General features: G+C 42.0%; 1 long non-coding RNA gene across 1 annotated transcript; it reads left to right on the top strand.

Annotated features, from left to right (window-relative positions):
- Nucleotides 1-18,066: 18,066 nt before the first annotated feature.
- LOC138853963 (uncharacterized) lies at nucleotides 18,067-65,671 on the top strand. The gene is made up of 2 exons (XR_011393144.1): nucleotides 18,067-18,264; nucleotides 64,652-65,671. It is a non-coding gene; the product is annotated as an uncharacterized lncRNA (long non-coding RNA).
- The last annotated feature ends 6,418 nt before the right edge of the window (nucleotides 65,672-72,089 follow it).

The following is a 72,089-nucleotide window of genomic DNA, read 5'->3' as shown; positions in this document are numbered from 1 at the left end:
CCCGCCCACAAACTGTCCAATAAAAAGGGTCCTGCATGCAAGCAAAAAGCATTTGAGACATAGGGCATCCCTGCCGAATGCCTCTATTTAATTTGACAAAGTCTCCTAACTTCCCATTAATTTGTACTTGAAACCCAGCACCATTATACAAAGAACGAGCCCACATGATGATCTCATTACCAAAACCCTGCCACCTCATAAATTTCCACAGCACATCCCTTTCTACACTATCAAAAGCAGCTTGCCAGTCTAAAGCCAAAACACCACCCCCACCCCTCGTTCCGCATTCCTCGACAAACTCCCTGATATTCCCATGACCATCATACATTGTCCTACCTGGCACGCCAAACTGACCCTTATGTATTACCTTGTCAAACACTTTCTTAATCCTATTCATTAAAATTTTTGCATATAATTTATAATCACTACACATTAGTGATATTGGTCTGTAATCCTTAAGTGATACGGGTATGTCACATTTTTTAACTAACACCAAAACCGCCGTACTCTGAGACAAACCTAAACGTCCCCCTTCCTTCATCGCATTGAGTAAACGTACCAGAAAAGTCAGTATGACCTCCCAATATTGAATATAAAATTCATACGGAATGCCATCAATACCTGGCGCCTTACCCTTGCACATTCCCTGCAAAGCCTCCCACACCTCAGCTTCAGTTATAGGCCCACCCATGAGAAAGCGATCATTATCATTCAACTCACATGGTACATTCCGCCCCAATTCCCGTATTGCATCCACGCCTACATCTTTATTTAGTATTTTGAGATTAAACCATTTATCAACATAATAGCTTATTCCTTCAGTTGTTGTTACAACCTGACCCTCACTATACCCTTCAACGCCATCCTGCACCATTAAACTCACGATTTCGGTCGCCTTCTTCCTTTGTGTCTGACTACGTAAGACACAAACGGACGGCTTATCACCCCACACGGCCTCCTCGACTCCACTCGAAATACGCGCCTCATCAAAAACCGTATTTTTCAGCACCTGGATGCGTTCCTTTAGATTGTCAATCTCGTCCACTGGGTAATTTCCAGATACCTCCCCTTGCGCATAACATTGTTGTAAAGAACCGTCCAGGTACCTCAAAAATCCATACTCCAATCGAGAGGCCTCCTTACCCCGATGTACATAAAAATTCTTAATGCGAGGCTTCATAACCTCGTCCCATTGTCGCACTAAATCACTACCTTCCAAGGAGTCTACTCCCATAGACGTCCATAAGTGCGTGAAGAGTGTCTTATCTTCCGCCCTTTGAAGTAAACGAGTATTTAACTTCCAATATCCTTTAAAACGAGTCGGGAGACCTCTCCAGTCGAGCTCTACGAGAACACCGCGATGGTCGGAGAAATACACATCTAACACACGCACTTTGGTTACAACTACCCGCTGAGACACATACACCCTGTCTAAGCACGCAGCATAGTCTTTATGCACGAAAGTGTGCTCAATCCCTAAGTCACTGCTTTCACTTACATCCACCAACCCCAGCCCAGACAACAAATCACCCAAAATAATCGAACAATAACCCGCTCCCCTCGGTTCTACGTCTTTACGGTGCACCACACAGTTCTAGTCGCCACCAACTACTGTTATGTCAGGCAGAGATCTCAAATAGTACACAAGAACATCGTTAACAAAAGTATTTTTAATATTAACATCATGTTCAGCTGGCCCATATACTCCTACAAAAGCAACCCGTTGAGTACCCCACTCACCTATGACGCATACCACGCGACCCCCCCCCCTTCCTCCCAATGTTTCATCACGAACGGGCTGGTCGCTTTTATTAACACAGCCACACCACCTTTCAAACGACTCGAGTGATAAAATAAGATAAGATTTCGTTCGGATTTTTAACCCCGGAGGGTTAGCCACCCAGGATAACCCAAGAAAGTCAGTGCGTCATCGAGTGAGCCATATAAACATCATAACCATCTATCGCAAACGAACTTCCAACTTTATGGTTATGTTCTTGCACGAAACATACGTCTACTGCAAAGCGATGCAACCACTCATGAACCTGTACTTGCCTTCTGTTATTTTTCATACCATTAACATTTATGGTTATACACCTAACTTTGCTATCGGTGGCTTTCCTCGAGGGACCACCACACCCTTTTTCCCTTTATGTTGACTAACGCCAAAGGCGCCACCTTTACCTACATTCTCTGTTATATTACTCGCTGTCCTGGAAACACGCGACGCCCCACCCGTGACTTCCGACCACGTCTTCTTCCCAGAGCGCTGTCCAGGGGTCAAGACATCATCGGAGTCGGGCGGGGTAGCCGCACGCTTCCTAGAAACAGCATCCTCAGCTTTATCACGACCTGTACTGTTCTTGTGAACTTCTACCGCAACAGTATGAATTCTCGGACCTTCTACCTCACTTACGTTAATTAACTGATCGACTTCCTTTAACTGTGTTCTCTCCTCATCTGAACACTCCAATGCAGGCACACACGGCACAGAATCATACTCCTGCGAAGCTAAAAGGTCACTCAATGTCGATACAATGTTAGCTTACATATCAGCACCCTCTCTTGCTTGAGGGCTCTCACGTCCACCATGTTCTACCACATCGTGGTTGACCGTACCAGGTAGAGTCACGCAGGATGACTCCACGAGCATGGCCCGATCCACCTCATCACTCCACGATTGCAGGCACGGTAAGTCCTCGACTACTACATCTGCCAGATTCCGACGAGGAGCCTCACCATCCGGACGACGACCACGTCCTGAGGGCAGCTGGCGCTTAACGCATTGTGCAGCAATGTGGCCCAATGCGCCGCAAAGGCTACAAGTTCGTCTCTGTCCAGGATACGTAACATACACCTGGGTACGGAACTCCTCTAGGTTTATGTACGAAGGTATTGGTTGGCGCAGGGACATTTTAAACGTGAAAGACCCTTCTTGTAAACCAGCAAAGTGGCCATCAGACCACCGACCCATAGTTACCTGGTGGACCGTCCCATAGTATTTGAAGGCGTCACGTATGTCAACTTCGTTAGCCTCAAAAGGCACGTTTCGCACACGTATCCACGTATAGTATTGTGAAACGTCGTGCAACTTAACTGTGACTGCTGGGGTGACTTGCTTGCTAACATTCTGATACTGGCTGACAATCTGCTCGTAGATCTTGGTATCACAAAACTTGACGAATATCCGGGATAGTCCATTTAAGGTAACGCCACACAGGGATTCACGCTGGATGCCGTATACATCGCGGATGATCATCGGCACCAACACATTAATCGATGCGCTGGGGATTGTGCCCTTTATAAGGTCAATACACACAGTATTAACTCTTCTTCGAAAACCAGTCGCCATTGTTATTGTCGTCTCAAAGCTCCTCCACCACGTGTCGGGACTGAGGAGAGACAGCTGATGACCGCTCAGCACAGCGTCTGAGCAGAGAGTATTATACTCAAAAATTAGGGACAAAGGAATTAATGTACAATTGCTATGGATCCCATCACACATTGAATTACTCCTTCATGATAAAGTTGATATGTTAGCCAAGAAGAGTACCCAGAAGGAGAATATAGAATATAACTTTGGTATAACTGTGTCTAGCATTAGGAATAATATTAGGAGAGAAGTAAATAATGAAAATGATTGTTATAGGAATGCAGTTAGAAGCCTGAGTAGATCTATAACCCACTATGAAAACATGAACGTAGATAAGTATGTTTATGGAGCAACTTGCAATGTGAACAGACTGATGTTGTAGTGGCCAGACTTAGGCTTGGTTACAAGTACTTCTGGCAGTTTGGGAGACACACAGATGATGATCAAACTAAATGTAAATTATGTGATCAGGCATATGGTCACTGTCTTGAACACTATGTGCTTAACTGTCCACTTATTGAAGAATGCAGAGACAGACAGTATAATAACCTATGTGACATGTCAAGATATCTTATTAATGAAAATAAGATACCAGATATACTAAGCAAATTTCCTAAATTTGCTTGTAACAGATAAGTGAACTATAGATATGTAGATATAAATCCATATGTATTCCTGTTAACCCTTTGGGGCCTAGTTCCTAGGCCTTTTGTGTATCCACATGCTCTCGCGCTACCGTCCACAGGATGGATATGGGGTGCACAATAAATTCAAATTCAAAGTTTATTCTCTATAAAGATTACAATGTTGAATTTACAGAATTTGGTTGTTGTGTGGTTTACATATAGTTAAATAATGATTACAGAGTGTACCACTAGAACGCCCAGCATGGCTAGGCATTTCGGGCAGACTTAGTTTAATTCTTTATTTTAAAATATTACAAATTATGAGGTAAGTGAATGCTTTTGTTTTGGCACAGTACATAGTTTTAGTATTGGAGTATCATAGGATTCATTATTTTAAGATTGAGATTAATATTTCTGTTTATGGTCAAATGGGTGAGTGAGTGTAAGTGTGAACCACCAGGTGGTATTCGTGTAGTTAGTTGATGGGGTTTATCAAGGAGATAAGATGTTTTCTAATGGTAGTTTTGAAGGTGATGAATGTGTCTGCAGTTCTAGAGTTCTCAGGTAGGGTGTTCCAGATTTTAGGGCCTTTGACATACATTGAATTTTTGTAAAGGTTTAGTTGGACATGGGGAATGTCATAGAGATGTTTGTGTCTGGTGTTATGCCTGTGGGTTCTGTCACAACTATCAAGAAAGCGTTTTAGGTCAAGGTTGATATTGGAGTTTAAGGTCCTGTAGATGTAGATTGCACAGTAGTAAGTGTGGATGTACTGAACAGGGAGTAAGTTTAGATCTATGAAGAGTGGGGGGGTGTGTTGCCAGGGATGGGATTTAGTGATTATTCTTACTGCAGCTTTTTGTTGGGTTATTATTGGCTTTAGGTGTGTTGCTGCAGTTGATCCCCAAGCACAAATAGCATAGGTGAGGTATGGATAAATAAGTGAGTGGTATAGTGTGAGAAGGGCATTTTGCGGCACGTAGTATCGTATCTTGGAGAGGATCCCAACTGTTTTGGATACTTTTTTGGTTATGTGTTGGATATGGGTGCTGAAATTCAGGTTGTTGTCAAGGTATAGGCCTAGAAATTTGCCCTCATTATGTCTGGTAATTAGAGTGTTGTCGATCTTAATGTTAATTTGTGCATCTCCTGCTCTGCTACCAAACATAATATAGTAGGTTTTGTCAGTGTTAAGCGTAAGTTTATTGGCTGTCATCCAAGTCGATATTTTGATCAGCTCCTCGTTAACAATGGTGTTGAGGGTGGCAAGATTAGGGTGAGAGATGACATAAGTCGTGTCGTCAGCAAAGAGAATGGGTTTCAGGTGTTGGGATACGTTTGGAAGATCATTGATGTATATGAGGAAGAGCAGGGGACCAAGGACACTTCCCTGCGGAACTCCAGTATCAAGTGGCCGTGTTGTTGATGCTGTGTCTTTAATGGTAGCATACTGATACCTATTAGTAAGGTAAGATTTGAAATAAGCAAGCGCATGGCCTCTTATACCGTAATGGTCAAGTTTGTGGAGTAGGATGTCGTGGTCTACTGTGTCAAAAGCTTTTCTTAGGTCAATAAAAATTCCTAGTGGATATTCCTTATTTTCCAATGCTGTGTAAAGCAGATCTAGCATTTTTATGATTGCATCACTTTTTTATGATTGCCACTTCGGTGGCAAAATCTAAAAATCTAAATCTTACGTGCTAGAACTTTAATTTGTACCATCAATCCTATATGATACATCCCTCTAGCGCCTGGAACCAATCTTGGGCGGAAAACATTATATACTGAGTCAAAAAAAAGGAGAATTTTTTTTTTATATATTTTATTTAAAAACACAGGATACAGTAGACATGTATATCACACAATTGACGTGTTCACAAAACATGAAACATTTACAAAGAAAACAAAAATTCCTTATAATTAACAAATACCATACATCAAAAATTACTACTATCCTACCCTACTTACGTGCCCTTAACTCATATGACTGTACATACAAAATTTTCTATGTGCACTAATGCTTTGGCCTCTCAATTTATATTGTAATATTAGCATCTAATACACCAAACATTCTGTAGCTATTCATTCCCGAATTTTTGTATTTTGTATTTATAACCCCTCAGTATACAATATACTTGTATATCATACACGAGTGACTCAAATCACAAAATATGAAGACATATATAAGTGCTACAACATCCGCATGACTAACAAAAAACCTCTACAAAACTTTTTTTTTTTAAACAGTGTAAAAGATAAAATAAAAAATAATTAATTAGCTCCTAATCTTTCATATAATTATAATCTCATTGCCGAGAGACTCACCGCACTTACAACTTCGTGCAGGCACATGCTACCCCTCCCCCTTTTTTTTCTTTTATCTCTCACCACCTATCCTAATTACAGGGTTACACAGGCTTATACTGTACGTCCATCAAAAACAATATACATTAATATGTCAGCAAGTGTACATGGCCTTGGGTCCCACGTAGGACATCAATACCATTACCAGTACAGAATACAATGATATAATACTGAACATTATCATGGGAATAAAAATTCATCATGCACATACAATAGTCATATAATTAAAATATTGACATACAGGTTCATACGTGTTCCGTCCTTATTTTTTCCGCAATAACACTAAAGAACAAAACCGGTTGACGAATCTTGCTCAATCCTCATTAAGGGCATTGCACATTAAAATTGCCACTCCTAACCAATACCTCACAATTCATCATAATATTCATATGTCATTACAACCCACACATATACATGGTTAGGTACACTAGAGAAAGATGCCATTTATGTGATCATAAAATTGACGAAGCCTGACACTACAAAGATCATGAATTCATGAATAAACACAGCTAACCTAAGCAACAATTCAAACTTTGTTGACAGCAATGAAATGTACCTGGGTTATATGCAACCCTAAACTGTAGTTAACACCGGATTCCTGTTGTTAACCAACACTAACTTTTATACCGAAAAGCATAAAATTTTCTACCACAAAGCAACTATGCAGGGTCACAGCACCTCACAAACATAAGTTGAACAACGATCAAGTTAAACTTGGGTGCAAAATTAACATCATTCTGCTCTAAACCCGAGATCCCAAGATTTAGTTATCATGGTTTAAAGATTATCCTGTATGCAGTGAACATAACCATAGGTTTCCAAATTCATCATGCATCTCCTTCCCACTCCATTCATAGCCCTCCCACCATCCACACAACAAAGGAGCCTAAACCAACCTACCCTCATGCATCCCCCGGTAGGAGACCAACCCTTTGCCCGCCCCCTGGGTTCTTGAGGAGGAGGCCCCCCACAGTGAGATTCTGGTAACCCTCCGAAAAGCTAATTACCCACCGCCCCCCATAGACTTGCCTATTCCTACACATCGTTCTATAAAATCTCGCTGCTAACGCTTTTATTCTCAACTCTCCCCGAACCTCCCTCGTCCCCCAAGATACATGTAAATAATCCGTCATGACATACATTAAAGCCCTACCCACATCACCCGGCACCCCAGTTACATCCAACATTAAAGCCCTTAGGACTGGCCATTTCCCCCCCCCCCCCCCGAAAAAAAAAAAAAAAAGTCTGATAACACTCACCATCCATAACCTCACCCCCTCCAAAGAGGGACAAAAAAATACCGCATGAAAAGCTGTTCCGGTGTCCCCACAGTGCAAGCATGAGTCCTCTCTTACAAGACCCATTTTACACAACACATCCCTAGAGGCCGAAATTCCCATTAGAAAACGATATACTAACTCCCGTACCCCCGCTGGTATTCTAAGCAAGCCAAACTTCCTCCATATGCTCATCCAGTCATATGTTGGATATACAGCAAGCCCTTGTAAGACACCCGTACCCACCACAGCACCCACCATCCGTTTGACCTTTAATTTGGACACCTGTTCTACATTCAATAAAACCTTCAACATGTCTTCACAATACCTCAAATCCCTTCCACACCACCATCTTCGTGCATCCTCCATTACCCTACCTACCCTGACTCCCCGGTTCCCCCCAGTCCGGATATATCTTTGTTTAATATATAAAGCCATTACTCTATGACCCAATGCCATCAGGCCAAGACCCCCACGTCTCACATCCGTCATCACCACGTCCTTGCGCAACCATGCCCTCTCAAACCCCCACACATACCTTAGAACCTTCCTCTGGATTTCCGCAATATCCTGTGCTCTTAAAGGGAACACCTCAGCCACTCCCCACACCTTACTGTAAACCAGAGAGTTGACCACTAAAACTTTCTGCTGTAATGTTACGTCTCCACCCCTTAAGCCTCCAAGCCTACCCAAAACCCTGCTCGTAACTAATTCCGAATTTATCTTCCTACTATCCTGCACTTCCGCCATGTACCATACTCCACAAACCCTAATTCTGTCCACTACTGACCAGGCCCGGTGGCCTGGTGGCTAAAGCTCCCGCTTCACACACGGAGGGCTCGGGTTCAATTCCCAACGGGTGGAAACATTTCGATGCGTTTCCTTACACCTGTTGTCCTGTTTACCTAGCAGCAAATAGGTACCTGGGTGTTAGTCGACTGGTGTGGGCCGCATCCTGGGGGACAAGATTAAGGACCCCAATGGAAATAAGTTAGACAGTCCTCGATGATGCACTGACTTTCTTGGGTTATCCTGGGTGGCTAACCCTCCGGGGTTAAAAATCCGAACGAAATCTTATCTTATCTTATCCCAACCCCTCCCCCAAGCTCCCGCCTATCCAATCCCCCACCTCTAATAGTCTCGACTTCATTAAATTAACTCTCATACCCGTAGCGTCCCCAAATATCTGAATGACTCCACCAACTTTCCTTAGATCTTCCTCATGCATTACCAGCACTGTAGTATCATCTACATACCCAACAATACCCCCCGCCCACCCTCCATTATCCCCTGTTCATTCATCACCTCATCCACTAGCCCATAAAATGGATTCTGTACGCAGGCAAATAATAACTGAGAGAGTGGACAACCCTGCCTCAAACCTCTCTCCATCAGTACTGGGTCCCCCAACTTACCATTAACCTGTACCCTAATAACCGCTCCCTTATACAAGGTTTGCACCCATCTCACCACCCTCCCCCCCAAACCCAACTTTTCCAAACAAACTTTTAAGAAATCCCTATTCACACAATCATATGCATTAGCCCAATCTAAACCGAGTATTCCCCCTCCGGTGCAGCTCTCAATAAAATCCCTTATGTGACTATGCCCGTCCCTCATACTTCTTCCCGGGATGCCAAACTGTCCCCCATGTATCACTGATCCTAGAACCTTCTTCAGTCTATTGCCCAGAATTTTAGCAAAAATTTTATAATCTGCACACATTAAGGATATCGCTCTATAATCACTCAGTACTTTCTCTTCCTTCTTCTTCGGCACCAACACAACGATCCCGGTTTTCTGTGTCTTCCCCATCCTCCCACTGCTCCACATATAATTCAAGACCTCCACTAAACCATACCTAATGCATTCCCAGTAAACTCTATAAAAATCATTCGGTATTCCATCAACGCCCGGCGTCTTACCCTGACTCATCCCGTAAACCGCCTCCCCCACCTCCTCCTCACTAATACTACCCTCCAGCATTTCCTGTTCCTGTTGTCCCAATACAATAGCATTCTGCATAACCAAAAATACCTCTTCCGTGTTCCTCCTCCATTTCTCTCTAAACCAATAATCAGCATAAACGCTAATGTCATCCGTATCGGTAAGACCTTGACCCACCACATAACCCCCCCCCATCAGCGACCACTAGATGCGCTATGGTAGTCACCATCTGCCTTTCCCTAAATTTTCTCAGGACATAACCTGATGGTCGATCACCCTTTAACACCTCCTCTAACCCTGCCCTAACTCTAATCGCGTTAAACCTTTCATTATGTAACTCTTCAATCCTACTCCTTAAACCAACCACATCCCCTCGCATACCTTCCCTACCCCCCCCCCCCCGTCGTAAACAGCATTCAGCTGTCCTTCCAGGTAGTTTTGCAAACCATATCTCCACCGTGCCTGTTCCCTTCCACGTATCCTGAAAAACTCTGCGATTCCTGTCTTAGCCCGCATCTCCCACCAGTCAAGCAAATCCATCTCACCATCCCTACCATCCCAGAAATGTCTCCACCATTCCTCAAAGGAAGAGACTTCATCCCCATCCTGCAGAAGCCTCACATTCAATTTCCAATACCCAGCATATATGCGTACTATACCATCCACCCGCAGATCAGCTATCACTGCCCTGTGATCCGAAAAACCGACATCGAAAATGCTCACTCTCTCCACACCAATCCCCTGCATCACATATATCCTATCTAACCTCGCCTCATAATTCCCACGAATGAACGTGTGCTCCACCCCATACTCCCCTCTCCCCACCACATCTACAACTCCTACATCCCTTAACACATCCCTTAGAGCACCCAAGACACATCCCACCCCCCTCGGTGAGACATCCCCATACCTAATCACACAGTTCCAATCACCCCCAAGTACAGTTATGGAAGGTAAACCCCGCAAATAATACATCAAAACATCACGAACAAAATCAACTTTCACTCTAACATTGTTGCATGCCGGCATATAAACACCAATGAAACATACTCTCCCCACCCCACAGTGCCCATCTACCCTTACGACCCTCCCCCCTCCTCCCAACCCATGACACGCAATGGGCTGGTCTCCTTTACAGCCACTGACACCCCTCCTTTTAATTGCAAAGCATTACTGACAAATAGGTTATAACCCCGCAAACGCAATTCACACCCTAACCTATGGTTATGCTCCTGCAAAAAAAACATACATCTATATCAAACCTTCGTAAAAACCATTCTAACCAAACCCTTTTTACCTCAGATTTAAGGTCATTTACATTTATTGTGACACACTTGAATGGCACTCGATGTATGCACAAGGCTTATTCCTCTAAGAAAAAGGAGGAGTAGATGTAAAATAGAAAGAGACAGGCGCTCCCTTTACAGGCGACGGAAAAGAATAACAGAGCGGCTGAAAGAGGTCAATATATCTGAAATGCGTAGGGAGACACTGGTCAGAGAAATAGCAAGCATCGAACTCAAGCTAAAGGAATCTTATAGGAGTCAGGAATCGCGGGAAGAACTAAAAGCCATAAATGAAATCGAAAGAAACCCAAAGTATTTCTTCTCCTATGGCAAATCAAGGTCGAGAACAACGTCCAGTATTGAGCCCCTACTTAAACAAGATGGGTCCTACACAGATGACAGCAAGGAAATGAGTGAGCTACTCAAGTCCCAATATGACTCAGTTTTTAGCAAGCCGCTAACCAGACTGAGAGTCGAAGATCAAAATTAATTTTTTATGAGAGAGCCACAAAATTTGGATAACATAAGCCTATCCGATGTTATCCTGACGCCAAATGACTTCGAACAGGCGATAAATGACATGCCCATGCACTCTACCCCAGGGCCAGACTCATGGGACTCCATGTTCATCAAGAACTGCAAGAAGCCCCTATCACGAGCCTTTTCCATCCTATGGAGAGGGAGCATGGACACGGGGGTCGTCCCACAGTTACTAAAAACAACAGACATAGCCCCACTCCACAAAGGGGGCAGTAAAGCAACAGTAAAGAACTACAGACCGATAGCACTAACATCCCATATCATAAAAATCTTTGAAAGGGTCCTAAGAAGCAAGATCACCACCCATCTAAAAACCCATCAGTTACACAACCCAGGGCAACATGGGTTTAGAACAGGTCGCTCCTGTCTGTCTCAACTATTGGATCACTACGACAAGGTCCTAAATGCACTAGAAGATAAAAAGAATGCAGATGTAATATATACAGACTTTGCAAAAGCCTTCGACAAGTGTGACCATGGCGTAATAGCGCACAAAATGCGTGCTAAAGGAATAACAGGAAAAGTCAGTCGATGGATCTATAATTTCCTCACTAACAGAACACAGAGAGTAGTCGTCAACAGAGTGAAGTCCGAGGCAGCTACGGTGAAAAGCTCTGTTCCACAAGGCACAGTACTCGCTCCCATCTTGTTCCTCATCCTCATATCCGACATAGACAAGGATGTCAGCCACAGCACCGTGTCTTCCTTTGCAGATGACACCCGAATCTGCATGACAGTGTCTTCCATTGCAGACACTGCAAGGCTCCAGGCGGACATCAACCGAATCTTTCAGTGGGCTGCAGAAAACAATATGAAGTTCAACGATGAGAAATTTCAATTACTCAGATATGGTAAACACGAGGAAATTAAATCTTCATCAGAGTACAAAACAAATTCTGGCCACAAAATAGAGCAAAACACCAACGTCAAAGACCTGGGAGTGATCATGTCGGAGGATCTCACCTTCAAGGACCATAACATTGTATCAATCGCATCTGCTAGAAAAATGACTGGATGGATAATGAGAACCTTCAAAACTAGGGATGCCAAGCCCATGATGACACTCTTCAGGTCACTTGTTCTATCTAGGCTGGAATATTGCTGCACACTAACAGCACCTTTCAAGGCAGGTGAAATTGCTGACCTAGAAAATGTACAGAGAACCTTCACGGCGCGCATAACGGAGATAAAACACCTCAATTACTGGGAGCGCTTGATGTTCCTAAACCTGTATTCCCTGGAACGCAGGTGGGAGAGATACATGATTATATACACCTGGAAAATCCTAACTTGCACACGAAAATCACTCACTACGAAAGCAAAAGACTTGGCAGACGATGCAACATCCCCCCAATGAAAAGCAGGGGTGTCACTAGCACGTTAAGAGACCATACAATAAGTGTCAGGGGCCCGAGACTGTTCAACTGCCTCCCAGCATACATAAGGGGGATTACCAACAGACCCCTGGCAGTCTTCAAGCTGGCACTGGACTAGCACCTATAGTCAGTTCCGGATCAGCCGGGCTGTGGCTCGTACGTTGGTTTGCGTGCAGCCAGCAGTAACAGCCTGGTTGATCAGGCTCTGATCCACCAGAAGGCCTGGTCACAGACCGGGCCGCGGGGGCGTTGACCCCCGGAACTCTCTCCAGGTAAACTCCAGCACCTGTGTACTACTGTAGCATGAGTATTGAAACACAAGTGTACTGCTGTAGAATCTGTATCATTTAGCACCTGTGTAATGATGTAGCAGGTGCATTATTGTAGCACTTATGTACTAATGTATCATGTGTATTATTGGAGCATCTGTGTACTGCAGTAGTTGGTGCATTATTGTAGTACATATGTAATAGTGTAGATCGTGTATTGTTGTAGCAACTGTGAACCTGGAGTTTGCCTGGAGAGGATTTCGGATGTCAACGCCCTTGCGGCCCAGTCTGAGACCGGGCCTGATGGTGGATCAGGGTCTGATTAGCCAGGCTGTTACTGCTGGCCACACGTAAGCTGACGTACGAACAACAGCCCGGTTGGTCAGGTACTGACTTTAGGTGCCTGTCCAGTGCCTTCTTGAAGACAGCCAGGGGTCTACTGGTAATCCCCCTTATGTATGCTGTGAGGCAATTGAACAGTCTTGGGCCCTTGACACTTATTGTGTTGTCTCTCAGTGTACTCGTGGCGCCCCTGTTTTTCATTGGGGGAATGTTGCATCTCCTGCCGAGTCTTTTGCTTTCATAGGGAGTGATTTTCGTGTGTAGGTTTGGTACCAATCCCTCCAGGACCTTCCAAGTGTATATTACCATGTATCTCTCTCGCCTACGTTCGAGGGAATGCAGATCAAGGACCTTCAACCGTTCCCAGTAATTTAGGTGCCTTATCATGCTTATATGTTCCGTGAAAGTTCTTTGTACACTCTCCAGGTCTGCAATGTCACAGCTTTGAAGGGGGCAGTTAGTGTACAGCAGTATTCCAGCCTAAAAAGCACAAGCGATTTGAAGAGAATCATTACGGGCTTGGCGTCCCTAGTTTTAAAGGTTCTCATTATCCATCCTACCATTTTCCTAGCAGATGAGGTAGATACATTGTTGTGGTCTTTGAAGGTGAGGTCCTCTGACATTATCACTCCCAGGTCTTTCACATTACTTTTCCGCTCTATTGTATGGTTAGAATTTGTCGTATACCCTGATACATTTTTAATTTCCTCAAGTTTCCCATATCTGAGTAGTTGAAATTTCTCCTCGTTGAACTTCACATTGTTTTCAGTGGTCCATTCGAAGGTTTGGTTGATGTCCGCTTGGAGTCTCGCGGTGTCTTCGATGGAGGTCACTGGCATGGTGATCCAGGTGTCATCCGCAAAGGAAGACACGCAGTTATGACTTGCATCTCTGTCTATGTCAGAAATGAGGTTGAGGAATAGAATGGGAGTGAGTACTGTGCCTTGTGGAACAGAGCTTTTTTCCGTGGCTGCCTGTTTACGATTACTCTTTGTGTTCTATTTGTCACAAAGTTATAGATCCATCTACCAACTTTTCCTGTTATTTCTTTATCACGCATTTTGTGTGCTATTACACCATGGTCACACTTGTCGAAAGCTTTTGCAAAGTCTGTGTATACTACATCTGTATTTTGTTTATCCTCTTCAGCATCCAGGACATTGTCATAGTGGTCCAGTAGCTGGGACAGGCAGGAGCGACTTGCTCTAAACCCACATTGCCCTGGGTTGTGTAACTGATGAGTATCTAGATGGTTGGCGATCTTGCTTCTTAGAACCCTCTCAAGATTTTTATGATATGGGATGTTAGTGCTATCGGTCTGTAGTTCTTTGCAATTGCTTTACTGCCACCTTTGTGGAGTGGGGCTATATTTCTTGTTTTTAGCGAGTGAGGGATGACCCCTGTGTCCATGCTGCCTCTCCATAAGATAAGATAAGATAAGATTTCGTTCGGATTTTTAACCCCGGAGGGTTAGCCACCCAGGATAACCCAAGAAAGTCAGTGCGTCGTCGAGGACTGTCTAACTTATTTCCATTGGGGTCCTCAATCTTGTCCCCCGGGATGCGACCCACACCAGTCAACTAACACCCAGGTACCTATTTTCTGTTAGGTGAACAGGACAACAGATGTAAGGAAACGTGTCGAAATATTTCCACCCGCCGGGAATCGAACCCGGGCCCTCTGTGTGTGAAGCGGGAGCTTTAGCCACCAGGCCACCGGGCCACCATAAAATGCTGAAGGCACGTGATAGGGGCTTCTTGCAGTTCTTGATGAACATGGAGTTCCATGAGTCTGGGCCTGGGGCAGAGTGCATGGGCATGTCATTTATTGCCTCTTCAAAATCTTGTGGAGTTAGGATAATATCCGAGATTATAGGGATGTCCAGATTTTGGGCTTTGTTCATAAAGAATTCGATTAGGTTGTCAACCCTTAGTCTGGGCAGCGGCTCGCTGAACATTGAGTGTTATTTGGGACTTTAGTGTCTCACTTATTTCTTGGCTGTCATCTGTGTATGTCCCATCCTGCCCAAGCAGGGGCTCAAAACTGGATGTTGTTTTTTATCTTAGATTTCGCATAAGAGAAGAAGTATTTTTTTTTTCAATTTCCTTTATGGTTTTTAGTTCTTCCTGTGATTCTTATCTCCTGTAAGATTCCTTCAGCCTAAGTTCGATATTTGCAATTTCGTTGACTAGTGCCTCCCTTCGCATTTCTGATATACTGGTCCCACTCAGCAGCTCTGTGACTTGTCGCCTTCGTCTGTATAGGAAGCGTCTCTTTCTAGTTTACATCTTCTCTTTCTTTTTCTTAATGTAATGTGTCTTGAGCAGATTTCAAGTACCACAGAATTCATTGTTTCAAGGCAAATGTTTGGATCCGAGTTGTTTAGGATATCTTCCCAGCTTGTTTCATTTAGGACATGGTTTACTTGATCCCAATGTATGTTTTTGTTATTGAAATTGAATTTCGTAAAGAGACCATCATGACTGCTCACATTTTGCTGGTCAGGAGCCCTGTGTATACATGTCAGTACCTCTGTTATGTTGTGATCTGAGTGTATTGTCTTTGATACAGTTATATTACGTATCAGATCATCGTAGTTAGTGAAGATGAGGTCCAGCGTATTTCCTAGTCTTGTAGGCTCTACTATTTGCTGGTTTAAGGTGAATTTGGTGCAGAGATTTAATAGTTCGTGTGTGTGTGAATTTTCATCTGAGCTGCCTCCTGGAGTGATCTCTGCTAAAACACTGTTTACTATACTCCTCCATTTTAAGTGTCTCAAGTTGAAATCTCCTAGTAGTAAGATGTTTGGGGCAGGAGTTGGGAGATTTTCTAGACAGTGGTCAATTTTCACAAGCTGCTCCTGGAATTGCTGTTAAGTTGCATCTGGAGGCTTGTATTCCACCACAATGACAAGGTTTTGGTTTTCAATCTTTACCGTCAAAACCTCAACTACATCATTTGAGGTGTTCAGGAGTTCTGTGAAAATGAGCGATTCTGTGACGTACAGACCAACCAACCCCCCCTTGTTGACTGTTTAGTCTGTGGCATCGGAATAGGTTATAACCTGGGATCAGTATTTCGTTGTCATAATGATCCTTTATGTGGGTCTCTGTGAAAGCAGCAAACATTGCATTTGACTCCGTGAGCAGTCCCTTGATGTAAGGAATTTTGTTGTTTTTTGATGGCTTTAGACCCTGTATGTTTGCAAAAACAAATGTTGCTATATTGGTGGAATTTAGGGTGGTTTTATTCGCTGGCTCTAATACTGTTGTTCTGGAGTAGGGGCCAATGTCCGTGCCTCTGCTCCAGAAGTGTTTTCAGGTGGTGTAGGATTATTGCCATTACTTGCCAGTCTTTTTTCCCTCGTAGCCCTAAAAAACCTTTGTCCCCGGAGAGGTTATAGCTCCCCTCTTTTGTTTCCCATAGTCTGGCTTGTCTGTGTCTTCTAGTCCCCTTTAGGTGATATGTCTGGCAGTATGCGTTGTAGCATTTTCTTTCATGGATTGATGAGTGACACATTTCTGGGTGGAATAAGTTACAGGAGGGGAAGTTGCGCTCTCCTGTTGTCATGTGGGTGCGGCATTTTTTGGGATGGTCAAAGGTAGTAGAGGTTCTGCCCTTACCACTGTAGCGGAGGTTCTTCCCGAGCCATTGTAGTGGAGGTCCTTCCCTGGCCACTGTAGTGGAGGTTCTTCCCTAGCCACTGTAGTGGAGGTTCTTTCCTGGCCACTTTAGTGGAGGTTCTTCCCTGGCCACTCAGATTGCAATTTACAAGTGAACTAGCAGCAGCAATACACAGTAAGAGGCATTCTTGAGTTTCCCCAGCGCTCATACGTAATGGGGGTGACTCCAAAAGGATTCTGTAGTGCTTGCTGCCTTTGCACCTCCAGACATCGTCTGCTGCTATGCAGCTGCCACACTCTTCGTGCCCAGTGTGGACGGGGTTTGTGGCAGCCAAAGGTGCCTAGCGTCTCCCTCCTAGTCCCGTGAGGGCGGAGAATGGGGCTAGGCCTGGGGACAGCTGGTCCAGAAGACGAGGAGGTACTTGTACCTCCTCCCATGGCAGACATTGGTCTAAGACTCTCCCGAGAAAAGGAGCCAAGGCTGGGCCACCACTTGGAAAAGGCCTGGGCCGGGCGATTATACCGGCGAATCTACAACAGTTATGAAGGAGGATGACAAAGTTGATCCCATGTATCAGAAATCTTCCCTATTACCTGGAGTTTACCTGGAGAGAGTTCCGGGGGTCAACGCCCCCGCGGCCCGGTCTGTGACCAGGCCTCCTGGTGGATCAGAGCCTGATCAACCAGGCTGTTGCTGCTGGCTGCACGCATAGATAGACTGAGGGCCCTAAATCTGCACTCTCTAGAAAGGCGTAGAATTAGGGAGGATTTGACTAAGGTGTATAAATGGAAAACAGGAATTAATAAAGGGGATGTAAATAGCGTGCAAAAAATATTTAGCATAGACAGGACTAGCAGCGGTGGTTTTACATTGGAAAAATTCAGATTCAGGAATGATATAGGAAAACACTGGTTTGATAATAGAGTTGTGGATGAGCGGAACAAACTCCCGTTGTGTAGTTTTAAAAATAGGTCAGATAAATACATGAGTGGGTGTGAGTTGGACCTGCATGTAACTGACCTGACTAGGTCAAGGCATTGGCTTAAGCGGATGGGAGAATTGGACCTGCCTCGCATGGGCCAATGGGCCTGTTACAGTGTTCTTTCTTTCTTATGTTCTAACCTTGCCACTGGAAGGTCGGGTTCGATACGACCTATGTTATCGGTGGCCCTATAAAACTAACAACAACAGCCTCTACAAGCAGCTTTTACTGCAAATTTCTCCACTATTTGGAATTGAGGTAAGCTGTGTGAGCGAAGGTAGGTTGTGGGTGGTGTGGGCGTGGGTGGGAAGGTGGTGGGTGTGGGCGTAAGGGACAGAAATAAGGCAAAAGGTGGCGTCCATTGACTGTCCCGCCTGGCGCTAACACCTCATATATATTTCTCCTGGACTAGTGTGTGCCTAGGGTAGGTCTAGGGTAGGCCTAGGGTAGGTCTAGGGTGGAGGGTATGGGGTGCTCATCTAAGGTAAGGGGGAGGGGAGGTGTGGGCAGCACCCCTGAAAAATACCTGTTGAGGGTTTCAGGGGTCAACGCCCCCACGGCTCGGTCTGAGACCAGGCCTTGTGGTGGACCAGTGTCTGATCAATCAGGCTGTTACTGCTGGCCGCACGTAAACTAACATATGAACCACAGCCCGGCTGGTCAGGTATTGACTTAAGGTGCCTGTCCAGCGCCTTCTTGAAGACAGTCGGGGGTCTATTGGTAATCCCCCTTATGTATGCTGGGAGGCAGTTGAACAGCCTTGGGGCCCCTGACACTTATTGTGTTGTCTCTCAGTGTACTCGTGGCGCCCTTGCTTTTCATTGGGTGAATCCAAATATATATTATCATGTATCTTTCTCACCTGCACTCCAGAGAATATAAATCAAGGAACTTCCACCGTTCCCATTTATGTAGGTGCTTTATCATACTTGTATGTTCCATGAAAGTTCTTTGTAAATTTTCCAGGTCAGCAATTTCGCCTGCTTTGAAAGGGGCCGTTAGTGTACAGCAGTATTCCAGCTTAGAGAGAACAAGTGATTTGAAAAGAATTATCATGGGCATGGCATCTCTAGTTTTTAAAGTTCTCATTATCCATCCTATCATTTTCCTAGGAGATGTGTTAGATACATAGTTGTGATCTTTGAAAGTGAGATCCTTTAATGTTATCACTCGCAGGTCTTTCACATTCGTTTATTCACTGCATTGTATGGTTGGAATTTGTTATATACACTGATTCAGCTTTCATTTCTTCAAGTTTTAAGTAGCAGAGTAATTGAAATTTGTTGTCTTTCAACTTCAAATTGTTTTCTGAAGCCCATTTAAATATTTGGTTAATGTTCGCTTTGAAATTTGCAATGTCCTTGATGGATGACACTGTCATGCAAATTCTGGTATCATCAGGCTAGTGTAACACACAACAGTCTCTGGCTAACACCCAGTATCCTGATATCCATAAATGCAAAGCACCTATACGAAAAACAGTACAGAATGGGCCACATAACCAGAGACCAAACAAAACGTTACTCGTCAATCCTAACCAGCCTAATAAGAAGGGCTAAAAAATTGTATTATGAGAACAGATTATCCAACTTACGAGGTGACATAAAAAAGACCTGGAAAACCCTATCAGAAATACTAGGAACAAAAAAGATAACACAAAATAGCAAAATTGAATTAACAAAACCAAATGAACCCCAATTCCCACCTACTGAAACAGCAAACAGACTCAATGATTTCTTCTCCACTAGGAAAAAACCTTGCCAATAAAATCCTAAGCTCAGATACCCCACCCAATGACTACCTTACTGGCAATTACCCGAACACACTGTTCCTAGCTCCGACTAACCCAACTGAAGTCTCCCTTATTATCAACAAACTAAAAAACAAGACAGGAGATTTAAATACCTTACCACCCATTATATACAAAAAAGTGTATATAACAAAAGCATTCACATTGCTAAACTCACAACTAGTATTTAGTCACTTAGCCATAATACCAACTTATCTCATAATTTTGTAACATTTTAAACCTAAGATTTAATATAAGTCTGCCCGAAATGCCTAGCCATGCTAGGCGTTCTAGTGGTACGCTCTGTAATTATTATTTTACTACTTGTAAACCACACAATAACCAAATTCTGTAAACTCAGCATTGTAATACTTATAGAGAATAAAGTTTGAATTGAATCGTTGCAACACTCTAACAAATCCATTGAATCCTCTACCTTTCCTACAGTTCTCAGAATAGCAAGGGTCACCCCGATCCATAAAGGAGGAGACCACACAGACTTGAATAACTATAGGCCAATATCCAACTTACACCCTCTCTCTAAAATCTTTGAAAAAATAATCCATAAGCGTATATTCCTACCTCATCTCCCACAACATACTCAACCAATTAAGAATAAAACTAAGTCTGCCCGAAATGCCTAGCCATGCTACGCGTTCTAGTGGTACACTCTGTAATCACTATTTTACTACATGTAAACCACACAATAACCAAATTTCTGTAAACTCAGCATTGTAATCCTTATAGAGAATAAACTTTGAATTTGAATTTGAACCCCTGTCAATTTGGGTTCAGGCTAATAAAAATACTAATGATGCTATTATCCACAAGCTAGAACAAATATTTATACAGCAATAGAGAAAAAAGAAGTCCCACTGGGGATCTTCATTGACTTAGGTAAAGCTTTCGGTACAGTTGACCACGACTTGCTCCACATAAAATTGTCACACTATGGTATAAGAGGGCACTCCCTCAACTACCTAAAGTCATACCTCAGCAACAGAAGCCAATATGTGTACACAAATGGGACAAACTCTTCCGCACAGCCAATTACAGTTGGTGTCCCACAGGGAAGTGTCCTAGGCCCTCTTCTCTTTCTCATATACATAAATGACCTACCAAATGCATCGCAACTACTCAAACCCACACTATTTGCAGATGACACTACATATGTCTACTCTCACCTGAGCCCAGTCATGCTAGCCAATACAGTGGACCCCCGGTTAACGAACTTTTTTCATTCCAGTAGTATGTTCAGGTGCCAGTACTGAACGAATTTTTTCCCATAAGGAATATTGTGAAGTAGATTAGTCCATTTCAGACCCCCAAACATACACGTACAAACGCACTTACATAAATACACTTACATAATTGGTCGCATTTGGAGGTGATCGTTATGCGGGGGTCCACTGTACTGTAAATACCGAATTACAGAAAATATCAACCTGGATGAGGACCAATAAACTTACTCTAAGCATTGACAAAACCTACTACATTCAGTTTGGTAACAGAGCTACAGATGTGTCTCTTAACATAATGATAAGTGGATCATCTATCACAAAACTCATAGAGGGAAAATTCTTAGGAATCCACCTTGATAATAGACTCAAATTTCAAACACATATGCAACAAATTTCCAAAAAAATTTCCAAGACCATAGGCATACTATCGAAGATATGTATGTTCCACAGTCATCCCTCTGGGCCCTATATCACTCACTTATTTACCCCTATCTCACCTATGGAATTTGTGCATGGGGCTCAACAACAATAAACCATCTCAGACCACTAATCACCCAACAAAAGGCTGCAGTCAGAATGATAACAAATTCCCACTACAGACAGCACACTCCACCAATATTCAAAACTCTAAACCTACTCACAATACAAAACATCCATATTTATTACTGCACCTACTACATACATAGAACACTTAACTCTGACATAAACCCTCCCCTCAAACATCTTACCAACCTCAACAGAACACATGACCATAACACAAGGCACAGATCACTCTTTGATGTTCCTCGTGTCCATCTCACGCTATGCAAAAGCTCAATGCACATAAAAGGCCCTAAAATCTGGAATTCATTACCTGTGAATATAAAAGAAACACTGTCTGTTTATAAATTCAAGTCTCTTCTCAAAAATCACTTACTCACCCACAACTAAATAAATACTGAATAATTGTATCTCATAAATTGTATCTCATATATGTATCTCATTATTGTATCTCATAAATGTCAACCTGTGACCCAATCAAACTTTATTACTATTTAACTTCATTACCTAACAGAATACTCCATTCTACTGATTACACAGCAACACAGTAAATGACCATATGACCTGTCTTTGTAATACTCATTTGTATTAAATTGTTATCTGTTTTACAATAATTTTTGTACCACTGAATATATCATTGCTTAGTTAATCTTAAGTTAATTTTAAGCCTGCCCATAATGCTCTGCATACAAATACTAGTTGTGAGTTTGCTTTGCATTGCAACCCACTATTGTATATACACAATCTCAATGTAGTTTGCAAAGACATTAAATAAATAAATAAATAAATAAATGCACTCAGCCCCGGGCCCAGACTCATGGAACTCTGTGTTCATTAAAAACTGCAAGAAACCCCTTTCACGTGCCCTAAGTATACTATGAAGAAGGAGCTAAGTCATGGGTGAAATTCCACAGTCACTTAAAACAATGGATATAGCCCCACTACATAAAGGTGGCAGCAAAGCATTAGCTAAGAACTATAGACCAATAGTGAAAGAGTGCTAAGAAGCATGATTGCAAACCACTAAGATTCCCAAAATCTGCACAATCCAGGGCAACATGGGTTCAGAGCAGGTCGCTCCTGCCTCTCGCAACTACTGGATCACTCTGATATGGTCTTGGATGCACTGGAAGAAAAACAGAATGCAGATGTAATTACAAAGACTTTGCAAAAGCATTTGAAAAGTGCAATCACTGCGAAATAGCACACAAAATACATGCTAAGACAGAGATGTAATCCACAGCACAGTGTCATCCTTTCCAGATGACACTAGGATCTGCATGAGACTGTCATCTATTGAGGACATGGTTAACCTCCAAGAAGATATAAACCAAGTTTTCCAATGGGCAATGGAAAACAATATGATGTTCAATGAAGACAAATTCCAACTAGTACTCTGTTATGGAAAACTGGAGGAGATAATAACTAGAACAGAGTATACTACAAACTTTGATCATACAATGGAGCGGAAAAATAATGTGAGGGACCTGGGAGTGGTAATGTCTGAGGATCTCCCTTTCAAGGATCACAACAGTGCCATGATCACAACTGCAAATAAAATGATGGGATGGATAATGAGAACATTTAAAACAAGAGATGCCAAGCCAATCATGAACCTTTTCAAATCACTTATTCTCTCTAGGCTGGAATACTGCTGTACATTAACATCTCCATTTAAAGCAGGTGAAATTCCAGATCTAGAGAGTACAGAGAACCTTTACTACACATACAAGTTCCATCAAACACCTCAACTACTGGGAACACTTGGAAGCACTTGACTTGTACTCACTGGAATGCAAGTGAGAAAGATATGTCATGATCTGCACTTGGAAAATGCTAGAAGGAATGGTTCCAAATCTGCACACAGAAATCACTTCCTATGAAAGTAAAAGACTGGGCAGGCAATGCAAAATACCCCCAATGAAAAGAAGGGGCGCCACTGGTACACTAAGAGAAAACACCATAAGTGTCCAGGGCCCAAGACTGTTCAACAGCCTCTCACCAAGCATAAGGGAAATTATCAATAGGCCCCTGGCAGCCTTCAAGAGGGAGCTGGACAGATACTTAAGGTCGATGCCAGATCAGCCGGGCTGTGGTTCATACACTGGGCTACGTGCAGCCAGCAGTAACAGCCTGGTTGATCAGGCCCTGATCCACCGGGAGGCCTGGTCATGGACCGGTTCAGGGGTTGGCATTGATCCCCGGAATACCCTCCAGGTAGACTCCAGGTGGGTTACACTAATCTGTGTGTATTACACTAGCCTGTGTTACACTATCCTATGTGTTACACTATCCTGTGTGTGTTACATTATCCTGTGTGTGTTACACTAGGCTGTGTTACACTAGCCTGTGTGTGTGTGTCACACTAGCCTGTGTGTGTTACACTAGTCTGTGTGTTACACTACCCTGTGTTACACTAGCCTGTGTGTGTTACAGTATCCTGTGTGTTACACTAGCGTGTGTTACACTATCTGGTGTGTGTTACACTAGCCTGTGTCACACTAGCTTGTGTGTGTTACACTCATCACTGTTACATTAGCAATGTGTGTTACACTAACCTGTGTTACACTAGCCACTGTGAGTTACACTAGTCACTGTGTTACATTAGCCATTTATTTATTTATTTATTAATCTGAACATGATACAGAGAAGTACAAGGAATACTCTCTAGATCTGGAATTTCACCTGCTTTAAATGGAGATGTTAATGTACAGCAGTATTCCAGCCTAGAGAGAATAAGTGATTTGAAAAGGTTCATGATTGGCTTGGCATCTCTTGTTTTAAATGTTCTCATTATCCATCCCATCATTTTATTTGCAGTTGTGATCATGACACTGTTGTGATCCTTGAAAGGGAGATCCTCAGACATTACCACTCCCAGGTCCCTCACATTATTTTTCCGCTCTATTGTATGATCAAAGTTTGTAGTATACTCTGTTCTAGTTATTATCTCCTCCAGTTTTCCATAACAGAGTACTAGTTGGAATTTGTCTTCATTGAACATCATATTGTTTTCCATTGCCCATTGGAAAATTTGGTTTATATCTTCTTGGAGGTTAACCATGTCCTCAATAGATGACAGTCTCATGCAGATCCTAGTGTCATCTGGAAAGGATGACACTGTGCTGTGGATTACATCTCTGTCTTAGCATGTATTTTGTGTGCTATTTCGCAGTGATTGCACTTTTCAAATGCTTTTGCAAAGTCTTTGTAATTACATCTGCATTCTGTTTTTCTTCCAGTGCATCCAAGACCATATCAGAGTGATCCAGTAGTTGCGAGAGGCAGGAGCGACCTGCCCTGAACCCATGTTGCCCTGGATTGTGCAGATTTTGGGAATCTTAGTGGTTTGCAATCATGCTTCTTAGCACTCTTTCACTATTGGTCTATAGTTCTTAGCTAATGCTTTGCTGCCACCTTTATGTAGTGGGGCTATATCTGTTGTTTTAAGTGACTGTGGAATTTCACCCATGACTTAGCTCCTTCTTCATAGTATACTTAGGGCACGTGAAAGGGGTTTCTTGCAGTTTTTAATGAACACAGAGTTCCATGAGTCTGGGCCCGGGGCTGAGTGCATTTATTTATTTATTTATTTATTTATTTAATGTCTTTGCAAACTACATTGAGATTGTGTATATACAATAGTGGGTTGCAATGCAAAGCAAACTCACAACTAGTATTTAGTCACTTAGCCATAATACCAACTTACCTCATAATTCTGTAACATTTTAAACCTAAGATTTAATATAAGTCTGCCCGAAATGCCTAGCCATGCTAGGCGTTCTAGTGGTACACTCTGTAATTATTATTTTACTACATGTAAACCACACAATAACCAAATTCAGTAAACTCAGCATTGTAATACTTATAGAGAATAAAGTTTGAAAGAGAGCCTCTATTATGCCTAGGCATTATGGGCCAAATTAACATTATTGGCTTACAGTCTACTTAATACTAAGGAGTAGTATATCATAGTTGTACAGTAGGAAAGTAATTATTTCATAGTTGTACAGTAGAATATTAATTATAAATGAATCAAAATTTGTATAATACAAAGATATATGTATTTATATTCTAAAACGCATTTGTGAAAAACAATGATTCAATTATATTCCTGTCAACAATGGATAAAAGGTTCAATGTGATTGTTTCAGTTATGATGTGGGAGTACATAGGTGAATAAATGTGTACTGAGTATTTAGCATTTAGTCTAGGGTGATTAAGTGGCTTTTGAAAAGAGTCTTAAATTGATTTTCAGACTGGGTTACTTTAATATCTTCTGCTAATGAATTCCATATTTTGTGGCCCTTCATGTTTACCTGGAGTTTACCTGGAGAGAGTTCTGGGGGTCAACGCCCCAGCGGCCCGGTCTGTGACCAGGCCTCCTGGTGGATCAGAGCCTGATCAACCAGGCTGTTACTGCTGGCTGCACGCAAACCAACGTACGAGCCACAGCCCGACTGATCAAGAACCGACTTTAGGTGCTTGTCCAGTGCCAGCTTGAAGACTGCCAGGGGTCTGTTGGTAATCCCCCTTATGTATGCTGGGAGGCAGTTGAACAGTCTCGGGCCCCTGACACTTATTGTATGGTCTCTTAACGTGCTAGTGACACCCCTGCTTTTCATTGGTGGGATGTTGCATCGTCTGCCAAGTCTTTTGCTTTCGTAGTGAGTGATTTTCGTGTGCAAGTTCGGTACTAGTCCCTCTAGGATTTTCCAGGTGTATATAATCATGTATCTCTCCCGCCTGCGTTCCAGGGAATACAGATTCAGGAACCTCAAGCGCTCCCAGTAATTGAGGTGTTTTATCTCCGTTATGCGCGCCGTGAAGGTTCTCTGTACATTTTCTAGGTCAGCAATTTCACCTGCCTTGAAAGGTGCTGTTAGTGTGCAGCAATATTCCAGCCTAGATAGAACAAGTGACCTGAAGAGTGTCATCATGGGCTTGGCATCCCTCGTTTTGAAGGTTCTCATTATCCATCCTGTCATTTTTCTAGCAGATTCGATCGATACAATGTTATGGTCCTTGAAGGTGAGATCCTCCGACATGATCACTCCCAGGTCTTTGACGTTGGGGTTTCGCTCTATTTTGTGGCCAGAATTTGTTTTGTACTCTGATGAAGATTTAATTTCCTTGTGTTTACCATATCTGAGTAATTGAAATTTCTTATATCGCTCTATTTTGTGGCCAGAATTTGTTTTGTACTCTGATGAAGATTTAATTTCCTTGTGTTTACCATATCTGAGTAATTGAAATTTCTCATCGTTGAACTTCATATTGTTTTCTGCAGCCCACTGAAAGATTTGGTTGATGTCCGCCTGGAGCCTTGCAGTGTCTGCAATGGAAGACACTGTCATGCAGATTCAGGTGTCATCTGCAAAGGAAGACACGGTGCTGTGGCTGACATCCTTGTCTATGTCAGATATGAGGATGAGGTACAAGATGGGAGCGAGTACTGTGCCTTGTGGAACAGAGCTTTTCACCGTGCCTGCCTCAGACTTTACTCTGTTGACTACTACTCTCTGTGTTCTGTTAGTGAGGAAATTATAGATCCATCAACCGACTTTTCCTGTTATTCCTTTAGCACGCATTTTGTGCACTATTACGCCATGGTCACACTTGTCGAAGGCTTTTGCAAAGTCTGTATATATTACATCTGCATTCTTTTTGTCTTCTAGTGCATTTAGGACCTTGTCGTAGTGATCCAATAGTTGAGACAGACAGGAGCGACCTGTTCTAAACCCATGTTGCCCTGGGTTGTGTAACTGATGGGTTTCTAGATGGGTGGTGATCTTGCTTCTTAGGACTCTTTCAAAGATTTTTATGATATGGGATGTTAGTGCTATCGGTCTGTAGTTCTTTGCTGTTGCTTTACTGCCCCCTTTGTGGAGTGGGGCTATGTCTGTTGTTTTTAGTAACTGTGGGACGACCCCCATGTCCATGCTCCCTCTCCATAGGATGGTAAAGGCTCGTGATAGGGGCTTCTTGCAGTTCTTGATGAACACGGAGTTCCATGAGTCTGGCCCTGGGGCAGAGTGCATGGGCATGTCATTTATCGCCTGTTCGAAGTCATTTGGCGTCAGGATAACATCAGATAGGCTTATGTTAACCAAATTCTGTGGCTCTCTCATAAAAAATTCATTTTGATCTTCGACTCTCAGTCTGCTTAGTGGCTTGCTAAAAACTGATTCATATTGGGACTTGAGTAGCTCACTCATTTCCTTGCTGTCATCTGTGTAGAACCCATCTTGTTTAAGTAAGGGCCCAATACTGGACGTTGTTCTCGACTTTGATTTGGCATAGGAGAAGAAATACTTTGGGTTTCTTTCGATTTCATTTATGGCTTTTAGTTCTTCCCGCGATTCCTGACTCCTATAAGATTCCTTTAGCTTAAGTTCGATGTTTGCTATTTCTCTGACCAGTGTCTCCCTACGCATTTCAAATAGACTGACCTCTTTTAGCTGCTCTGTTATTCTTTTCCGCTGCCTGTAAAGAGAGTGCCTGTCTCTTTCTATTTTACATCTACTCCTCCTTTTTCTTAGAGGAATAAGTCTTGTGCATACATCGAGTGCCACCAAGTTAATCTGTTCTAGGCATAAGTTGGGGTCTGTGTTGCTTAGTATATCTTCCCAGCTTATATCTGTTAGGACTTGGTTTACTTGGTCCCACTTTATGTTTTTGTTATTGAAGTTGAATTTGGTGAATGCTCCCTCGTGACTAATCTCATTTTGTCGGTCTGGGGCTCTGTGCATACATGTCTGTACCTCAGTTATGTTGTGATCTGAGTATATTGTTTTTGATATGGTGACATTTCTTATCAGATCATCATTGTTAGTGAAGATGAGGTCTAGTGTATTCTCCATTCTAGTAGGCTCTATTATTTGCTGGTTTAAATTGAATTTTGTGCAGAGATTTAAAAGCTCGTGTGAGTGTGAGTTTTCATCAGAGCTGCCTCCTGGTGTTATTACTGCAACAATATTATTTGCTATATTCCTCCATTTTAGGTGCCTTAAGTTGAAATTTCCCAGGAGCAAGATGTTGAGTGCAGGAGCTGGAAAATTTTCCAGACAGTGGTCAATTTTTAACAGCTGTTCCTGGAATTGCTGGGATGTTGCATCCGGAGGCTTGTAGACTACCACAATGACTAGGTTTTGGTTCTCGACCTTTACTGCTAAAACTTCCACTACATCATTTGAGGCATTAAGCAGTTCTGTGCAAACAAGTGACTCTGCAATGTACAGGCCAACCCCCCCCCTTTTGCCTGTTCACTCTGTCACATCTGTATAGGTTGTAACCTGGGATCCATATTTCGTTGCATAGAGTTTTTACACAGTGTGATATGGACATGAGGTATATCAAAAAGAGATCTGTGTCTTGTGTTGTGGTCATGTGTCCTGTTTAGGTTGGTGAGGAAAAGTTGTGGGGGGTTTATATTTGCGTGTATTGTTCTGTGTATGTAGTAGGCACATGAATAAGTATGGATGTTTTTAATGGTAAGCAGATTCAGACTTTTGAAAATTGGTGGAGTATGCTGGCGGGAGTGGGAATTTGTTATCATTCTTACTGCTGCCTTTTGCTGGGTTATTAGGGGTTTTAGGTGATTGGATGTTGTTGATCCCCATGCACAAATTCCATATGTAAGATAAGGGTATATGAGTGAATGGTACAGTGCCAGGAGAGCTGATTGTGGAACGTAGTATATTATCTTTGATAGTATGCCTACAATCTTGGAGATTTTCTTGGTGATTTATTGTATGTGTGTCCGGAACTTAAGGCCACTGTCAAGGTGGATACCTAGGAATTTTCCCTCTGTGGGTCTTGTGACTGATGATCCATTTAGCGTAATGTTAATTGGATCATTTGCAGCTTTGTTTCCAAACTGAATGAAATAGGTTTTATCAGTGTCCAGGGTAAGTTTGTTAGTCATCATCCAGGCAGATATTTTCAGTAATTCAGCATTGACTGTGTTTGCTAGTATAAGAACATAAGAACATAAGAATGGAGGAACACTGCAGAAGGCCTACTGGCCCATGCGAGGCAGGTCCTTATCAAAACGACTACTACCTAAAGCTTCCCAAGAAATAACTCCCGTACCCAATGACACCAATCAAACGCAGCCCCTCCCACTCATATATTTGTCCAGTCTCTTCTTAAAGCTACCCAAGGTCCTAGCCTCTATCACCCCACTGGGAAGACTATTCCACGCATCTACAACTCTGTTAGAAAACCAGTACTTACCTATGTCCTTTCTAAATCTAAATTTATCCAACTTAAATCCATTATTCCTGGTTCTTACCTGGTTCGACACCCTCAGTACTTTATTAATATCTCCCTTGTTTATGCCCGTCATCCACTTATACACTTCAATGATATCTCCCCTCATTCTATGCCTCTCCAGAGAGTGGAGATTTAAGGCTTTGAGTCTATCTTCATACGGGAGGTTCCTTACACAGTAAATCATTTTAGTCATTCTTCTCTGTATGTTCTCTAATGAGTCTATATCCATCCTGTAGTAAGGGGACCAAAACTGAGCAGCATAATCTAAATGAGGCCTCACTAGTGATGTATAGAGCTGTAAAATAACTTTTGGACTTCTGTTACTTATACTTCTTGAGATAAATCCAAGTAATCTGTTGGCCTTGTTGCGCACACTAAGGCACTGCTGTCTTGGCTTTAGATTTCTGCTTACCATGACTCCCAAGTCTTTTTCACCTTCTGTATGATCAAGCTCTACTTCACCTAGATTATAGCTTCGAGGGTTATTTTGATTACCAAGGGCAAGTACCTTACACTTATCCACATTGAACTTCATCTGCCATTTTTCAGACCAAGACATTAATTTGTCCAAATCGTCCTGGAGTTCATTGATATCCTCCTCAGAGTGAATTATACGGCCTATCTTTGTATCATCAGCAAATTTACTCATGTCACTCGTAATCCCTTTATCAAGGTCATTAACGTAAATTATGAACAAGAGAGGGCCTAAAGCTGATCCTTGTGGAATGCCACTAGTGACTAATCCCCATTCAGATTTCACTCCATTAATAAGATAAGATTTCGTTCGGATTTTTAACCCCGGAGGGTTAGCCACCCAGGATAACCCAAGAAAGTCAGTGTGTCTTCGAGGACTGTCTAACTTATTTCCATTGGGGTCCTTAATCTTGTCCCCCAGGATGCGACCCACACCAGTCGACTAACACCCAGGTACCTATTTGCTGCTAGGTGAACAGGACAACAGGTGTAAGGAAACGTGTCGAAATGTTTCCACCCGCCGGGAATCGAACCCGGGCCCTCCGTGTGTGAAGCGGGAGCTTTAGCCACCAGGCCACCGGGCCACTGTAATGGTAACTCTCTGCTTTCTATTGGTAAGCCATGCCTCAATCCATGCTAGAACTTTGCCTCCTATACCATGAGCTGCCACTTTTCTTAAGTGTCTCTTGTGAGGTACTCTATCGAAGGCTTTACTAAAATCCAAATAAACAATATCATATTCCTTATCACTGTCAACTGCCTCAAATGTTCTATTGAAGAACGTCAGTAAGTTTGTCAGGCAGGAACAACCTCTCGTGAATCCATGCTGAGATTCATTTATCAAGTTATGCTCTTCAAGGTGACTTCTGATAATGTCAGCTATAATTGATTCTAATAACTTGCCCACTATAGATGTCAGGCTTATTGGACGGTAATTTGAAGGAGTGGACTTATCCCCTGATTTGAATATAGGAACCACATTAGCCATCTTCCACAACTCTGGCACAACACCGGTAAGGATGGACGCATTGAATACACTCGTTAATGGCTGACTAAGCTCCATCTTGCATTCCTTAACCCTTTCAGGGTCCAAGGCCCAAATCTGAAGTGGTGCCCCAGTGTCCAAGAATTTTCCAAAAAAAAATTTGTTATTTTTTCTTATGAAATGGTAGAGAATCTTTTTGCGAAGGTAATAAAACAAAAAGTACGAAATTTGATGGAAAATTGACGAAATTATGCTCTCGCGAATTTTGATGTGTCAGCGATATTTACGAATCGGCGATTTTGCCGACTTTGACTTCCATTTTAGGCCAATTACATCATTCCAGTCGACCAAATTCTTAGCTATTTTACTAGTATTACTTCTATTCTATCGATTGAGCACAAGAAATCGCCAAATCAACTGTTTCAACTACAAAATAAAGTGATCGGAAATTGGTAATTTGGCCAATTTAACACAAAGTTCAAAATATTCCAATTTCAAAATAGCATCCAGAATAAACAATGTAGGCATTCCTGGCACTAAACTAACATTTCCTCGGTTCATTAGTTATGTTTTGAGGCTTTACAAATAAATCCCATTTTTATTTTTTATTTACATAATGAATTTTTATTCACACCAAAAAATAGAAGATTTACTGTTATGCAATATTGTAATAATTGTATAAATATCATCACCACATTTGTGAATGTGTATTAGATCCACCAGCTGGCGTGTATTAGATGTGTGAGGTCGTTTGTTTACTCTTGAACATCGACAAAAATTTAACATTTCCGCTACTTTGAGCTCAGTTTCAAGCCATTTCCGGTGTTAAAACCAATCAAAATCATCTCTATTTCTGTAATATGTCTTCCATTCTATCAAATGAGACCAAGAAATTGCAAATACAACTATAAAAAACATACGAAAAAACACTGCAAAGTTGCTATTTTAATCGAAAATCTTGGTTTCAGTTTTTTTCTCTCATTATACAGTGTGCTGCAGGATTTGTTTTATGTGGTGCACACATACCACATAGATGTATTCTCTCATATCTAGGCCCAAGTGTACCACTCACAGTTTATCAGAGTGAGCTGAGCTCATGACGTAGATCTACGGTTTGGACACTGAACGCAAAGCCGTAGATCTACGGGACGGACCCTGAAAGGGTTAAGTACCCTGGAAAACAGCTCATCGGGTCCCGGGGACTTATTTTGCTTCAGTTTGTCTATCTGTTTAATAACCATGTCCCTCGTGACAGTAATATTAGTTAACTTAAATTCATCAGGAACTAAATAATTGTTAATTACTGGAATCTCATTTACATCTTCCTGTGTAAAAACTGACAAAAAATAGTCATTAACTAAGGAACACATTTCCAGTTCATTATCCGTCAGCTGTCCATTCCCAGTTTTCAGAGGTCCTACTTTTTCCTTCACCTTCGTCCTATACACTTGAAAGAACCCCTTTGGATTAGTCTTTGATTCATTAGCAACTCTAATTTCATAGTCACGTTTAGCCTTTCTAATCGCCTTTTTTACTTCTCTTTTAAGCTGAACATATTGGTCAGTAAGGTTAACCTCTCCTCTTCTGATGCACCTATAAATTCCCCTTTTCTCCCCTAATAGATGCTTTAGCCTCCTGTTAACCCATTTGGGATCGTTATTATTAGACCTAATTTCTCTCTGGGGAATGTATATACTCTGGGCACTGTGTACATTATTAAGAAAACATAAGTATGATTATCGTCAATAAAATCTTTAGCTAGATAACCCCAATCAAGATCAGACAGATGTCCCCTAAGTCCATTATAATCGGCAGAGCGAAAATCAGGGATTTTTACTGTATTATCATTATTCTTGCATTCCCAATTAATGCTAAAAGTGACGGATTTGTGATCACTTGCGCCAAGCTCTTCAGTGATCTCAAGATTATTTACGAGTGTTTCCTTATTTGACAAGACTAGGTCTAGCAAATTATTACCCCTGGTAGGCTCAGTTAAGCTCTGTTTCAGAAAACAGTCCTGAACTGTTTCCATAAAGTCACTGGACTCTAGATTACCTGTCAAAGAATTCCAGTCAATTTGACTAAAGTTAAAGTCCCCTACTATGACTATGTTACTGTGTCCAGAAGCCCTAACAAGTATGACAGCATTTGGGTGGGAAAATACATATGTAGTGTCATCTGCAAATAATATGGGTTTGAGTAGCTGTGATGCATTCGGTAGATCATTGATGTAGATGAGAAAGAGGAGTGGTCCAAGGACACTTCCTTGTGGGACTCCTACTGTGATTGGTTGGGTGGAGGAGTTTGCATCATTTCCATACACATATTGAGTTCTGTTACTAAGGTATGACTTTTGGTAGTTGAGGGAGTGGCCTCTGATACCATAGTGCATTAATTTGGAGTACAGTAGTTCATGGTCGACTGTATCGAAAGCTTTACGTAAATCAATGAAAATGCCCAGTGGGACTTCTTTCTTTTCAAGTGCGGTATATATTAGTTCTAGCACGTGTATGATAGCGTCATTTGTGCTTTTATTATTCCTGAATCCAAACTGACAAGGGTTTAATATGTTGTGTGAAACGAGGTAGGAATAGATCTGTCTATGAATTAATTTTTCAAAGATTTTAGAGAGCAGTGGTAAGTTAGATATTGGTCTATAGTTATTCAAGTCAGCTTGGTCACCTCCTTTATGGATCAGAGTGACCCTCGCTATTTTGAGGATTGCTGGGAAGGTAGATGATTCAATGGATTTGTTAAAGAGCATTGCAATAATTGGTGACAATACTTGAGAAGCTTTTTTGTACATAAAAGCAGGCAAGTTGTTTATGTCTCCTGCCTTGTTTTTAAGGGTGTTTATGATGAGCATAACTTCAGTGGGGTTGGTTGGAGCTAGGAATAGCGTATTTGGGTAGGTTCCTATGAGGTAGTCTGATGGACGGGCGTTTGTGCTTGGTATATTGTTTGCTAGATTTTTTCCTATGGTGGAGAAGAAAACATTAAGTCTGTTTGCTGTTTTGGTTGGAGTGAGTAGGGGTTCATCTGATTTTGTTAGTTTGATTGCTTTGTTTCTGGATGAACTTTTTAGTTCCAAGAATTTCAGATAGAGTTTTCCAGTTTTTTTTTCATATCACCTTTGATGTTATGTAATCTATTTTCATAATACAATTTTTTTGACCTTCTTATCAGGCTGGTAAGTGCTGACGAGTAATTTTTCGACTGTTCTCTAGTTATTTGACCCATTCTATACTGTTTTTCATATTTGTGCTTTGTGTTAATGGATTTGAGGATGCTTGGTGTTAGCCAGGGATTATTCAGTCTCTTTGCTGTGATCTGTTTAGTTTTTCTGGGGCAATGTCTGTTATAGAGGCATTGGGCTTTTTTTACAAAATTATTTATACATTCATTTATATCTGTATATGTGTCAAGCTCATTTTGCCAATCGATGTTATTCATAGCTGCTATAAAGTTGTTAACTGCTGTCTCATTATGTAGTCTGAAGGTTACTTTAGTAATGTCTTGTGGTAGTTTGCCCAGATTAGTTATGAGAAAGGTTGGGTAGTGGTCTGTAGTGTTGTATGTGATTATGCCTGATTTTAACCCATAAACGGTCCAAGCAGATCTACGTTCACATGTGTAGTGCTACAAAAGTAGATCTATGTTTTTTTTACATATTTTCAAATATAACAAAAAAAAAGTAGATCAAAGTTTTTTTACACATTTTCAAATGTAAAAAAACAAAAAGAAGATCTACTTTTTTTACATAGTTTCAAATGTTGAAAAAACGTATATATTCGTTTGGACCGTTTACAGGTTAAAGGGCATATGGTGTTTGTCCAGATGTGGTCTATTAAGGAGATGCTTGTCTCGGAGATTCTTGTAGGTTTAGATGTTGCTGGTAGCAACAGGCAGTTACTCATTGTGTTTGTGAATTCAGTTACTTGTGGGTCCTGGTCGTGTAGTATGTTTATGTTGAAATCACCTGTTAGTAGTAGGTTGTCTTTATTCATGTGTGCATCAGTAATCATGTTTCCTAGCTTTTCACTAAAGTGATAAATGTTTGACTGTGGTACTCTGTAGATGTTTATAACTGTGAGGGGTTTTTGCAGGTCTTTTGATTTAAATTTGGCTATGATATATTCTCCATGTTCATCCCTTGTGCAAGATTTATTGATACATTCGAGTTGATTTGAATAGTATATAGCTGTTCCTTCCCCTTGCTGGTCTGTTCTACAGTTGTGTATGGCCATGTAGCCAGCAATGGTATAGAAATATGTAATATCAGGCTTAAGCCAGGTTTCTGTGAGTGTGATGATTGATATATTGGAATGAAGGGAACTGAGTAATGCTGTGAGGTCATCATAAAGTTTGCTCAAGGATCTGACATTGTAGTTAAAGATGGTTATGTTATTGTTTGCACTTAGTAATGTCTTTGCTTGGTCTGCTGTGTAGTAATTACAGTTACTGGTTGATTCGTGTAATTCATTTTGTAAAAAGTTTACATCAGGATCTATGTCTGTAATCATAGGATGAGAGTAATTTTACAAACTAGATTTTCTGAGTAAAATGATATAAGATTTATATTGAATCTACAACTAGACTTATGACTAAGACACCGTGATTAATCTAAAACTTATAAAAATTTGAAAGAAAAAGGGATTAATACAGAACTGATAATTCAGTTATACACTTAAGTATCTAATAGCACCTTAATTATTTTGACAAGTGAGTTTATGAACTACAGTAGATATTTACAGTTAAAATAAAGGAGCTAATGAATATAATAGTAAAAGAATGTATTAAAAGTAAAATCAGTAGCACCTGAGGTAGTCTATAGCATCTGGAATATTTTAATGGCAAAATAGTGAATTTATTACACTTTAGCCCCTGAGAATAGCACTTTGATTATTTTAACAATTTTGAATATATGAACTGAGGTAGTTATTTAAAGCTAAAATAAGGGAGAAAATATATAAGGGACTAAATTAAGTAAAGGTAAACAAAGTTCAATGGACAGATAATCACTATGATATAATATAATGGCAAAATAGTGAACTTATTACACTCTAGCACCTGAGAATAGCACGGGAATGTTGTCAGTGGCCTTTACAAAGGCCACTGACTCTAGTCCGGCCTGCCGGTTTCCCTGAACCCCTTCATAAATGTTACTTTGCTCACACTCCAACAGCACGTCAAGTATTAACCATTTGTCTTCATTCACTCTTGTCAAATACGCTTATGCATTCTTGCTGAAGTCAAAGCCCCTCGCACACAAAACCTCTTTTACCTCCTCCCTCCAACCCTTCCTAGGCCGACCCTCACCCCGCCTTCCCTCCACTACAGATTTATACACGTTCGAAATCATTCTGTTTTGTTCCATTCTTTTAGTCACCTCTTACAACACACACACACACACACACACACACACACACACACACACACACACACACACACACACACACACACACACACACACACACACACACACACACACACACACACACACACACACACACACACACACACACACACACACACACACACACACACACACACACACACACACACACACACACACACTGCAGGAGGCCAAGAGAAGAATACGATGAGACCAACAGAGCAATGGTCGACACACTAGCCGAGGTGGCCAGGAGAGCACACATGGGGGGAGCAAAGTTACTAGTTATGGGTGATTTCAATCACAAGGAGATTGACTGGGAAAACCTGGAGCCCCATGGGGGTCCCGAAACATGGAGAGCCAAGATGACGGATGTGGTACTGGAGAACCTCATGCATCAACATGTTAGAGACACTACCAGAGAGAGAGGAGAGGATGAACCAGCAAGGTTGGACCTTGTATTCACCATGAATAGTTCGGACATCGAGGGTATCATGTATGAAAGGCCCCTGGGAGCTAGTGATCATGTGGTTCTGTGCTTCGACTACATAGTTGAGCTCCAAGTGGAGAGAGTAGCAGGAATAGGCTGGGAAAAACCAAACTACAAAAGGGGAAACTACTCAGGCATGAGGAACTTCCTTCAAGACATTCAGTGGGAGAGGGAGCTGACAGGAAAACCAGTACAAGAAATGATGGACTATGTAGCAACAAAATGCAAGGAGGCAGAGGAGAGGTTTGTTCCCAAGGGAAACAGAAATAATGGGAAGAACAGAACGAGTCCTTGGTTCACCCAAAGGTGTAGGGAGGCAAAAACTAGGTGTACTAGAGAATGGAAAAGGTACAGAAGACAGACAACTCAGGAAAATAAAGAAATCAGCCGAAGACCCAGAAACGAATATGCACAGATAAGAAGGGAGGCTCAGAGACAATATGAAAATGACATAGCATCAAAAGTAAAGACTGACCCGAAGCTGTTGTACAGCCACATCAGGAGGAAAACAACAGTCAAGGACCAGGTAATCAGACTGAGGAAGGGTGATGGGGAATTCACAAGAAACGACCGAGAGGTATGTCAGGAGCTCAACACAAGATTTAAGAGGTATTTACAGTGGAAACCAGTAGGACTCCAAGAAATCAGAACAGGGGGGCACACCAGCAAGTGCTGGATGAGGTACATATAACCAAGGAGGAGGTGAAGAAGCTGCTATGCGAACTTGACACCTCAAAGGCGGTGGGACCAGACAACATCTCTCCATGGGTCCTTAAAGAGGGAGCAGAGATATTGTGTGAGCCATTAACAAAGATCTTCAACACATCATTTGAAACTGGGCAACTCCCTGAGGTATGGAAAATGGCAAATGTAGTCCCAATTTTTAAAAAGGGAGACAGACATGAGGCACTAAACTACAGACCTGTATCACTAACGTGTATAGTATGCAAGGTCATGGAGAAGATCATCAGGAGGAGAGTGGTGGGGCACCTGGAAAGAAACAAGTGTATAATTGACAACCAGCACGGTTTCAGGGAAGGAAAATCCTGTGTCACAAACCTACTAGAGTTTTATGACAAGGTGACAGAAGTAAGACAAGAGAGAGAGGGGTGGATCGACTGCGTATTTTTGGACTGCAAGAAGGCTTTCGACACAGTTCCTCACAAGAGGTTACTGCAAAAGCTAGAGGACCAGGCACACATAACAGGAAAGGCACTGCAATGGATCAGAGAATATCTGACAGGGAGGCAACAACGAGTCATGGTACACGACGAGGTGTCAGAGTGGGCGCCTGTGACAAGCGGGGTTCCACAGGGGTCAGTCCTAGGACCTGTGCTGTTCTTGGTATACGTGAACGACATAACGGAAGGGATAGACTCAGAAGTGTCCTTGTTTGCAGACGATGTGAAGTTAATGAGAAGAATCGAATCGGACGAGGATCAGGCAGGACTACAAAGAGATCTGGACAGGCTACAAGCCTGGTCCAGCAACTGGCTCCTTGAATTTAACCCTCCCAAATGCAAAGTCATGAAGATTGGGGAAGGGCAAAGAAGACCGCAGACACAATATAGTTTAGATGGCCAAAGACTGCAAACCTCACTCAAGGAAAAAGATCTGGGGGTGAATATAACACCGAGCATATCTCCTGAGGCGCACATTAATCAGATAACTGCTGCAGCATACGGGCGCCTGGCAAACCTACGGATAGCGTTCCGATACCTCAGTAAGGATTCGTTTAAGACTCTGTACACCATCTACGTCAGGCCCATACTGGAGTATGCAGCACCAGTTTGGAATCCACACCTAGTCAAGCACGTCAAGAAATTAGAGAAAGTGCAAAGGTTTGCAACAAGACTAGTCCCAGAACTACGGGGATTGTCCTATGAAGAAAGGTTGAGGGAAATCTGCCTGACGACACTGGAGGCCAGGAGGGTCAGGGGAGACATGATAACGACATATAAAATACTGCGCAGAATAGACGAGGTGGACAAAGACGGGATGTTCCAGAGATGGGACACAGACACAAGAGGTCACAATTGGAAGTTGAAGACTCAGATGAATCAAAGGGATGTTAGGAAGTATTTCTTCAGTCATAGAGTAGTCAGGCCATGGAATAGCCTAGAAAGTGATGTGGTGGAGGCAGGAACCATACATAGTTTTAAGGCGAGGTATGATAGAGCTCATGGGGCAGGGAGAGAGAGGACCTAGTAGCAATCAGCAAAGAGGCGGGGCCAGGAGCTGTGACTCGACCCCTGCAACCACAAATAGGTGAGTACAAATAGGTGAGTACACACACACACACACACACACACACACACACACACACACACACACACACACACACACAGTGGAACCTCAAAATTCGAATGTATCACATATCGAACTTTTCAAAAATAGAACCCTTTTTTCGAACCAACTTTGTCCCTATTATCGAACGCGCCCCTATTTTCGGACTGCCGGGTACCAGACCTGTCTGCCAGCACACACTGTCCGCGTCCCCGCACAGGCACCGTGAGCCAGTCTGGCTTTGTTTATGCTTGAGTGAGCACTAACCTGTGCTCTCATTCAAACATTTTACGATTATTTCATTGTGTTTAGTGCTTGTGGGACTGTGAAATAAGCTGCCATGGGCCCAAAGAAACTTGCTAGTGGTACCCCTGTGGTAAAGAAAGTGAGAAACACTGGTCAGAGAAATAGCAAGCATCGAACTTAAGCTAAAAGAATCCTTTAGGAGTCAGGAATCGCGGGAAGAACTAAAAGCCATAAATTAAATCGAAAGAAACCCAAAGTATTTCTTCTCCTATGCCAAATCAAAATTGAGAACAATGTCCAGTATTGGGCCCCTACTTAAACAAGATGGGTCCTACACAGATGACAGCAAGGAAATGAGTGAGCTACTCAAGTCCCAATATGACTCAGTTTTTAGCAAGCCGCTAACCAGACTGAGAGTCGAAGATCAAAATGAATTTTTTATGAGAGAGCCACAAAATTTGATTAACACAAGCCTATCCGATGTTATCCTGACGCCAAATGACTTCGAACAGGCGATAAATGACATGCCCATGCACTCTGCCCCAGGGCCAGACTCATGGAACTCTGTGTTCATCAAGAACTGCAAGAAGCCCCTATCACGAGCCTTTTCCATCCTATGGAGAGGGAGCATGGACATGGGGGTCGTCCCACAGTTACTAAAAACAACAGACATAGCCCCACTCCACAAAGGGGGCAGTAAAGCAACAGCAAAGAACTACAGACCAATAGCACTAACATCCCATATCATAAAAATCTTTGAAAGGGTCCTAAGAAGCAAGATCACCACCCATCTAGAAACCCATCAGTTACACAACCCAGGGCAACATGGGTTTAGAACAGGTCGCTCCTGTCTGTCTCAACTATTGGATCACTACGACAAGGTCCTAAATGCACTAGAAGACAAAAAGAATGCAGATGTAATATATACAGACTTTGCAAAAGCCTTCGACAAGTGTGACCATGGCGTAATAGCGCACAAAATGCGCTCTAAAGGAATAACAGGAAAAGTCGGTCGATGGATCTATAATTTCCTCACTAACAGAACACAGAGAGTAGTCGTCAACAGAGTAAAGTCCGAGGCAGCTACGGTGAAAAGCTCTGTTCCACAAGGCGCAGTACTCGCTCCCATCTTGTTCCTCATCCTCATATCCGACATAGACAAGGATGTCAGCCACAGCACCGTGTCTTCCTTTGCAGATGACACCCGAATCTGCATGACAGTGTCTTCCATTGCAGACACTGCAAAGCTCCAGGCGGACATCAACCAAATCTTTCAGTGGGCTGCAGAAAACAATATGAAGTTCAACGATGAGAAATTTCAATTACTCAGATATGGTAAACATGAGGAAATTAAATCTTCATCAGAGTACAAAACAAATTCTGGCCACAGAATAGAGCGAAACACCAACGTCAAAGACCTGGGAGTGATCATGTCGGAGGATCTCACCTTCAAGGACCATAACATTGTATCAATCGCATCTGCTAGAAAAATGACAGGATGGATAATGAGAACCTTCAAAACTAGGGAGGCCAAGCCCATGATGACACTCTTCAGGTCACTTGTTCTATCTAGGCTGGAATATTGCTGCACACTAACAGCACCTTTCAAGGCAGGTGAAATTGCCGACCTAGAAAATGTACGGAGAACTTTCACGGCGCGCATAACGGAGATAAAACACCTCAATTATTGGGAGCACTTGAGGTTCCTAAACCTGTATTCCCTGGAACGCAGGAGGGAGAGATACATGATTATATACACCTGGAAAATCCTAGAGGGACTAGTACCGAACTTGCACACGAAAATCACTCACTACGAAAGCAAAAGACTTGGCAGACGATGCACCATCCCCCCAATGAAAAGCAGGGGTGTCACTAGCACGTTAAGAGACCATACAATAAGTGTCAGGGGCCCAAGACTGTTCAACTGCCTCCCAGCACACATAAGGGGGATTACCAACAGACCCCTGGCAGTCTTCAAGCTGGCACTGGACAAGCACCTAAAGTCAGTTCCGGATCAGCCGGGCTGTGGCTCGTACGTTGGTTTGCGTGCAGCCAGCAGCAACAGCCTGGTTGATCAGGCTCTGATCCACCAGGAGGCCTGGTCACAGACCAGGCCGCGGGGGCGTTGACCCCCGGAACTCTCTCCAGGTAAACTCCAGGTAAGGAAATAATAATTATGAGAGTGGTGTGAGACTTGTTGAGCTTGCCGGGATGTACAGAGGACTGTGGACAATTATTTTGTGAGACAGAAACGGAGGACTGTAGGCAGTTATTTTGTGAGACAGGGGTCCAGTGACTCTCAAGCTGGTCCTAGTGGCATTAAAAGACAGAAGAGAAGTAACCCACAGAGGACTTTGATACCTGAAGTCCTCATGGAGGGAGATTCTCCTTCCAAACACTAACCCCAACTCCCTCTCCTCCTCCCTATCTTCCAGATGCCATCACCAATCTTCAATAAAGGTAAGGAAAAATTTTATTTTATATTTATATACATAATTGAACACTATAGTATTTGTTGTGTGTATGTAAAACTGTAATTAATCTCTATAAAAAGTATTTTTTGTGAATATTTTTAGGTTTCTGGAACGGATTAATTGTATTTCCATTATTTCTTGTGGGAAATATTTCTTCGATTTGCAAACTTTTCGAATTTAGAACTAACTCCTGGAATGGTTAACGATATTTTTTCACTCCAGAAGTATGTTCAGGTGCCAGTACTGACCGAATTTGTTCCCATAAGGAATATTGTGAAGTAGATTAGTCCATTTCAGACCCCCAAACATACACGTACAAACGCACTTACATAAATACACTTACATAATTGGTCGCATTTGGAGGTAATCGTTATGCGGGGGTCCACTGTATATATAAAATATATATATATATATATATATATATATATATATAATATATATATATATATATATATATATATATATATATATATATATATATATATATAAACAGTGGACTCCTGGTATTCGATGGCATCGGTATTCGATAAATCCGGTATTCAATGCATTATATCGCAAAAATTTTGCCTCGGTATCCGATCGAAAACCCTGTATTCGATGCGATTCATACGAGACGTGTCCACATGTGGCCTGAACTGCCCCGTGTGTGCCAGTGTTTACAAACCAGCCAGTGTGCGCACATCTAAGGATACATTCAGTACATTCCACATTATCACTGTTTTTGGTGCTTGTTTCTGCAAAATAAGTCACCATGGGCCCCAAGAAAGCTTCTAGTGCCAACCCTTCGAGAAAAAAGGTGCTAATGACTATTGAAATGAAGAAAGAGATAATTGCAAAGTACGAAAGTGGAGTGCGTGTGTCAGAGCTGGTCAGGTTGTATAGTAAACCCCAATCAACCATCTCTACTATAGTGACCAGGAAAACAGCAATCAAGGAAGCTGTTCTTGCAAAAGGTGCAACTGTGATTATGAAACAGCGACCGCAAGTGCTAGAAAATGTTGAGAGACTGTTATTGGTGTGGATAAATGAAAAACAGATAGCAGGAGATAGCATCTCTCAAGCGATCATTTGTGAAAAGGCTAGGCAGTTGCAAGACAATTTGGTAAAGAAATTGCCTGCAACTAGTGCTGATGTGAGTGAATTTAAGGCCAGCAAAGGTTGGTTTGAAAGATTTAAGAATCATAGTGGCATACATAGTGTGATTAGGCATGGTGAGGCTTCCAGTTTGGACCAAAAAGCAGCTGAAAAATATGTGCAGGAATTCAAGGAGTACATAGACAGTGAAGGACTGAAACCTGAACAAGTGTTTAATTGCGATGAAACAGGCCTGTTTTGGAAGAAAATGCCAAGCAGGACCTACATTACTCAGAAGGAAAAGGCACTCCCAGGACATAAGCCTATGAAAGACAGGCTTACTCTGTTGATGTGTGCCAATGCTAGTGGTGATTGCAAAGTGAAGCCTTTATTGGTGTATCACTCTGAAACTCCCAGAGTGTTCAGGAAAAACTATGTCCTCAAGGCTAATTTGTGTGTGCTGTGGAGGGCAAACAGTAAGGCATGGGTCACTATGACTGGTTACACCATGCATTTGCCCCCACTGTGAAAAATTACCTAATTGAAAAGAAATTAGACCTTAAGTGCCTCCTGGTATTAGACAATGCCCCTGGTCATCCTACAGACTTGGCAGAGCGACTTTCTGGGGACATGAGCTTCATTAAGGTCAAGTTTTTGCCTCCTAATACCACTCCTCTCCTGCAGCCCATGGACCAGCAGGTCATTTCCAACTTCAAGAAACTGTACACAAAAGCTGTTTCAAAAGTGCTTTGTAGTGACCACAGAAACTCAACTGACTCTAAAAGAGTTTTGGAAGGATCACTTTAATATCCTCAATTGTATAAACTTTATAGGTATGGCTTGGGAGGGAGTGACTAAGAGGACCTTGAACTCTGCTAGGAAAAAACTGTGGCCAGAATGTGTAGACAAAAGGGATTTTGAAGGATTTGAGGCTAACCCTGAAAAGCCTATGCCAGTTGAGGAATCCATTGTGGCATTAGGGAAGTCCTTGGGGTTGGAGGTTAGTGGGGATGATGTGGAAGAGTTGGTGGAGGAGGACAATGAAGAACTAACCACTGATGAGCTGCTAGATCATCTTCAACAGCAAGAGGCCAGACCTGAGGAAACTGCTTTGGAGGAGGGGATAGAGAAATTGAAGAAGTTGCCTACTTCAAAGATTAAGGAAATGTGTGCAATGTGGCTTAAAGTGCAAACCTTTTTTGATGACAATCACCCTAACACAGCTATTGCAAGCCGTGCTGGTGACTATTACACTGACAGTGTTGTGAAACACTTTAGGAATGTCATAAAGGAACGGGAGGTACAGGCCACTATGGACAGATATGTTGTGCGACAAAAGTCCAGTGACTCTCAAGCTGGTCCTAGTGGCATTAAAAGAAGAAGGGAAGTAACCCCGGAAAAGGACTTGCTACCTCAAGTCCTAATGGAAGGGGATTCCCCTTCTAAACACTAGCACCTCTCCCCTCCTCCTATCCCATCAATCATCACCAGATCTTCATTAAAGGTAAATGTCAGTTTTTCTATTGTTATTGCTGTTACATGATCTATGTCAAGTAAGGCAACAGCGGCACTTCTCTGCTCCATGGAATATTACCCCATTCCAAACTACCATTCCTCCATTTCCCCCCAAACTACTTCTTAAATCACAACCAAAACTTCGCCTTGAAGCCAAACATGAGGCCTTAAGCTGTATTGATAACTTAGTCACACAGCACACACTCTCGCAAATTATTTACGTTGATGGTTCTGTTCACCAATCCACTGGTGCAGCTGGTAGTGCTGCTGTTGTCGTACAGAGTGATGGCTCTCTTAAAGAAATTGGAGCACGCATCAATAATTGGGCCTCTACCCTTCAGACAGAACTGTTTGCCATACTCCTTGCACTGAAATGCATCTATGTATCAAAGATTGACAGTTTAATTGTAACTGATTCTCTGTCATCCATAAATGCTCTCAACTCATTAAGCATAAATTGTGGCATGCTTGTGTCAGAAGCCAGACACAGGTATGGTAGGATTGTGGACAGTGGAGTCAGAGTGCACATGCTGTGGATTCCATCTCACATTGGTCTTCAGATGCATGATAGAACTTATAAATTGGCTAAGCTGTATGCTTTCAAAGAGGGAGTAGATTACAATCTTGGCTTGTCAGGTAGTAGTTTGAGAACAATAATACGAAAAGAACTTCAGCTGAATTTTATGGACTTAAGGCTCAGGGAGATTGACACCAGTGAGTCCATCTATCATCATTCTATCATGCAGGAGGAGCCACATGTCTATGGTGCATCCAACAAAATAAGCAGACTCTTGGATGTCACTACCGCCCGGCTCCGGCTGGGTTACAAGTATCTTTGGCAGGTTAAATCACCACCACCAGATGTAGACCAAACGAAATGTAAACTTTGCCAGATGGATTATTGTCACACCCTGCGTCATTATGTACTGGAGTGCGATAAAATTAATGAATTTAGAAACAACTCACTCAGAAGTGTTCAAGAAATGGCTAAGTATTTTATCCACAGTGGTATATTACAGACCATTCTGGAGAAATACCCTGACTTTGCTAGCTGTAAATAAAGCATTACCACATATGTGCATGTGTGTGTGTGTGAGTGTGTGTGTGTGTGTGTGTGTGTGTGTGTGTGTGTGTGTGTGTGTGTGTGTGTGTGTGTGTGTGTGTGTGTGTGTGTGTGTGTGAGTATGAGTGTGTGTGTATGAGTGTGTGTGTGTGTGTGTATGAGTGTGTGTGCATGTGTGTGTATGAGTTTGTGTATGTGTGTGTGTGTGTGTGTGTGTGTGTGTGTGTGTGTGTGTGTGTGTGTGTGTGTGTGTGTGATTATGTGTGTGTGTGTATGAATTTGTATGTGTGTGTGTACTCACCTAGTTGTACTCACCTAGTTGAGGTTGCGGGGGTCGAGTCCGAGCTCCTGGCCCCGCCTCTTCACTGATCGCTACTAGGTCACTCTCCCTGAGCCGTGAGCTTTATCATACCTCTGCTTAAAGCTATGTATGGATCCTGCCTCCACTACATCGCTTCCCAAACTATTCCACTTACTGACTACTCTGTGGCTGAAGAAATACTTCCTAACATCCCTGTGATTCATCTGTGTCTTCAGCTTCCAACTGTGTCCCCTTGTTACTGTGTCCAATCTCTGGAACATCCTGTCTTTGTCCACCTTGTCAATTCCTCTCAGTATTTTGTATGTCGTTATCATGTCCCCCCTATCTCTCCTGTCCTCCAGCGTCGTCAGGTTGATTTCCCTTAACCTCTCCTCGTAGGACATACCTCTTAGCTCTGGGACTAGTCTTGTTGCAAACCTTTGCACTTTCTCTAGTTTCTTCACGTGCTTGGCTAGGTGTGGGTTCCAAACTGGTGCCGCATACTCCAATATGGGCCTAACGTACACGGTGTACAGGGTCCTGAATGATTCCTTATTAAGATGTCGGAATGCTGTTCTGAGGTTTGCTAGGCGCCCATATGCTGCAGCAGTTATTTGGTTGATGTGCACTTCAGGAGATGTGCCTGGTGTTATACTCACCCCAAGATCTTTTTCCTTGAGTGAGGTTTGTAGTCTCTGACCCCCTAGACTGTACTCCGTCTGCGGCCTTCTTTGCCCTTCCCCAATCTTCATGACTTTGCACTTGGTGGGATTGAACTCCAGGAGCCAATTGCTGGACCAGGTCTGCAGCCTGTCCAGATCCCTTTGTAGTTGTGCCTGGTCTTCAATCGAGTGAATTCTTCTCATCAACTTCACGTCATCTGCAAACAGGGACACCTCAGAGTCTGTGTGTGTGTGTGTGTGTGAGAGAGAGACTCATCAATCAACATTTGCACCAATAACTCACTACAGTTGTGACCGGGTGTGGAAGTGTGAATTGCTCATTACTCTAAAATTTGTTCATGATTGCAGCCATGTATAAACGTAAGTAACCATTCTTACAGTATTCATTACCTTTGTAACTTGTGAGTTCATTACCTTTGTAACTTGTGAGTTCATTACCTTGTACCTAGTTCAGCCATCAAAACTTTGGAGCCCGGTCCCTGGACCCATTGTGTACCTCTGTAATCTGTAAATACCTTTGTAACTTGTCATGATTGTGACTAGACCTACCTGGAGTTCATTACCTTTGTAAATTGTGAGTTCATTACCTTTGTAAATTGTGAATTCATTACCTCTGTAACTTGCTCAGCTATCAAAACTTTGAGGCCCAGTCCCTGGACCCATTATGTACCTCTGTAATCTTTTGACTACCGCCCACTGGATGGGTATAGGGTGCATAATAAACATATTAAACTAACTAAACTATTGCTGTTATTGTAATTATTCTATTGCATTAAACTTAATATTTCATGTGGTAAAATTTTTTTTTTTCATACTTTTGGGTGTCTTGCACGGATTAATTTGATTTCCATTATTTCTTATGAGGAAAATTGATTCGCTTTTCGATATTTTCGGTATTCGATGAGCTCTCAGGAAAGGATTAATATCGAATACCGGGGGACCACTGTGTGTGTGTGTGTGTGTGTGTGTGTGTATATATATATACATATATATATATATATATATATATATATATATATATATATATATATATATATATATATATATATATATATATATATATATATATATATATATATATATATATATATAATATTTATTTATTTATTTATTTATTTATTATGCCTATACTATCAATGTTTTGTATGTTTAGTAAATTTTAACTTTTAAAAATGGGATTGTGTATTGTCTAATGCTTGCTAGACAACAATTGGCAGTTTTTTGTTGAGTTACTATTGGCCATACAGTGGAACCTCTACTTGCGAGCACATCCACGTGCGAGTTTTTTCAAATACGAGCAGTCGATGGGTTGATTTTTAGCTTCCATACATGAGCAAAATTTCCATAAGCGAGCAGACCTCATGGGAGGTTCCTTGATGCTGGTGAAGGGCTCTTGCTCTTGATCTAGGGAACTGTATCTCATTTGTTTGTTGGACTATCTTATTGAAACTTGGGCAGTGTATGGTGGAAAGATGCTTCTTAACATACACCAAAAATGAAAGAAATCGGAGCATAAATAATGAAGTTCACTTCTCATGAATTAGCCACTCCTTAGCGGTATTTTTAAGATAAGATAAGATTTCGTTCAGATTTTTAACCCCGGAGGGTTAGCCACCCAGGATAACCCAAGAAAGTCAGTGCGTCATCGAGGACTGTCTAACTTATTTCCATTGTGGTCCTTAATCTTGTCCCTCTGGATGCGACCCACACCAGTCGACTAACACCCAGGTACATATTTGCTGCTAGGTGAACAGGACAACAGGTGTAAGGAAACATGTCGAAATGTTTCCACCCACCGGGAATCGAACCCGGGCCCTCCATGTGTGAAGTGGGAGCTTTAGCCACCAGGCCAATGGTTTTATGGTTCTTTTCTCGTTTTTTTCGTCTCATTTGATAGAATGGAAGATATATTACAGAAATAGATATGATTTTGACTGCTTTCTTGATGAAAAGTACCTTGAAATTGAGCTCAACGAAGAAGAAATGCTCATTTGCTCGACTGTTCACGAGTAAACAAATGATGTCACTGTCCATTCCAATATGCAGTCGTAAATGGGTTAACATTATTTATACAATTATTGCTATAAGGCATAACAGTAAATCTTATATATTTTATGTGAATAAAAATTACAGATTATTTATATTGTAATAATAATAGTAATAATAATAAAAATAATAATAATAATACAGTGGACCCCCACATACTGTTAAGATAAGATAAGATTTCGTTCGGATTTTTAACCCCGGAGGGTTAGCCACCCAGGATAACCCAAGAAAGTCAGTGCGTCATCAAGGACTGTCTAACTTATTTCCATTGGGGTCCTTAATCTTGTCCCCCAGGATGCGACCCACACCAGTCGACTAATACCCAGGTACCTATTTGCTGCTAGGTGAACAGGACAACAAGTGTAAGGAAACGTGTCGAAATGTTTCCACCCGCCGGGAATCGAACCCGGGCCCTCCGTGTGTGAAGCGGGAGCTTTAGCCACCAGGCCACCGGGCCTTACATAACGTTAAATCCGCATACCGATACATTTTATCGCTAAGATTTTGCCTCGCATACCGCTAAAAAACCCGCTCAATGCTGTTCGTCCAAGATGCGTCTAATGTGCGGCCTGAGCCAGCCTCACATGTTCCGCCGGTGGCATTGTTTACCAGCCAGCCTCCGCGGTAACATCCAAGCATACAATCGGAACATTTCGTATTATTACAGTGTTTTTGGTGATTTTATCTGCAAAATAAGTGACCATGGGCCCCAAGAAAGCTTCTAGTGCCAACCCTACAGCAATAAGGGTGAGAATTACTATAGAGATGAAGAAAGAGATCATTGATAAGTATGAAAGTGGAGTGCGTGTCTCCGAGCTGGCCAGGTTGTATAATAAACCCCAATCAACCATCGCTACTATTGTGGGCAACAAAACGGCAATCAAGGAAGCTGTTCTTGCCAAAGGTTCAACTGTGTTTTCGAAACAGAGATCGCAAGTGATGGAAGATGTTGAGAGACTCTTATTGGTATGGATAGCAGGAGATAGCATCTCTCAAGTGATCATAAGTGAAAAGGCTAGGAAGTTGCATCAGGATTTAATTAAAAAAATGCCTGCAACTAGTGATGATGTGAGTGAATTTAAGGCCAGCAAAGGTTGGTTTGAGAGATTTAAGAAGCGTAGTGGCATACATAGTGTGATAAGGCATGGTGAGGCTGCCAGTTCGGACCACAAAGCAGCTGAAAAATATGTGCAGGAATTCAAGGAGTACATAGACAGTGAAGGACTGAAACCTGAACAAGTGTTTAATTGTGATGAAACAGGCCTGTTTTGGAAGAAAATGCCAAGCAGGACTTACATTACTCAGGAGGAAAAGGCACTCCCAGGACATAAGCCTATGAAAGACAGGCTTACTCTGTTGATGTGTTCCAATGCTAGTGGTGATTGCAAAGTGAAGCCTTTATTAGTGTATCACTCAGAAACTCCCAGAGCATTCAGGCAAAAGAATATCCTCAAGGCTAATTTGTGTGTGCTGTGGAGGGCAAACAGTAAGGCATGGGTCACTAGGGACTTTTTCTATGACTGGTTACACCATGCATTTGCCCCCAATGTGAAATATTACCTAACTGAAAAGAAATTAGACCTTAAGTGCCTCCTGGTGTTAGACAATGCCCCTGGTCATCCTACAGACGTGGCCGAGCGACTTTATGGGGACATGAGCTTCATTAAGGTGAAGTTTTTGCCTCCTAATACCACTCCTCTCCTGCAGCCCATGGACCAGCAGGTTATTGCAAACTTCAAAAAACTGTACACAAAAGCTCTGTTTGAAAGGTGCTTTGTAGTGACCTCAGAAACTCAACTGACTCTAAGAGAGTTTTGGAGAGAGCACTTTAATATCCTCAATTGTGTAAACCTTATAGGTAAGGCTTGGGAGGGAGTGACTAAGAGGACCTTGAACTCTGCTTGGAAGAAACTGTGGCCAGAATGTGTAGACCAAAGGGATTTTGAAGGGTTTCAGGCTAACCCTGAGAGGAGTATGCCAGTTGAGGAATCCATTGTGGCATTAGGAAAGTCCTTGGGGTTGGAGGTTAGTGGGGATGATGTGGAAGAGTTGGTGGAGGAGGACAATGAAGAACTAACCACTGATGAGCCGCTAGGTCAACTTCAACAGCAAGAGGCCAGACCTGAGGAAACTGGTTCGGAGGAGGGGAGAGAGAAATTGAAGAATTTGCCTACTACAAAGATTAAGGAAATCTGTGCAATGTGGCTGAAAGTGCAAACCTTTATGGATGAAAATCACCCTCACACAGCTATTGCAAGCCATGTTGGTGACTATTACACTGACAATGTTGTGAAAAACTTTAGGGAAGTCATAAAGGAACGAGAGGTACAGGCCACTATGGACAGATATGTTGTGTGACAGAAGTCCAGTGACGCTGAAGCTGGTCCTAGTGGCATTAAAAGAAGAAGGGAAGTAACCCCAGAAAAGGACTTGACACCTCAAGTCTTAATGGAAGGGGATTCCCCTTCTAAGCACTAAGACTCTCTCCTCCTCCCATCCTATCAATCATCACCAGATCTTCAATAAAGGTAAGTGTCATGTAATTGTGCATGCCTTTTTCAGTTTGTGTGTATTAAAATTAATATTTCATGTGGTAAAAATTTTTTTTTTCATACTTTGGGGTGTCTTGCATGGATTAATTTGATTTCCATTATTTCTTATGGGGAAAATTCATTCGCATAACGATAATTTCGCATAACAATGAGCTCTCAGGAACGGATTAATATCGTTATGCGGGGGTCCACTGTAATAATAATAATACATATAATAATAATAGTATAATAATACTTATAATATTAATGTACTACATAATAATAATTATAATAATAGACGGCTTCAAAAGGCCGTCACTAGATGGCAGTGTTTACCACAACAAAGAGGGAGTCGGTGTGGCCACCTCCACCTGTTACATAATGACATATTTTATTCATTCTAGAATATATATCAGGTTTCTATGTTATTTACATTGTTTATTATTTGATATTAGATGAACTGTGATAGATAAATAAGCTGTAGAGTTGATGATAGCAAAATGTCAAAGGAGTATTTTGTCCTGTCTCCAGACAAACTCTCGTTGGCCGCCACCGCCACACATATAATGACATTTTATTCATTCTAGAGTATATACACCTACCATCCGACTTACGACCTTCTCAACATATGACTATTCAACTCACGACCATGTTTTGTATGCCAACTTTCTGGGAAATAAACAAGTGTTTGTGTTGTATGCAGTGTTTATACTAAACCTTACAGTATAAAATACAGTACTAACAGCATAAAAAGTAAAGTAAAAAATGAAATACCAAAATAAAATAATAAAATAATGTCATTACTAAAATATGATGTTGATATTCAATAGTAAGGTTCAACTTACGTCCATTTTGACTTACGACCGGTTGGTCAGAACCGAACTCGGTCATAAGTCAGATGGTACCTGTATCAGGTTTCTATGTTATTTAAGCCATGGAGTTGATGATAGCGAAATATTCAAGGAGTATTTTGTCCTGTCTCCAGACAAACTCTCATCGGCTGTCGCCGCTGCCACACATATAATGACATATTTTATTCATTCTAGAGTATATATCAGGTTTCTCTGTTATTTGTATTGTTTGTTATGTCATATTAGATGAACTGTGATAGATAAATAAGCCGTATATATAATATTAGTGAAATTATTCAAGAAGTGTATTTTGTCCAGTCTCCAGACAAACTGTCATCCACCGCCGACACTGCCCATACCACTACATGAATTACATATTTTATTCATTTTAGAGTATATATCAGGTTTCTATGTTATTTATATTGTTTATTATGTCATATTAGATCAAGTGAGATAGATGAATAAGCCATAAAATTGAAATTAGCGAAATTATTGAAGTACGGAATTCCACTGGAACGGATTAATTGCATTTCATTTAATTTAAATGAGAAAAATTGACTCTGCAAACGAGCAAATCCAGTTGCGAGCAAGGTCAAGGAACGGATTAAACTCGCAAGTAGAGGTTCCACTGTATATGATTGGCTGTAGTAGATCCCCAGACACTGATACCATAGGTGAAGAAAGTATAAATTAGTGAGTAATAAAGAGCAAGTACAGTGGACCCTCGCATAACACTATTAATCCATTCCTGAAAGCTCAATGTTATGCAAAATTATCGTTATGCGAATTAATTTTCCCCATAAGAAATAATGGAAATCAAATTAATCCGTTCCTGACACCCAAAAGTATGAAAAAAAAAAATTTTACCACATGAAATATTAATTTTAATACACGCAAACTGAAGAAGACATGCACAGTTACATGACACTTACCTTTATTGAAGATTTATTTATTTATTTATTTATTTTATAATTTGAACATACATACAGAGGTACAAAAAAATACAGGTAAGAGCAGTATGCCAAAGCCACTTGTATGCATAGCATTACGGGCAGGCTTAAAATTAACTTAAGATTAACTAAGCAATGATGTAATCAGTGAAAAAACATTATTGTAAACAGATAACAAAAAGCACAAATGAGTATTACAAAGACAGGTCATATGGTTGCATGCATTGCTGTACATTCAGTAGAATGGAGTATTCTGTTAGGTAGTGTATTTAAAAGATAACAAAGTTAGATTGGGTCTTCGGTTTAACATTTATGTGATATAATTGTGAGAAACATTTAAGATAAACAATTTATAAGGTTCAGTTATTCAGTATTTATTTGGTTTTGGGTGAGTAAGTGATCTTTGAGAAGAGACTTGAATTTATAAACAGGTAGTGTTTCTTTTATATTTACAGGTAATGAATTCCAGATTTTAGGGCCTTTTATGTGCATTGAGTTTTTGCATAGCGTGAGATGGACACGAGGAACATCAAAGAGTGATCTGTGCCTTGCGTTATGGTCATGTGCTCTGTTGAGGTTGGCAAGGAGATGTTTGAGGGGAGGGTTAATATCAGAGTTAAGTGTTCTATGTATGTAATAGGTGCAGTAATAAGTATGGATGTTTTGTATGGTGAGTAGGTTTAGTGTTTTGAATATTGGTGGAGTGTGCTGCCTGTAGTGGGAATTTGTTATCATTCTGACTGCAGCCTTTTGTTGGGTAATTAGTGGTCTGAGATGGTTAATTGTTGTTGAGCCCCATGCACAAATTCCATAGGTGAGATAGGGGTAAATAAGAGAGTGATATAGGGCCAGGAGGGCTGACTGTGGAACATAGTACCATATCTTCGATAGTATGCCTATGGTCTTGGAAATTTTCTTAGAAATTTGTTGTATATGTGTATGAATTTTGAGTCTATTATCAAGGTGGATTCCTAAGAATTTTCCATCTGTTAGCTTTGTGATAGGTGATCCGTTTATCATTATGTTAAGAGGGACATCTGTAGCTCTGTTACCAAACTGAATGAAGTAGGTTTTGTCAATGTTTAGTGTAAGTTTGGTAGTCCTCATCCAGGTAGATATTTTCTGTAATTCGGTATTTACAGTATTGGCTAGCATGACTGGGCTCGGGTGAGAGAAGACGTATGTAGTGTCATCTGCAAATAGTGTGGGTTTGAGTAATTTGGTAGGTCATTTATGTATAGGAGAAAGAGAAGAGGGCCAAGGACACTTCCCTGTGGGACACCAACTGTAATTGATGGGATGGGAGGAGGGGAGAGTGCTGATGGTCTTAGTGTTTAGAAGGAGAATCCCCTTCCATTAGGACTTGAGGTGTCAAGTCCTTTTCCGGGGTTACTTCCCTTCTTCTTTTAATGCCACTAGGACCAGCTTCAGAGTCACTGGACTTCTGTCGCACAACATATCTGTCCATAGAGGTCTGTACCTCTCGTTCCTTGATGACTTTCCTAAAGTGGTTCACAACACTTTCATTGTACAGGTTGCCAACACAGCTTGCAACAGCTGTCTGAGGGTGATTTTCATCCATAAAGGTTTTCACTTTAAGCCACATTGCACAGATTTCCTTAATCTTTGAAGTAGGCAACTTCTTCAATTTCTCTCTCCCCTCCTCCGAAGCAGTTTCCTCAGGTCTGGCCTCTTGCTGTTGAATATGATCTAGCAGCTCATCAGTGGTTAGTTCTTCATTGTCCTCCTCCACCAACTCTTCCACATCCTATAAATAACAGTGTGACTTTGCCAATGGTCCAAGTCGGACCGAAACGTCGTCATAAGCTTCTCTCTTTCATGTGCGGGTTATTTGTGTATCTTCCACATCCTCCTCACTAACCTCCAACCGCAAGGACTTCTCCATTGCCACAATGGATTTCTCAACTGGCATAGGCTTCTCAGGGTTAGCCTCAAATCCTTCAAAATCCCTTTTGTCTACACATTCTGGCCACAGTTTTCCCAAGCCTTACCTATAAGGTTTACACAATTGAGGATATTAAAGTGATCTCTCCAAAACTCTCTTAGAGTCAATTGAGTTTCTGAGATCACTACAAAGCACCTTTCAAACAGAGCTTTTGTGTACAGTTTTTTGAAGTTTGCAATACCCTGCTGGTCCATGGGCTGCAGGAGAGGAGTGGTATTAGGAGGCAAAAACTTGACCTTAATGAAGCTCATGTCCTCAGAAAGTCGCTCTGCCAAGTCTGTAGGATGACCAGGGGCATTGTCTAACACCAGGAGGCACTTAAGGTCTAATTTCTTTTCAGTTAGGTAATTTTTCACATTGGGGGCAAATGCTTGGTGTAACCAGTCATAGAAAAAGTCCCTAGTGACCCATGCCTTACTGTTTGCCCTCCACAGCACACACAAATTAGCCTTGAGGATATTCTTTTGCCTGAACGCTCTGGGAGTTTCAGAGTGATACACTAATAAAGGCTTCACTTTGCAATCACCACTAGTATTGGCACACATTAACAGAGTAAGCTTATGTCCTGGGAGTGCCTTTTCCTCCTCAGTAATGTAGGTCCTGCTTGGCATTTTCTTCCAAAACAGGCCTGTTTCGTCACAATTAAACACTTGTTCAGGTTTCAGTCCTTCACTGTCTATGTACTCCTTGAATTCCTGCACATATTTTTCAGCTGCTTTGTGGTCCGAACTGGCAGCCTCACCATGCCTTATCACACTATGTATGCCACTATGCTTCTTAAATCTCTCAAACCCACCTTTGCTGGCCTTAAATTCACTCACATTATCACTAGTTGCAGGCATTTTTCTAATTAAATCCTGATGCAACTTCCTAGCCTTTTCACTTATGATCACTTGAGAGATGCTATCTCCTGCTATCTGTTTTTCATTTATCCACACCAATAAGAGTCTCTCAACATCTTCTATCACTTGCGATCTCTGTTTCGAAAACACAGTTGCACCTTTGGCAAAAACAGCTTCCTTGATTGCCGTTTTCTTGGACACAATAGTAGCGATGGTTGATTGGGGTTTACTATACAACCTGGCCAGCTCGGAGACACGTACTCCACTTTCATACTTAGCAATGATCTCTTTCTTCATCTCTATAGTAATTCTCACCCTTATTTCTGTAGGGTTGGCACTAGAAGCTTTCTTGGGGCCCATGGTCACTTTTTTGCAGATGAAATCACCAAAAACGCTGTAATAATACGAAATGTTCCGATTGTATGCTTGGATGTTACCGTGGAGGCTGGCTTGTAAACAATGCCACCGGCGGAACATGTGAGGCTGGCTCAGGTTGCACATAGACGCGTCTCAGACGAATAGCGTTGAGCGAGTTTTTTAGCTCTATGCGAGGCAAAATTTTAGCGATAAAATGTATCGCTATGTGGATTTAATGTCATGTGATGCCAACGCTATGCGAGGGTCCACTGTAATTGTTTGAGGACTTTAGTGATGTATCTTGGAGAGGATTTCAACTGTTTTGAAGACCTTGGTTATGTGATGGATGTTAGTGTTATATTTTCAGTTGTTATAGGTAAAGTTCAAGTTGTTGTAGCTCATTTTGTCTTACAGTTTATTTATTTATTTTTATTTGGACATGATACATAGTTGTACAAGGAAATATAGTGATTGGGTGTACATGCCAAAGCCCCTTGTATGCAGTGCATTATGGGCAGGCTTAAAATTAACTTAAGATTAACTATGCAATGATATATTCAATGGTAAAAATTACAGTAAACAAATTATAACATGAAGTACAAATGAGTATTTCAACTAAGAAGCATTAAAGTTGTACAAATTTGTAGCATAACAATGTATAATATAATCCGATCAAATCGAATAAAATCAATGATTTGTATTGCAGAAACAGGTCATATGGTCATAAGATGAGTTACTGTGCATTCAAGAGAATGGAGTGTTCTATTAGGTAATGTAATTAAAAAAAAAACATAGTTTGATATGGTCACATTTATGAGATAGTTATTCAGTATTTATTTAGTTGTGGTTGAGTAAGTGGTTTTTAAGAAGAGTCTTGAATTGTTAAACAGACAGTGTTTCTTTTATATTAACAGGTAATGAATTCCAGATTTTTGGGCCTTTTATGTGCATTGAGTTTTTGCATAGTGTGAGATGGACACGAGGAACATCAAAGAGTGATCTGTGCCTTGTGTTATGGTCATGTGTTCTGTTGAGGTTGGTAAGGAGAACTTTGAGGGGAGGGTTTATATCTGAGTTTAGTGTTTTATGTATGTAGTAGGCACAGTAATAAGTATGGATGCTTTGTATGGTGAGTAAGTTTAGAGTTTTGAATATTGGTTGAGTATGCTGCCTGGAGTGGGAATTTGTTATCATTCTGACTGCAGCCTTTTGTTGGGTAATTAATGGTCTGAAATGATTTATTGTTGTTGAACCCCATGCACAAATTCCATAGGTGAAATAGGGGTAAATGAGTGAGTGATATAGGGCCAGGAGGGTTGATTGTGGAGCATAGTACCATATCTTCGATAGTATGCCTACAGTCTTGGAGATTTTCTGGGAAATTTGTTGTACATGTGTTTGAAATTTGACAATGAGTGAATCATTTATCATTATAAGTTGTATATCTGTAGTTCTGCTTCCAAACATCATGTAGAGATCCCAGGGTTAATCTAGTGGTAGTCATCTTAGTAGATATTATTATGAGCTTATCATGAACAGTGTGACTAAAAGAAACTAACCCACAAAAACAATTTGCAACTAACCAACAAAGTCATATTTAGAATAATTCACAACTAACCCACAAGACCATAGTTAGAACAATTCACAACTAACCCACAAAACCATCGAACAATACACAACCTACAAAACCACAGATAAAACAATTCACAACTAACCAACAAAATCATAGAACAATTCACAACCCACAAAACGATGGGCGGAACAATTCACAACTAATCCACAAAACCACAGCTGGAATAGTTAACTCACAAACCAAAGCTGGAACAATTAATCCTCAAACCATAGCTGGAACAATTAACCCACAAGCCATAGCTGGAACAATTAACCTACAAACCATAGCTGGAACAATTAATCCACAAATCATAGCTGGAACAATTAAGCCCCAAACTATAGCTGGAACAATTAACCCACAAACCATAGCTGGAACAATTAACCCACAAACCATAGCTGGGACAATTAACCCACAAACCATAGCTGGAACAATTAACCCACAAACCATAGCTGTAACAATTAACCCACACACCATAGCTGGAACAATTAACCCACAAACCATAGCTGGAACAATTAACCCTTTCTGGGTCCCCAGGCCCTCTCCCAGACTTATTCTCAGGGTCGTCCAAATTTCAAAAAAAAAAATTTTTTTCTTATGAAAAGATAGAGAATCTTTTCCCGATCATAATGACACCAAAAGTATGAAATTTGATGGAAAGCTTACGGAATTATGCTCTCGCGAAGTTAGCGGTCTCGACGATGTTTACGCATCGGCAATTTTGCCCACTTTGAGCCCTATTTTCGGCCAATTCCAGTGTACTAGTCTACAAAAATCATAACTATTTCGCTAGAACTCCATTTTTTCTATCAATTGAGCACAAGAAACCAGTATTTAGCAATTTTGCCGATTTCACACAAATTTCAAAAGATGCCAATTAACAAATAGGGTCCAGAATAAACAAAAAAGACATTCCTGGCACTAAAATAACATTTCTTCTGTTCATTAGTCATGTCCCTTTTACATAGCTGGAACAATTAACCCACAAACCATAGCTGGAAAAATTCACAACTAACAAAATGTAGCTGAACACTTCTCAACTAATCCACAAACCATAACTGGAACAATTAACCCACAAACCACAGATAATGTTTCAGTGTCATCTTGCTAAGGGTAGGATCATTGATGCCTCTAAAGTGCTCTTCATTGAAGGTACTGGAACTCTCTTCCCTTTTCTTGGACTGAACTTGATTACTTCCCATTCCCGTGTGTTGTGTAACTTCTGTGTTTATTACATTAATGTGGAAGCACTTGCCCATAGGGGCCATACAGTGTCTTAATGGGTGGCAGTCAGGTTAGATCCAAGGATAGGAAAGGTAGCTCCAGTTTCTTAAATTAAAAGCCCTCCACCAGCATCGTGTTTATCTTTTCCCTATGAGATAAATAATAACAATAATAATATATTTCTACTTCACAGTTAACTGATGAAGCACACTGCTGTCCCTGACATATTTGATCTCAAGTTTTTAAGAAGCATAAGTGGAAGTTATAACATCTTTTTCAGCTGGCCAGTCATGCTATAATGTTTGTACAAGACTTTCAGCCAAGTATTATACTTCAGAGTCTGACAAGTCTCAGTTGGCCAAGCATTATATTACATTATCTGATAAGACTTTCAGCTGGCTACATATAATACAGTGGTATCTGATAAGACTTTCAACTGGCCAATCATTATACTGCAGTATCTGATAAGACTTTCAGCTGGCCAAGCATTATACTACATTATCTGATAAGACTTTCAGCTGGCCAAGCATTATAAATGCAGTATCTGATAAGACTTTCAGCTGGCCAAGCCTTACACTGTGTGAACAGTATGATGCTTGTGGTGCATTTTTGAAAATTCATGATATCAGTTACTGAAGAAATCAAAATGATTAGTCATTTAGAATTGTCAGGAAAATTGGCTTTGGATATGTACACAAATGTTAGTAGAGGAGGCAAGTTATATCAGTGTTCTGAGTGTTTAAAATGTTATAAACACAAACACAATCTTTCAAGCCATATGCAATATCATTCTGGTGTGTCATATTATTGTTCAGTATGTAAAAAATTCTTTAAAAATAAACAGAGTCATAAAGTTCACATGCAAATTCATACTGGGGAAAAAAAATTTCAGTGCTCAGATTGTCAAAAATGTTTTGCCTCGAAAGGGACTCTTAATATACATTTACGTGTTCACACACGGGAGAAACCATTCAAATGTTCGGAGTGTGGGAAATCTTTTGGCTATAAAAACACACTTCAAACGCATATGCAATCTCATACAGGACATAAACCATTTCAGTGCTCCGAGTGTCAGAAATGTTTCGGTCAAAAAGGCGCTCTAGTGACTCATATGAGAGTTCACACTGGAGACAAACCTTATCAGTGTTTAAAGTGTCGAAAGAATTTTAGTTTAAAATGTACTCTGATGAAACACATGCAGGCTCATGCAGGTGAAAAACCTCATCAGTGTGCAAAGTGTCTTAAATATTTTGCCAATAAGGGTTATCTTGTAACACACATGCGGATTCACACAGGAGAGAGACCCTTTCGCTGTTCGGTGTGTTTGAAGTGCTTTAGTGAAAAAAGTACTCTTAAAAAACACATGCATATTCATACAGGATATAAACCCCATCAGTGTCCTCATTGTTCCCTTTGTTTTACTTCAAAGGGCAATCTTGTGTCTCATGTGAGAGTTCACACCGGTGATAAACCATTTAAGTGTTCGGACTGTCAGAAGTGTTTTGCACAAATGAATGCTCTTGCAGTTCACAGGCGCATTCATACAGGAAGCAAACCATTTAAATGTTCCGAGTGTATTAAATGCTTTAGCTATAAACATAGTCTTGTGATACATATGCGTGTTCACACTGGTGATAAACCATTCAAGTGTTCAGAGTGTCTGAAATCTTTTAAACAAAAAGGCAATCTTAAAACTCACATGAGAGTCCATACAGGTGAGAAACCTTATGAATGCCTAGAGTGTCATAAGCATTTTACTGAAAAAGCCAGTCTTGGAAGACACAAGAGAATTCATACAGGAGAGAAACCATACAAGTGTTCAACGTGTCGGAAATGCTTCAGAATTAAAAATAGCCTTGTGAAACATGAGCGAATTCACACATGATATAAACATTAGAAGTGACTCAAGTTGGGGAAATGTTTTAGCTAAAAAAAGCTGTCTGGGAGACATGTGGCTAGACAAGCATTATATAATTTAAAGGGTGTAATATAATTTGCAAAAAAGTGCAGATTTGTAATACAGTGAGGCTTAATGCTGGTGAGGGGGCTCTTAATCCAAGGAATTGGACTTTTCCTCCCTCTCCTTGGATTGCACTCAAATGCCTCTCATTACCCTAGATGCTGTATGACCCCTATGTGTTTAGTACTCACCCTATGAATATATGAATTTAATACATATATACGCACAATAAAGTTTCACATACCATGAGGTTTACAGCCCTGACATCAACAACAATTAAATGTTATTTAATGTTAATAACTATGGGAAAGTGGGGTTAGGTTCTGGCCCTACAAAAAAAAAAAGTCAAATATGTCCATTTTCATCTGTTAGAGAAAATTGGCAATATGTTTCCTCCAGATAAAATAAACAAAGCTAACACACTATCAGTGACCATTGTAACTTTTATACACAATCTTATCATTATAAAATATGTTTAAAAAGTAATAAAGAATTTTACCCTACCCCAGTTTTTTCCTCATGTATTAATATGAAAGTATTTGGAGATGATTATGCAGTTTACTGAAGAGTAGATTGTTACATTCTTCCAGTTGATTATACAGACTCGCAGGTCTTCATATTAAACTACTTTATCCCACGATGGCTTCATACACTTGTTTAAATATAAGAGGACCACAAACCCCCCTCCCTGTGATGTCATTAGGTTCACTATATATTACAAGGTTTGTAAAATTATCTTTCCTTAATAAAGGTCTAGAAGTCATTTTAACACACACACTATTATTTACCTGAGAAAAAGGTTAAAACAAACTGGCTTTTACAAACATATACCTCTTCAAGGGGGATCTCCTTGACGTGGCAAAGAGGCTCTTGGTCTCAGGAATCATATCCTCTGGTCTCCTTCCTTAGATTGAGTCTAAATATCCCCCAATCCTCCTTTCCCTATCCCTTCCTACCCATACCCCCCTTTTTTTCCCTTCCCTTCCCTCTCCCAACTCTCCCCTTTTTCCCCATCCTGTTTGTAGCCTTTTGGGTCCTTCCCTCTGGCATTATGGTTTCTAGGTGGGGGTGGCATGCTGGGGTTTGTCTCCCTCCGTGAGGTCCCTCAGGGGTGGTGTGGTTTGCCATGGAATCTGAATTGTCTTAGGATGCCCTGCTTCCTTCCCGGATTTCTGGGTCATGGGTGGGGTGCCCTTTGGATGATGGGCGTATCTCCGGAAGCTGCCTGTCAGTTCTGGGGGGTAGCAGCCGAAGGAGGTAGGCTTTGTGGTGGGTTTCCAACCATCCTTTCTTTTGTCCACCAAGGTAGCTCGGTAGATGTGAGGTTGCTATCCCAGAGCGTTGGTTTACTGGCATGAAGGGTAGGGTATGGCACAGGTTCCATGCTGCATCTTCACTGCCAGTGGGCTCGAGGCCCTCTCAGATGAGGGGAGGAGCTTTCATCCCCTCCATGCCTCCTAGCAACTATCCCTCCACTGTCCCTCTTTTTTTTTCTTTTTTTTTCTTAAAATAACAAAAAAGAGGATACCACAGAAGATGCACCTATTATTATGGAGTCTTCACCCAGTGAAACCCTTCCTCCTCCCAGGCCCCATTCTGATCCCACACCCTGTTCTGACCCGGCTTCATTATCGGACCATTCTCTCGACTCTTCTCATACCCCTGTACCTTCTGCCAGTGACACTTCATCACCTGCTTCAGGTGCTGTGGCACCACCCATTTCTGTTCATGCCACTGCTTCTAGCACTCCTTTCACAATGCATCCAGCTTCCCAGAATACAGTGTGACAGTTCTCGGATCGCCCACCTCCCTGGGGTCAGACCACCAGCGGTTCTACTCCTAAGCATCCGACGACAGTTCATCGATGACCACTCAAAAACTGCCTACACGACACTCACTGCCTTTGCATACTGGACTGACAAGTATGCAATGGACAAAATTCTTTTCTATACAGACGACATCTCAAACTGATTATCTTTCTGATCATGGAATTGGTAAAACTCTTATGGCATGTTGGCCCAAATATATCCATCCACGCTCTTTGAAGCAGTGTGTGTGTCATAACAGTGCAGAATTCAGAGCAAGCTCATGCTCTCTCTAGCATCACTTCCATAGATAACATACCAGTCACCATTCGTAAGCACCCTATTCTTAATTCTTGCAGTGGTACTGTGGTCTTACCACATACCATTGTACAGAGTGATTTTTTGTCTTGCAGCAAGGATATTTTAGAACAATTAGCCCTTCAGAACCTCCCTATCCTCAAGGTAACTACGTACATCCTGCCTGCTTGTGGGCGGAGGCACTTTTCTAGTAACATCGCTCATTTAACCTTCGACTGCCATGAACTTCCGTCATCTGTCTATATTGCGTGACATCACCTGGAGGTTCCTCAAGTAGTTCCCACTCCCCAATAGTGTCATAATTGCTGGCGTTTTGGACACCCTGCTAAACACTGCAGATCTGCCGTGGAATGCCCGGTCTGTGGTGCAGCATATCATTCCAATATGTCGTGTAGTCTTCCCCCCTCTTGTCTCAATTGCAGGGAACCTCATCCTTCCTTTTCATGCTGTTGCCAGGTTTATCATAATGAGCAAGAGATCCGTTATCTTAAGGAGCATGAGGGACTCGCACTATGGCTGTTTCTTAGCTCTGCCTTCAAGGTAAACTCCCTTGTGTCCCATATGCTCGGGTAGCCCGTAGACCTCCAACTTCAACGGTCGTTCTGCCTCCCAATCCCTCTGCGTCGATGTCTTCCGGGGCCACCCCAGTTTCTAATTCTTTTGCAATTTTATCCTCTGACACTCCTACCTCTGCACCACTTCCTACTTCTACTTCTTCATCTCATTCGCTTCTCAGTCTACAAGACCTCGCAGACCTACACTTTCTTCACATCCATCACCTGCACAGAATATCTCTCCTACCTCAGAGCCTCGTTCTCACCCCCTTTCCAGCTCTCACACGAAGGTAGAGGTTCACCCCCCCTCATGTAGTCCCCTCTTCCCCTGTTACCCCCCACCCTGTCTTCCTCCATAGTTACTCTCCAACCTCCTTCCTCTCCTGTTACACTACAGGCCTCTACCCCAGCCGATGCATCTCTCCAGGTTCATACTCCCTGCTCCCCTCAGACCTCTTTGGTTGCCTCCATAGTTACTCTGACCTTTCCTTGCAACACCTCTCCTGTCTCTGACATCATGGCATTGTTGGCTTCCTTAACAACAGAGATGTTAGATGCTATCTCCAGCTATATTGCGAAGATGACACCCCGATGGACACCTACGTGACTCCTTCTAGGGTTTTACAGAAGATTCTGTAAAAAATTTTCAGATATTGTAGTCCCTCTTACCTCTCTTACCAGTCACAAAGTTCCCTTTAATTGGACCCCAGGATGTCAAAATGCTCTTACAAAAGCAAAAAGATTATTGTGTATTGCACCCATTCTGTTTCCAGATTTCTCCAAATCTTTCTCCTTGCAGGTTGATGCTTGTGAGTCTGGGGTTGGGACAGTACTGTTGCAAAATTGGGACGAGGGGTTGCAGCCTGTGGCCTTCTCAGCGAAGTTGCAGTCGCACCAGAGGGCCTACTCAACAACTGAAAAAGAAGCCCTCGCGCTGGTACTGGCCTTGGAGCACTTCGATATATATGTGGGCCAGACTTCACATGTGGTCACAGTCTACACCGACCACAACCCTCTAATTTATCTTCAAAACATGAAGAATCACAACACAAGAATTATGAGGTGGTCAATCAGGCTACAGCCCTATAATATCAGGGTAAAACTGGTAAAGAAAATAATTTGACAGACTATCAAGAGTCGAGATTTTATATGTATTAGGTTAGGATGTGTTAGGGACCTGTGGTAACCGGTTTCTAGCTCTTTTTTTTTTCCTCCCTTTACATATGTTGTGTTTTTTTTTTTTGTTAGTGGGGGGCTGCATGCTACCGTCCACCCATACCTTGGACCTATGTTAGCTCTACTGTCTGCTGTCTTGCTTTAAGTTTAGGGTTTGGCTTTATGCCATGAATAAAGCTGAGCTCTATCTAAGAGTTGGATTGTTGAGAGGAAAGGTGGTCCCATTATATGGTGCCATGGTGGCACGGTTACCAATGGGAGGTGGGAGCCTATTCCTGAGCCCTCACAGGGTGGGGATGTGGCATGCAAAGAGTATGTAACCTTTGTTCAGCGCATGTACACACCCTCATTGAAAGGCTATCTCCCCAACCAGTGAACCAGTACTAGGGATCGAACGATGGAGCCCCATCGTTCGATCCCTAGTGAGAAGATGGTTCTGGCAATCGCAGAGGTGTTGTGGGCACCACCCACCTGTCTGCCCTTGTCATTTCTGTACTAGAGCTGGTTGAAGCACTGTCTGCTCTCTAGTGGCATCTATTCTGCCTTGCTTACTGTGGCATGCACTAATACCTATTGTTGTACATAGTGTATGTAGTGTACATGCTTCTGTTCTTGGTGAAAGGATAATATAAGTCAAAAGTTTTTCTGTGTTTATTTTGCTCCCTTTACACCCAGGATAACAGGCCTTTGAATTCTTGGGTTGTCATAACCACCATCACTATCACCTACCACCACTACCACCCTCTACCACCATCACTACCACCCTTTACCACCATTACTACCACTACCACCCTCTCCAACCATCACTACCACCCTCTACCACCATCACAACCACTACCATCCTCTCCAACTATCACTACCACCCTCTACCACCATCACTACCACCCTCTACCACCATCACAACCACTACCTCCTTCTATCTTCACTACCACCCTCTACCACCATCACAACCACTACCATCCTCTCCAACCATCACTACCACCCTCTACCACCATCACTACCACCCTCTACCACCATCACAACCACTACCTCCCTCTATCTTCTTCACTACCATCCTCTACCATCATCACAACAACTATCACCTACTACCACCATCACTACCACCCCTCTCCCACCATCACTACCACCCTCTACCATGATCACTACACCCTCTACCCCCATCACTACTACCCTCTACCACCATCACCACCACCCTCTACAACCATCACTACCACCCTCTACCACCACTACAACCCTCTACCACCATCACTACCACCCTCTAGCACCATCACTACAACCCTCTACCACCATCACTACCACCCTCTACCACCATCACAGCCACTACCACCCTCTACTACCCTCTTCCACCATCACTACCTAATTCTACCACTATCACTACCACCTCTACCACCATCACTACCACCCTCTACCACCATCACAACCACCACAACCACTATCACCCTCTACTGCCATCACTACCACCCTCTACCACCAAAACAACCGCTACCACCCTCTTCCACCATCTCTACGACCCTCTACCACCATCACTACCACACACTACTACTGTCACTACCACCATCACTACCTCCCTCTCTCACCATCACTACCTCCTACCACCATCACTACCACCCTCTACCACCATTACTACCACTCTTTACCACCATCACTACCTACATCACCATCACTACCACTTATCACCATCACTACCACCTTCTATTACCATCATTACCTCCCTCTACTGCCCTCACTACCACCATCTTCCACCATCACTATCACCCTCTACCTCCATCAGTACCTCCCTCTATCATCATTACCACCTACCACCATCACTACCACCCTCCACCACCATCACTACCTCTACCACCATCACTACCACCCACTATCACCATCACAACCACTACCACCCTCTACCACCATCACTACCACCATTCAATTCAATTCAAAGTTTATTCTCTATAAGGATTACAATGCTGAGTTTACAGAAATTTGGTTATTGTGTGGTTTACATGTAGTAAAATTGTGATTACAGAGTGTACCACTAGAACGCTTAGCATGGCTAGGCATTTCGGGCAGACTTAGTTTTATTCTTAATTGTAAAATATTACAAATTATGAGGTAAGTTGGTATTATGGCTAAGTGACTAAATACTAGTTTGTGAGTTTAGCAATGTGAATGCTTTTGTTTTGGCACAGTACATAGTTTCACTACCACACTCTACCACTACCACCCTCTACCATCACCACTACCTTCTACCACCATCACTACCACCCTTTACCACCATCACTACCACTACCACCCTCTACCACCATCACTACCACCCTTTACTACCATCACTACCACCCTTTACCACCATCACTAACACTACCACCCTCTACCACCATCACTAATACGTGCAGTGAAAGGTCTCTGTATATTCTCCAGGTCTGTAATTTCACCTGCCTTGAAAAGGGTCATTAGTGTATAGTAATATTCCAGCTCAGACAGAACAAGCCATTTGAAGAGAATCATCATTGGCTTACCATCCCTAGTTTAAGTGCCCGTCGGTTTACATGTGATCAGCAGTAACGGCCTGGTTGATCAGACCCTGATCCATCACCAATTCTGGTCATAGATTGGGCTGCGTGGGTGTTGACCCTCGGAACACACTCCAGGTATCCTCAAGGTATACATACTCTTAGTGTATATGCATTGAAAGACATGCATTTCTCAATGTATATACGCAGAAACATGCACCTCTCAGTGTATGTACACTGAGAGGCATGCACCTCTCAGTGTATGTACACTGGGACTATGTACACTGGGACTGTCGACTGGGAAAACCTGGAGCCACACAGGGGTCCTGAAACATGGAGAGTCAAGATGATGGATGTGATGCTGGAAAACATAATGCATCAACATGTTAACGACACTACCAGAGAGAGAGGGGAGGATGAACCAGCAAGACTGGACCTTGTGTTCAGCCTGAGCAGTTCAAACATTGAGGACATCACATATGATAGGCCCCTTGGAGCTAGCGATCACGTGGTTCTGTGTTTTGAATACATAGTAGAGTTGCAAGTGGAGAGGGTAACAAGAATTTAATGGGAAAAGCCAAACTATAAAAGGGGGGACTACACGGGTATGAGGAACTTCCTGTAGGAGGCTCAGTGGGACAGGGAATTGGCAAGAGTTTACCTGGAATTTACCTGGAGAGGGTTTGGGGATCAACGCCCCCACAGCCTGGTCTGAGACCAGGCCTCATGGTGGATCAGGGTCTGATCAACCAGGCTGTTACTGCTGGCTGCACGCAAGCTGACGTACGAACCACAGCCCAGTTGGTCAGGTGCTGACTTCAGGTGCCTGTCCAGTGCCTTCTTGAAGACAGCCAGGGGTCTATTGGTAATCCCCCTTATGTATGCTGGGAGGCAATTGACCAGTCTTGGGCCCCAGACACTTACTGTGCTGTCTCTCAGTGTACTCGTGGCACCCCTGCTTTTCATCGGGGGAATATTGCATCTCCTGCCAAAGTCAGTAAATGAAATGATAGAATACATAACAACAAAATGCAAGGAGGCAGACGAAAGGTTTGTTCCCAAGGGCAATAGAAATAATGGGAGCACCAAAGTGAGTCCTTGGTTTACCCGAAGGCGTAGGGAGGCAAACACTAAGTGCAACAGAGAATGGAAAAGGTACAGGTGTGAAAATTTGTGTGGAATGCCTCCGAGTGAGTCGCCTACCCTGGCAAACTCTGTTGACACCGAGCTCTGAGGTGGGTACCTCAGCCTCACAAGTGGCTTATAGGACAGATTTTCACAAATGATTGATGTTGCAAGAAACTCTCCTGCATGCACATATAAAGGACTAACTTGGTGTTGCAGCATATATCCTGATCTTCAACTTCCCTAAGCTTAGCCTTAGCCCCTTTGGACTTCCCCTCAGAAACCACGTGCAACTGGGAGCCTTAATTCCTGCAATATTCAATCATCATTAGTGACCTGCCTGCACCTCAGAAATTCCTATATCCAAGAGGGTATGTATCCCCTAGTATAACTATGAAGACACGGACACTAGCTTCCAGACTGCCAAGAGACACTGGTACTTACTGGACATGCTCTGCCTGTCAGCGTGTCAGCGTGCCTCGTTGTGCTGCTCTTACGTGCTAGAACTTTAATTTGTGTCATCAATCCTATACGATACATCCCTCTAGCGCCTGGAACCAATCTTGGGCGGAAAACATTATATACTGAGCCAAAAAAGGAGATTTAGTGTGCACTACCTAGCAGAGTTTACTGCCAGAGGGGAATCATAGGCCTGTGTCCCGTGTGGAAAAAAATAATAATAATTGAACTTTTCGTGTCAGAGGAAAGAAAGTCTCCCTGATAACATTGAGTATACATAGTGAATAGTGTATACTACAGTGGCTCCCTAGTATATTGATGATAAAGGCTAAAGTGTCATTTGAAAACAGGTGAATTTGTAAATGAAGTGATAAGCCTATAGACGCAGGTGCCAGAAGTCGCCAGAAACTTACCACAGGTCAGCTGTTTTTAATAATCTTCCTGGCTTGCTAGTGTACTCGCATATAATCTAGTGATACCAGTGAATAGCAGAATACAGTGTTGAAGTAGCAACTAACCAGTATTATAATGGTACTTAGTGGAGTGGAGTGACTTTCATTAGTTTCTTTTTCTTGAAATACGAGACGTTACTGTGAATTTCATATAACCTGTAGTTACCAGCGGTCGCAATATACACAACGAGAAGCAATTATTACTACAGAAAAAGCGTCCTTCCTCCAAAATTTGCACCAGTCAACTATAGTGATAATATAACATTTATTGTGGTAGAGACGGAAAAAAAAAAATAGAAAAGCCAGATACAGCGATTGATAAACAAGGAGGTTGACCGTTCGTCATTGTAGGAGCTGCCAGATATCACCGGCTCTTCAACACGCAAGTTATACTTTTGTATCAGTCAAATCACATATTACTCGGGTAGATAATTTCCAGTAGATCCTTCATGTGTTAGCTCAAATCACCGACCAGTATGTTTTAAATAAGTGACCCACTGATCAGAGCAGATCGACTGGTCCGAACCCTTGACTGGTCCGAACCCTTGACTGGTCCAAACCCGGGACTGGTTTCAAACAGTTTCGTTGGACAATAAAGCAGACTGTAAACGGATGGGGTTGTAGGCGCCCTTATAAACACAAACATTAAAAATCAGGAACGTGACGGTAAGCTGTCCAATATACAAAAAGAGTTAGAAACAGAAATACAAATAGCTAGAGCTTCATTTAAGGTTATTAATATAATATTCAAGAGGTTGCTAGTAGAATTGCAGTAAATCAACCATTCAAATCATTATGAAGCTGTGTGTAGTCTGTGGTCAGTCAAACAAACGGGCTTCCACATGGATAAATTGTCATTTTTGTGGAAATTGGTGTCACGCCCCTTGTGCAGATATCCCAGAACTAGCTACAAGCAGTATTAAAACAGAGAAGTGTTTTTGGGTATGCCCAAATGAGGAAAATCTGTGGACTAAAATCACAAGGGTATTAAAAGAGGACAACATCAAAGCTGCTTTCATAGAAAACCTGGAAGCTTTCTACAACAGATGGGAACATAAAAAGCCTGGGCTGAATGGTACTGCCCTTGATACTGGCCATGTAGTCACAAACTGTAAGGCTGGAGGTGATGTCCTGGGAGACAGTAATAGTAAAGCTGGAGGTGCTGTCCTGGGAGACAGTAATGGTGAAGCTGGAGGTGCTGTCCTGGGAGACAGTAATGGTGAAGCTGGAGATACTGTCCTGGGAGACAGTAATGGTGAAGCTGGAGATTTTGTCCAGGTAGTCGGGAATTATACGCAGGAAGGAATACATATAAATGACCTCATAGGGGACAGGAACCATAGTAGGGAAACAAGTGTAGTCAAAGATAAGATAAAACCAATATTGCAAACTAGAAATACCGCAGGAAATAGCAAACAAGAGGACTCCAATAGCAATAGTGAGGATAAATTACCAAAAACAACTGGTGGGAGCTCCATTGTTGGTGCTAGGGAGGATAGAAGTAAGACAGGGAAACATGCACCAACAGGGAATACAGTCACAGAAACCCAAGGCAAGCGGAAACCAAGCCTGTGCACATACTATGCACTTGGTATCTGCTGGCATGGGAAATCTGGAAAAACAGATGGGACATGCAACTATGACCACCCTAGAAAATGCCATGCCCATATGACAACAGGAAAATGCAAACTCCCTTCATGTAAGCTTTTTCACCCTGAAATGTGTACCTCTTCAGTACAGGAAAGACTGTGCTATAACTTAAATTGCCAGGCATACCATCTAAAGGGGACAAAAAGATACAAAACATCCAGGCCATGGGAAAACCTGGGTAGCCACAGCCACTCAAGAGGGAGAGGTTTTTTAGTGCCAGGAAGGAAAAAAAACTGGCAGGAAATGGCAGAAATCGTACACCAAATCCAGTCATTCCTGGAGTGGAACCACAGTCGATGGCCTCCACTCCAAACCAACAGATACAGATACTAATGCCGGAAAAAAAATCCCCCCCCAGTACTAACAATACCACCAGTCCGATAACATTCTTCTTTGCAAATATACAGGGTCTAAAGCCAGCAACAAACAACAAAATACCTTTCATCCGTGGACTGCTTGCAGAGGCAAAGGCAATGTTCGCGGCTTTCACTGAGACCCACATAAAGGATCACTTGGACAACGAAATATGGATTCCAGGTTACAACCTATACAGATGTGACAGAGTGAACAGGCAAAAGGGGGGGGTTGGCATGTACATTGCAGAGTCACTTGTTTGCACAGAACTGCTTAATGCCTCAAATGACGTAGTGGAAGTTTTAGCAGTAAAGGTCGAGAACCAAAACCTAGTCATTGTGGTAGTCTACAAGCCTCCGGATGCAACATCCCAGCAATTCCAGGAACAGCTGTTAAAAATTGACCACTGTCTGGAAAATCTTCCAGCTCCTGCACCCAACATCTTGCTCCTGGGGGATTTCAACTTAAGGCACCTAAAATGGAGGAATATAGCAAACAATATTGTTGCAGAAAAAACACCAGGAGGCAG

Source organism: Cherax quadricarinatus, chromosome 4, assembly GCF_038502225.1.
Source record: "Cherax quadricarinatus isolate ZL_2023a chromosome 4, ASM3850222v1, whole genome shotgun sequence".
Classification (NCBI taxonomy): domain Eukaryota; kingdom Metazoa; phylum Arthropoda; class Malacostraca; order Decapoda; family Parastacidae; genus Cherax; species Cherax quadricarinatus.
The sequence above is the reverse complement of the archived record's forward strand: the minus strand, read 5'-3'. Positions and strand labels throughout refer to the sequence as shown.